This window comes from Puma concolor, chromosome B2 (genome assembly GCF_028749965.1).
Source record: "Puma concolor isolate L17-30 chromosome B2, mPumCon1.1.hap2, whole genome shotgun sequence".
Lineage (NCBI taxonomy): Eukaryota > Metazoa > Chordata > Mammalia > Carnivora > Felidae > Puma > Puma concolor.
The window spans coordinates 93,769,212-93,841,300 of NC_141671.1; the positions used below are offsets into that span (position 1 = coordinate 93,769,212).

The following is a 72,089-nucleotide window of genomic DNA, read 5'->3' on the forward strand; positions in this document are numbered from 1 at the left end:
GTATGTAAGTGTTCATTACTCAAATTATCTGAATCTCTATTAGTTCACTGAGAACAGACCATGTTAATTTCTCTACTATGTTAGGTATCTCTTGTCAGTACTATGTGGTTTCATAATATTATTATCTTCTGAAACCATTTACCCAGCTCATGGCTAACCTTTAGTTTGAAGTAATTAATTTCAGCATGGGTGATTAAACATTTCCAGAAAGACTCCTTTATTGTCTGGTTATAAGAAAAATCACAAAGCTTAAAAAATTATGCTAAAGAAGTTAGCCAAAGTGACTTCTGTATTTTATTATCTTATCACAATTTTAAGAGTCATTGTGCTCATGAATAACATTGAATTTTCATAAGATTCTCTCATTTTCAAACCAATTGTTTGTCAAGAAAATTACTTGTTATAGTCAAAAATATTTACATATATGTTAAGAATCACTTATGTGATTAATACATTTAAAATGTATTAATAACTAGGTAAGAATTTAAAACTTCCTTTTAGGAAACAACATAATTTAAGACTATTAAAATGTATTGAGATGAAGGGAATATTCTATATTATCACAAATTGTATTTTCCAGAAGAAATGGCCACAACAATATCCAAGTTCTTAACCACTATGATATATTGCCTCTAGAAAATGGCATCCCAAAATATAAGAGTGATCTGTCAGTTAAGTCATACTTGACACGAGATGTCTCTCAAATATAAATATACAATTAAATGTGCATGAATATCACAGGATATGTTGGTAAATGTATGGGATTATAGAAACGGTTGTCACATTTTACTGTCATTATTGCGGTTGACAACAAGGGGAATGTTTTAGAATCGCTGTGCTATTTCTCAGTGGTGGATAACGCAATTTGACAAAAGAAAAAAGACAACTGCCTTCTCGTTTCAGTATCTATTTAGAAAATAATATTTATTTTTGTGGCACCACCCTTGAATCCTGACAGAGGATTCAAGCAGAGGCTAGAGTCTGTGAGTGTATTTTAGTGTTTCGTTTAATTATACCATTTATTTTTAAGTGTATTTCTTTTGAGTAAGGAGAAATATATCAAGAAGGAAGCCATTTAAATCATTTCCTTTGTAGACTCATCATCAAAAACTATATATAAATAGAAGGCTGTTTGTAGTTCTACTTGGCAGAATAAACTAAGACCTCAGAACAAATGGAAGACTTCTCAAGCCTTTTGTTTGTCCCCTGAGCTGAGATATAAGCAGTAAGCAAGCTCTACGTGCTAGAAAAGCATTACATAGCAGCCAGTGCTTTATGCCTTATCTAATACATATGGATGTAGTAGCTTTTCATGAAGAAAGTAGCACCGCCATTGGTATAAGAGAGGGAATAAGTTATCTAATTCTAAGCTAAGGCCAGGAAGGTCAGCAAGAGGAGCGTACTTTATATCACTTTTAGGACAACTCAAATGGTAGCAACTGTGGCAAGAAGCTTAGGCTTCATTTCAAGCATGACAAGAAAAATATAAAAAATAAATAAATAAAAGTGAGACAGCAAAAACATGGGGGAAATCAATAGCCTAAATGAGGTAGTGTTTGTTTTTCATTTAGTTTTGTGTATTAAGGGAATTGATTTGTCATCCAGACTATAAAATCCATGAGAGCTAATTAAATGCAAAACTCTCATTACCTGAATTTTCTCTCAACAAAGGATGGTATTAAAATGTCACTAATAGTAACAACCTAAGAAACCAACAGAAATGGAATCAATGATCCAGATATAGAAATAATATTACAGTAGCTTAGATGTCCAAAATTTCTTCTATTATTGAGGGATTTTATCTCACATCTATTATACATTATTTTAAAAACAGCTTAGGAAGAAAACAATGCCAAAAAGGTCTTTTAAAATCTTTATGATTTTAGCATAAAATTTCTGTATTATTACAAAGGCATTTTGAAATAAAAAAGCTTAGAGGTGCCTGGGGGTCTCAGTCAGTTAAACATCCAATTCGGCTCAGATCATGATCTCGTGATTCATGAGTTTGAGCCCCACATTGTGCTCTGTGCTGACAGTCCAGAGCCTGAAGCCTTCTTGGGATTCTGTGTCTCCCTCTCTCTCTGCCCCTCTCCAGCTCATTTCTGTCTCTCTGTCTCTCAAAAATAAATCAGCATTAAAAAAATATTTTTTAAAGGTTAAACTTCTCTAAATATAAATTTACTTTTTTTAAAAAATTTATTTATTTATGTTGAGAGAGAAAGAGTAAATGCACATGGGAGAGGGAGAGAGAGAGAATCCCAGGGCTCAACTTCACAAACTTTAAGATCATGACCAAAGCCAAAATCAAGAGTCAGGCATTTAACCGACTGAGACACCCAGGTGACCCTGAGTATCAATTTTCATAGTTTTTGTCAAAATGTATGTACTAGGATGTATCATGTTGTTTGATAGTAACTTTGATGTAGATATTTCTGATTTTAAAGTAATATATGTGACTTCTAGGCAATGCTTATTTTTAAATATAAATTATGAAATTTATGTTTCATATTTTACACAATGGCTAATTATAATGATTGTTTAATGTTTATTTATTTTTGAGAGAAAGAGAGAGATAGTGGGGAAAGGGCAGAGAGAAAGGGAGACACAGAATCCAAAGCAGGTTCCAGGCTCCCAGCTGTCAGCACAGAGCACTGTGTGATGCTCGAACTCATGAACCATGAAATCATTACCTGAGTCAAAGTTGGATGCTTACCCAACTGAGCCACCCAGGTGCCCCTTATGATGATTTTTTTTTTAAGTTTATTTATTTTGAGAGAAACAGAGAGAGTGTGAGTGGGGGAGGAGTAAAGAGAGAGAGAATCCCAAGCAGGTTTCACGCTGTCAGCGCAGAGCCCGATTTGGGCTTGATCTCACAAACCATGAGATCATTACCTGAGCAGCAATCAAGAGTCAGAGATGCTTAGCCAACTGAGCCACCAGGTGCCCCAATGATTTTTAATTAAGTTGTATTTTTATTTGATTTCATGCTAAAAATAAAATGCTGAAGTGTCTAAGAATAAATATTTTAGATGTGCTTATTAAAATGTGCTTATTATTTTTAATATATAAAGTATGAAATGTTTGTTCAAAACACTGAACACCTACATATTAATATTAATGTCATAATTTTTACTATTTCTAACTACATAACCTTGGATATTATAAAATTAAAAAAAAATTTTTTTAACGTTTTTATTTATTTTTGAGACAGGGAGAGACAGAGCATGAACAGGGGAGGGTCAGAGAGAGGGAGACACAGAATCTGAAACAGGCTCCAGGCTCTGAGCTGTCAGCACAGAGCCCGACACGGGGCTCGAACTCACGGACCGCGAGATCATGACCTGAGCCGAAGTCAGCCGCTTAACCGACTGAGCCACCCAGGCGCCCCGGGTATTATAAAATTAAGTTTTGAGTTTTAGCAGACAAAATCTCAGGCATTCATTTGTATACCAAAAGACATTAATTAGAGTTGGAAAATAAAAATTTTTAAATTGAGGATAAAACTAGACTAAGAGTATCAACTGTGTAGTTGGGGATATTAAAACAAAACAAAAACAAACTAACTAACAACAAAGCAATGGATTATTTCTGAGGAGTTAAATAATACTTCTCAGAAGAGGTGCTATTTAAATTAAGCCTTGAGGAATAAATAGCTTAGTCGGACCTGTGTTTTGGTAAGTTAATTCTGACAGCAATGTGAAGAATGTATGGAGACTGAGAGAAGCTAGAGGCAGGCATATTTTATTTTCAATGTTTTAAAATAAATATATTTAAATTTCTTCATAATTACAAACTGTATTTTAAACTTTTATTTTTATTTATTTATCAATTTATTTATGTATTTATTTGGTTGGTTAGTTATTTTAGTTATTTATTTCTTAGAGAGAGAGTGGCAGTGAGGGAAAGGCAGAGAAAATGGGAGAGAGAGAGTCTCAAGCAGGTTCCGCACAGTCAGCGCAGAGCCTGATGTAGGGCTAGATTCCATAAACAGTGAGCTCATGACCTGAGCCGAAATCGTTGGATGGTTAACTGACTGAGTCACCCAGACACCCCAGAAATCTCTTTTTAAAAGCTTTTTTCAACATACACACATTGTATACTGTATATCTTTTTAGCTTTCTTTAATCAAGAAAGAGATCACCCTGTTACATTTTCCTCATGGCATTTCATTTTGAAGAAACAAGGGTTGTTGTCTTGTAGAATGTTACATAGTCTGGATTTGTCTGATTGTGCACTTGGGTACTAAACTAATTTCTCCATCCCTTGAATTTCCGAAAAACTGGAAGGTAGATTTGAAGAACTGATTAGGTTCAGGTGAAACTTCATCTGGTGTGGACTCTTCACAGGTGTCCTGCCATCACGAAACACATCAGGCCGGCAGAACCTGTATTAATAATGCTACACTGCTGTGTATTCCAATTTGTGAATAGCAAAAACTGTATAAGGTTTTATTTTAGCACTATGTGAATATCTAATGTTTTCAACATTTATTGATGATAATCACCTGAATCAATTACTTGCCAGGGCTACAAATGTTTGCTTTTAAAAAAAAAAAATCTGTTATCCTTTCTATATTACTTACTTGGCATTCTTCCATTAGAAGAACTGTTCTCATCAACTGAGGATGAGAATTAGAGTTTGACTTGTTTCTTTTAAATAACAATTTTCAGAGTAAGGAGATGGTACAATAATCACTACAAATGCTATCAGGGAAGTTTTTTTTTTTTCTGTCCTTTTTCCCTTTCTGTATATCAATATGGACTCACTGTGTCTTTTACATGTATTCCTATGTGACAGTCCGTTGAAAACATTACTCTTCTCAATGTTCAAATTGTCCCAAATTTTGCATGAATGAACTCCTTCCAACTTGATCCTATATCCTTTGTATATGTCCTCCCTACTCCACTCTGTTACTTGCTCTCAAGTAAGAAATATCCCAGGCTCCCCTTTAATTTACATGCCCCAGATCCCATAATCAGTTACTAGTGCCTGGAGTCCCTTTTACTAGAGAACGGGCAATAGATTCCAAACTGTAGGCACTAGGTTAGATTCCTAAATAAGGACTCATTGGTACATTATTCCCTGTGTTCCTGCACATTCAAATGTGTATGTAACTCACAGAAACCCCTATCCATTATATTTTCGAAAGAGAACTTTGCGGCTATGAACAATGCTACCATGAGCATATAGCATATGTATCTGTATATGTTCATCTGCGATATATCTATAATAGGGGAATACCCAGTCATAAATTATGCTTATGTTTCCTTATAAAATAATAACAAATTATTGCCCATGGCAGTTGTACCAGTTTATACTATTTTTTTAAATTTTATTTTGGAGAGCAAGAGAGAACATGAGCAGTGGAGACAGGCTTAGGGAGAGAGAATGAGTGAGTCTTAAGCAGACCCCATGCTCAGTGTGGAGCCCAGCGTGGGGCTCAATCCCATGACCTGAACCTAAATCAAGAGTCAGACACTTAACTGACTGAGCCACCCAAGTGCCCCTACATTCTTATGTTATATTCTCACTCGTCTATTTCATCTTTACCCATATTTAATATTGTCAGGTAGATTTTGTCAATTGCTTTGTTTTGAATAGAATGTTTTATGTTTTTGTATTTTACTGATACTACATGTAAAAAAGTATACTATTACCCTAGAGTAGACTGTGATAATTTAAAAATCCATATTACAAACTCAAAAGCAGTAACGCACAAACACAAAAGGATATAGCTACTGTGCGGTAATGGGCTGTTCAACAGTCTGGGCTGTTTGAACATGGCTCATTTTAAAGAACTGATTGAATCTTTACCAGCAGTTGAGAGAAAACCAATAAACCCTTGGAATATCCTGCCTGATTAGTATTGTATTGAGCCCTTGAACCATGCAGATAGTTTATGCTAACAATACAATTTATGGTGAATTTGTTTTTGTTTTTGTTTGTTTGTTTTTTCTTCTAGGGCCCTAGGACACAATGTATCAGTTTGACATTTGGGCAGGCTGAGGCTGGACACTGGTTAAGGTCGGTCATTCAGGTTTCTATGCCTATGTAATTGACCCCCAATAAAACCTTGGACACCAAAGCTCAGATGAGTTTCCCTAATTGGCGGTACTCCATAAGTGTTATCACACTTAATTTCTGGAGAAATTAAGGGCTGTCTGTTCAACTCCACTGAGAGCAGACAATTGGATGCTCATGCCTGCTTCCTCCTGAACTCTGCCATATGCATATTTTGCATTTGCTTATTTGAACCTATATCCTTTCACTGTAATAAGCCATGACCGTGAATATTATAGTGTTTCTGAGTTCGGTGAGTTCTTCTAGCAAATCACCAAACCTGAGGATACCCTTGGGAAGCCACAACACAGGGACTATGCCTTTTGCACATAAATCTGAAATCAGAGGTAGTCTGAGGGACTGTGGCACATAGCGATACGATGTTTTAAAAACATGACTATATCTTTTAGTCTTCTTCCAAGAAGGGGTGACTTTTCTGTCTCCTTACCTGAACCTTTAGTCTTTGCCGTGCTTGCATGAATACCCACTCATGGTAGCCCTCAGCTACTATGTAAAAAGTCCAACCTCTCAGTGGTCACCATGCTGTGAGGAAGCTTAAGTCACATGGCGGAACCACAGGTAGGTCACCATTCCTAGTTGACTGCGATCTATAAATCATCTCAGCCTAAATGACAGAAATGTGAATGGAGTATGAAGATAACTCTTGCCTTCTGTTGTACAAGTCACCCACAGCTATTTGAGTCTCTCTAACTAAGATCCCAGGTATGAGATGAGGAGAAGTCTTCCCAGGTATGCCCTAGCAGAATTCCTGCCCTAACAATAAAATGGTGGTTGTTTTATGCATTCATTTTGGGATGATTTTTATACCAATAACTGAAATAAATAATATCTGCTACTGCCATTAAAATTGCTTCCTTGTATTTTTCTTGTTTGTATGAATTAAAAGAGGGTTTCTCCCTTTATTCTCTCTGTTAAGAGTTTCCACACAGGAACTCTCTGTTCTTGAACTACCTTACTCAAGAGAGAGAGTTATATTCGGCCTAAATCATTTTTTCTTATTTCTATATATTTTTTTCTAAACATGCTGTCTCAATTACATTTTCTTGTATTATGGAGTTTCATCTTCCCAGTGCCTAATCTTCTGAGAGACAAGAAAAAAGAACAAAGGACTCATAATTGCAGACAGCATCCCTTTGCTGTTTTTTTTTTTTTTTTTTTTTTTGAAGTGTTTTGTCACTGTCTTGAACACTCCTAATCATAGGAGACATTTTTTGAGATTGGGCTATATTTTTTTTCTCTTTAGACAGGCATTCAGTGTTGACTTAATACATGTAGCATAGTTATAAACTAATATCCTTGCTTATATAATTTCCCTTTGTGTAACCTTTAGCAATTGTTTTTTTTCTGAAACTTGTTTTAGTTTTAACATTTAGTGTAGCAGCAAATTGTAAAATAAGTATGAATATTGAAACTATTGAGTTTTAAAAATTAACCAGGCTTCATCATATTCCTGCAGATTAGAAATGCCAATTAAAGAGAACAATTTTTTTTACCAGCGATTTCCATGTGTGTTGTGTCATTTAACTTATATACCACACTTCTTGCTATTTGCTATTATTATCACACATTAGAGATGAATTTCACAAGGACTAAGTTATTGCCTCAGATCATATAATGAGTGGCACACCTGACGTTTGAATCTAAGATCTTCTAATTCCCAGGACTTACATATAAAACACTTACCCTGGTTCCTGCTATGCAAAAAACAAAAACAAAAACAAAAAACAAAAAACGGGCAAAAAATGTTAACTATCATTTATAATGATAGTGTTCAAAACAATATTGCATTACACATATTTTAGTGTCAGCTTTTCTAATTTTTCTAGAATTCATATAACAGGAAGTACATCACCCAGCCAGATGGTATTCCCATGTTAATTTCCTTTTTTAGAAATTTCAACCAATTTAGTTTCTTATAGGCAATACAGAATCATATGTCTTTTGTACTTTATACTTTTAACATTATATAATTAAAAGCTTTATGAAATGTTTAGAAGTTTCACAATTTTATTTTAGCTAAATAACCAAAGCTTTATATCAGGAGTATTCTACATGTTCATTTTATTAATGTGCAATATCCAGATCCCAGTTTCTTCTTTCTTTTTTTTTTAAATGTGTAGAGGAAAAAACTTAAAGGCTTTCTTTTTCCTGAAACATTAGTTGTTCTTACTGATCATACTTAAACATTTTTTTTCTTTTAGAGAACATGTTTCTTCTCTTTATGTACAACCTCATGTAAACTTGTTAGTTGTTAGTCTTCTCAGAAAATTTTTTGAATCTTTCAAAATTGTTTTCATTCAGATATAAGGATTTCATATTTAAATGTATGATCATAAATCATGCTTACTTTCCCAGTTATGAGAAATTGCTTTGTTATGGTTTTTAAATTTGCAGGAACACTTAGTATACAACGATAAATTCAACATTGTTGCCTACACCGGTGAGATGAAATAAGGTTTTAGGAAATCTATTATTTTTTGTTTATGTCTTAGCAATACTTCTGTGGACAAAAACATGGAATGTCAAGAAAAAAAATGACTGATGTGCATATGGAATCTTGACTGAGGAAAAGTAAAATTATTTGGAAAAGTAAACAGAAGATTGAGAATGTCTGAAAAAGGACAGAAAAGGAAAGCTGCCTTTCACCCAACTCACTCAGACACTTGTGGAGCGGAGTTAAATCCTCTGAAGGGCAAAGTTTATCATTCTAAGCAGTGACCAGCAACAACATGAACAGTGACTGCATCATAATGAGAAGAAATAGGACAAACTGTAATGCTGAAGAGAATGTTCCAAGAGGACATTTGAAGAGAAATTTATGATCCAAGTATTGGCTCTCTCACTCAATGCTGAAGGAAGTTCATCCTTGAAATGTATGAGGGTTGCTCTTACATATTATATTCCAATTTTATGATCTTTAAAAATGGTATCTTAAGCTGAATTATACTTTCCTATCTCATGCCCTATTGAACTTTTTTATCGTCTTAGGAATATTGACGCTACACCACCCTGGATTTCATTATTTCTCTCTTATTCTCTGTTTTTATTTTTTAGTTGTGTTATTCATGAGATAATCTTCCAGTGTTTCTTCTAAAAAATATTTTTTTTTTTAAATTTTTTTTCAACGTTTTTTATTTATTTTCGGGACAGAGAGAGACAGAGCATGAACGGGGGAGGGGCAGAGAGAGAGGGAGACACAGAATTGGAAACAGGCTCCAGGCTCTGAGCCATCAGCCCAGAGCCCGACGCGGGGCTCGAACTCACGGACCGCGAGATCGTGACCTGGCTGAAGTCGGACGCTTAACCGACTGCGCCACCCAGGCGCCCCTAAAAAATATTTTTATGAAGAGAATTAAAATGTTTCATATGTATTATCCAGTAATTCTTTACACAGGCAATTCTCTTTAAATAACCTTAAATATGGAAAATAAATCTCTAGATCATCTAATCTATCTATCTGTGTATCTGTGTATCTTTCTATATATCTGGCCATCCATCTATCATTTACCTATACCAAAGTTTCTCATCAAGGTTTTATTTATGATACTGTAACAGGAGGTTACGTGGGAATATTTTTGTCTTAGTGTTTTAGTACCTCCTCCTTCCAAATAGAGATGTAATATACATCTATAGGATATGCTCTGAATTAGGAAAACTGATTTTGCTCTCCTGATCTATCATTCACCATTCGTCTATGTATATAAATACAAAAAAAAAATTAAAATAATTTGGTTCTTTAAGAAACGTTGATGTCCCTCTCCATAGGCAACACTGTGGCACTTCCTCTTCTGTCCCTGTGTTCCAAATAAGGGATATTTTAAGAGAATGATTCATAGAGACAGCTGATGCACCAGATATCACTCAGCTGCAAACACTTGTAGGACCACCACACAGTGCTAACAGAGAAGAGTGCAAAATGTGGTTTTGGAGTGCAGCCGGCATTTTCAGAGTTTAGAAAGGCAAAGATGCCAAATGGACTGCAAGGAGAGTAGTACAGCTCAGATTGACTTAAAAGGTAACCTGGGAAGTTGTGGTGACTTGAACAGAAAGAGGCTATGTCAGGGGCGACTGACAGGGAGGAAGGTGAACGGAATAATAAGACATATTAGACCTTGAGGCGGGCCACCCCAGGGTGGCAAGGCCACAGGTAAAAATATTTGTGTGTGTATGTTTTCTGGGTCTATAAATACAATTGTGTTAAAATGGTATTACAAAATGCATGATGTCATTGCCTTACTTGAAGAATTTTTGTCCCTGGTTTTGTCATGGCTCATTTCTGTTTTGGCAATAAGACCTCAGCTTATATGCTACTGTGTTAGGCAGGCTCTGAAGTGACCCTCAGTGATATTTATGTCCTGGTATTCATGCCACTGTGTAATTCTACTCCTTTGAGTCCATCTGGACATACTGATTTGCTTAGAATGAATAGGTATATGGCAGAAATTATATGGGACGTCACTTTTGAAATTAGGTTGTAAAAAAAGAAATTAGGTTACAAAGACTGTGGCTTTCAACTTAAGCGCACTCTCTATTGGAACTCTTGCCCTAGAGGAAGCCACCTGCCATATTGTGAGACAGCCATGTGTACAATCCCACATAATGACACACTGTGCTTTGCTGACAAGCATGTAAGTAATCCTGGAGGTGATCCTCTGCTGTTGGCCTTCAGATGAGGCCAGGGTCCTAGCTGAAATGTGCCCTATAATCTGTGAAGAAACTCTGAGCCAGAAGCAACCAACTAAACAATGCCCAAATTCTAAACAATAGAAACTAAGAAAATAAATGCTTATTGTTTTAAGGCACTACATTTTAGGTTATTTGTTACTCAGTAATAGATAAATAATACATTCACTTCCTGAGTTACTCTTTTCCTGATCTTCCTATCCAAACACCTACACTTGCGATCATTTGGCTTTAGATTATTTCTCTACATGACGCTTTTCACTATCTGTTTCCTCTTCTTTTCCAAATTAGTTGCCATCTCTTTGATACAGAATATAATCTAGGTAAGGTCAAGAAATTGTGTTATTTGACACTGTATCCTCAGTGTTATGAAACAGTGCCTGACACATGATAGTGTTCTTAATTAATATTTTATGAACAAATGAGTGGAAAGGTAGTGAAGATAATATATACAATTTTACAACCTAAGTGTTCATTTATTTTAACACAGGATTTACTTTTCTTATTCAAATTTAGTATCTCTAATAACTATGTAGTGCTGCATTATATGGAATTATCACACACACACACACACACACACACACACACACACACACCATGAACACAAATAGGAGGAATTCATCAATGTCTCAATTGATGATACATAGGCTTCAGTATGATTTGTTCTATTTCACTATAGCCTTGCTTCTATCCTAATATTATGTTCTGGGAAAAATAACAACTTGGGTTTCTTTATCTTCAGATTTATGGTTAAATGCTGTTACACATGATAGTTCCTCTGCTTGGAATGTTTTTTTTTTTTTTTTTTTTCTGTAATCTTTGCTTCTATGTGTAATGAAATATATAAGAACAATTGCTTTAAACTCAAATTGATTTGGCTAAAACCAGTATGACTCCAGTAAATATCTTGCTAGAATTATCTCTAGTTAGCAAACATTTATGTTTTATTTTCTCCTACACAAAAAATCCCATCAAATTCCTAAGGAGTATGTGGTGGAAGAGACAGAAGTGTCAATAAGTACTCTTGTAGAATGGCTAAGATTTTTCTCTACAAAAGACAGAGCCAGTCTTGCTGTCATATTAACTCCTATAGTGCACAAGCACAGGGCAACAAGAAACCAGATTCATGTCTGTATCTTTCCTGTGATCCATTATTCCTTGGGTAGGAGATATGAGTGAACCTGTTTGTGTTTATATTTTTATTCCTTTCTATGATTGAAAAATAACACCTACACATTTATTTGGAACTTTTGAAGATGTAATTTTTCCAAGTGTGAGTCAAGAAATCTTAAACTTTTTTTTTAATGAAGTTAGAATTTGGGAATACAAATACAACTCCAATTCAACTTAAAAAAACAAACATAGCAAACAAAAACAAACAAAAAACATATTCCAACTGGGGCAAGATAATAAAGAGGAAGAAAAGAACAAGGCATAGCCCAGAGTCAATCATTTTGTGGGGAGATTCTAAAGAAAATTTCTTTTCATCCTACTTGTTTCACACATATCAGAAAAAGTGGGCTAGGTTACATCATAGAGTATTCCATTGCTAAAAATATTTCACTGGGCAACTGCCATTCATCTTTTAAGATGCAACTTCACAACGCCTGTTTTGACTCAGATTCCCCTGTTGCATTAGTTGCCTTTCCTCTACATTCTATATTCCTTGAACATTTCTTACCACGGACTTAACATTTTTATCATGTATTATCTCTTTACAACTCCACTAGGTTACTCTAGGTTATGCTAGGTTAGAAGACCCCAGCTAACCCACTTTAGTATCTTCATGTCTACTATATGATAGATATAGTAGAAAAATATAAAAATTGTCAGCCCTTTATCTTTCTGGTATAGAAAAAGTCAGACCTAGGTATCTAATATCAGTTGAAGATCCAGAGAGTAGAATCATCATTGAAAGTAGAATCATCAATGGAAAAAAACAAAAAACAAAAACAAAAAACAAAAACATCATTGAGAGTAGAATCATCAGTGGAAAAAACAAAAAAACAAAAACAAAAAACAAAAACATCCCCCACCCCTGACTCTGTGTCACAAGGATGGCTGTGCCTTAGAAAGACAGTACCTTCTCAGGCAGTGGCTCTGAAAAGCATGGGCCCTGGACCAGCCACATCAACAAAACCTGGGAACTTACTAGAATTGTGAATTCTGAGACTCCACCACAGAATTACCAAAACAGAATCTTGGGGTTGGGCCACAACTCTGTGTTTTACCATGTCCTCCAAATGGATCTGATTTTACTACTAAGTAGTGTTAAAACTAGTATTTTGAAAACTAGTGTTCTAGGTCAATGGCTCATTGTGTAGAAATATTGAAACCAACTGTGAGGTTTTTACAAACTGTCTATGTGCCCTGCTTCCTCCAAGGAGAAAGCATATGCTTTCTCATATGCTCCCCTGTAAGTTTATAGACCACAGTGACAACTGATAAAAATATCCTGCCCTGTCACAGAGTGGGTTCTTCTGATAATTCCCATCATGAAGGTCCATCACATTCCATTCTTCTCTGATCAATAATACAATTTGTGCATCTTATTCACATCTATTCAGTTTGGTACAGGTGGCCTTGGGCAGGCAAACATAATATAAAACATTTTATATAATAAAGTGAATATTCAAAGTTTAAAATCAAGTTCTGATCTAAATCTAAATATATTAATAATATACCTAAAAGCTGGTTTAATTTAAAAAAACTAAAGGAGATAGTTTGTATATATGCCCAAAACAGAACAAAAATAATATTGAAATCAGCCATAATTTCATGGCATAAAACAGTTTTTCACTTACAAAGTTGCCCGAAACTCATAAATGAGTTTGCTCAGACACAAATATCCTACATAGACGTGAAACAGCGGTTTTGACACCAAGAAGCTTTTCCTTTGATGGCAATGTGATAAAATACTCATCAAAATGTGTTTCAAACTGTGTACTTAAAGCTAGTTTATAGTGAAAAGAATATCCAGGTGATTTATTGTACCATATAATTTTAAATGTCATCCATTATGTTTAAATAATGAATTTACCAATATGTGTTAACGTCTATACTTTTACCTTATTAACAAGGGTTATTAATTACCTTACAAATGTTGATAAGGAAATCAGACTAAATTAATTTATTGGAAGTATTCCTACTGAAGCAACAACACATGTATATCTTCATACTGTTTTAGCAAAAGCAAATATTTAAAAACTACCATTTAAAATATTGATGTTGCTGATTAATGTTTTTTGTTGTTGTTGTTAAGAAAGAAGTAAGTTTGTTCCACAATTTTAGATGCTTTTATCTTCTAATGTATTTTGACAGACTATGCTACTTTCCTTTAAATTAATCATGAAATTGTCTTTAATTTTTGTAGATTGAAAGCAAGTGGTACAGGCAGAGAAAGTTATTTACAGACATTATTAAAAATAGCATCTACTATAGGTTAACCTGGGATGTTTACACATACCTCATTTTATTGTTTCTTTCTATGTATTTTCAATATTCAGTAACTCTATGGAATTAATTTTGATGCAGTATCTGTGTGTAAACTCAATATATTTCTTTAATTCTCTAAATATTTGTTTCCTTTTAAATAAAATCTACCTACAAGACATGTTAAAAAGTATTGAAATTTTATTTAATACCACCTGAATTTCTTTTAAGCCTGAAATGAGTTTTGACTTTCTCATACAAAAGTCAGAAATATAACATGGAAGAGAGTCAGTATAAAAGTAAATCAAAATATTTTAGTTTAAACAGTATGTATTCTTTATTTTATACACCTAGGATCAAGATTTCATTATAGTAACACCTACTGTTCAATGAACATGAAGATTAAACCCCTCATGAAAACAACCATTAATTTGCACATGCATTTCCCCTGTTGATTGTATCTTGCTTCACATTTCAAATGAAAATTTCCAAACTTGCATTATTTTAACTACAAATTAAAAATAAAGCTCTTGGCAAGGTGGTTAGTATTCCTAAAACAGTGGAAATTAGTTAATATGCTTAGTTTGTCAATTAGTGAATTCAATATGAACTAATTTATAGACTCTTAACTATTTTATCATTTCACATTTAATGCCCAATATTATCCACTTTTATTTTGAATGCACAAACTTTGGATGTATAAATATACTTCCTACAGCCTAGTCCATTAAAGTATTATTTTATGTACTTTAAGACTTTTATAATTAAAAATGCTTTCATGTGTAAAACTTATGTGCTTATTAAGCTAGTGATTTATAAAGAAGGCACATGATTACATTTTTTCTGTAAACTGTGCTATGTCTTAACTAAGGAAATTGATTTTTTAGAATTTAAGTATATTTCATAAGCTAAACGTTGCACAGTTAAGAGGCAAACACATTTCACTCCAAATGTATGACTCTTTTCCTAAAGACATTATGTCTCTGTGCCTCTCTTTAGCACTTATACAGGTCACTAATGTAAAAAAAAGCTAAAGCCCCAATAAATGCAGGGAAAAGCAATCCTTCAAAATTAAAGCATATAAAAAGAACAAGTTTGAAGACAATGGTAATATACAATAGTTAAGCCGTTTTAACTGGATGTATTTACCTTAGACCACTCCCAAATAAATGTTTTTAAAGTGGTTGAAATATATTCACTACATTAAAGGCCAAAAATCATTTGGATGGACAAATCTTAGAATTTCTTGGTGAAGGAAGAAAACAGACTTTCCAAAATATTAATGTTTCATATTCAACCTTTGAAGACCAAGAAAATAAAAGTAAAATTGTTATTGTCATAATCTCTATTATAAAGCAACGAACAACCATCGGGGCTAACATGAGACGTCTTGATATTAAAACCAGAGAATGCATTTTCCCATTGTGTACTTTTGAGTTGGGTCATATTATAAAACAAGGTTTTTGGGATTTTTAATATTATGAAGCAATATGAATGGAAGGGTAAATAAAGCGTGGAGGAAATTAAAGTTGTGTTGACATGTTTCTAAACTGATATGCTTCCTATCATCCTGTGGTTTAAAAAGCTGCTGATGAGCAGCTGCCTACATAAAAATCCACAATCTGATGGAAGTTAAAGCAGGGAAATGTACATGGAGAAAAGAAGAGTAAAGCACATATATTTGGGTCTGTTTCTTCAAAACAGGCCAGTTGACCCTATTTTACCTCATAATATAATCTCAAACATAGATCTCAAGATATACTCAAAGGATTTCTTTCGAATTCATGATTTTGAATAAGGTATTCCCAATGTATAACTGTATATACTCTTTTCCAGCATTTAAACAGCTCTGAAAATGCTGTTCATCTTTCAGTAGAGAAATGTGATGTGGTTGATTACAGAGTGCTGAGGTACACTGGGACTTGTACGAAATATAACTATTCATATTAAGCTCATCAGAGCTCAACTCTGATGGCTTTATATAATAATAATAATAATAATTACATAAAATATTTTTGTGCTACTTTGCTTTTCCACTTCAGCCATACTATCCTGTGTGAGAATTGTTTTATCCCTTCCCCCCTTCTTTTTTCTCTCACATTCTCCCCCCCCCCCCCCCCCCCTTTTACGATTCTTTGTCTTTGAGGTGCTAAACATTCTGGCCTGCCATTTTCCTTTGAGCTTTCACTCATGTGAAATATTTTTACAATTGTTATCAATATATAACATTTAATATGAAATTTGGAGGTGTTTTTAAATTCAACAAACCATTAAACAGAAGTTATGAGAATAATTATGCTTCTAGTAGCTTACATTTGTGCCTTGCTTTCCCAGTTAAAAAGTGAACTCATATACCTCATCTCATTTCATCATTGCATACTCTAGTTAGCTTGATTATTTTTTGCATTTTGTTTATACACATTCCATACTAGGAGCATAGATTGCCTTATGTATTGTCCTCATCAGGAATATTAGTTCCTCTGCTGCATAAGTGGATGCCTAGTGACTATGTCTGGTAATTCAGAAGACAAATAGACTGTAAGCACAGAATAACTGTGTTTCATTCCCCAAGTACCTGTTAGAGCAAACTAATCAGTAAGTGATGCCTGTTAAGAAAAAAAAAGGCAGGCATTTCTTTTCATAGTCATTTTCATCTCTGAACACATTCAATAATTAAAATGGTGAAATGTAATAACATGAGAAAAAATAATCTATTTAGCTTCAAAACGAAGGACCATAAATTTAAAAAAATCTGCTTTGCCTAAAGGATCTTTAAAATTGACATTTTAGTTTCCCAAGTAAGTCATTTCTAAAACATTAACAATTTAAATGATGTCATCATAATGAAAAAGATTATTAAAGATTAATTTTAAAAGCCTGATACTTTCATAAATACTAAGAATGCTTGCATTTGTTCTGAAACTGTAATAATGTGTCACTAAACTAAATAAGGATCCTTGTAAAAGTTGTATTTGTCAATATATTTTGTATGTCTACCATATGAAAATCACAGCATTGAATACTTTAGGTTTCAAAGGAACACAAATACTCAAGGAGCTTGTTTCTTTTTTGGAGAAACAATTTTTTAAAAGGTCAAGAAAAGTGTTGATAAGTAAATACTTGTCAAATTTGTTGTGAATACTATACCCATTCAAAGGCAATTGATCAGAAATTGTGAAGGATGACATAGAACACTAATTTGGAAATTTTGGGTGGTGTAACAGTTGAAGTCATATAATAGAAGGAGTTTTAGGAGGTGCAGACTCTAGAGACTCAGCAGATAAAGAATTCGTGGGGGAAAAGTGACAAGAAGCAGTAAGAGCTAAAAGAGACAGTTGCTCAATGATTTTGATTACTCTGGAAACTCAAGATAGGAAGAGAGAAGTGTCTTTTCAATAAAGTGATGCTGTGAGCTTTGGTGATTTTAATTTCAGTTATTGTAGCTTTAAGTTCTAAAATATACATTTGGTTCTTCTTTTACAGTTTCAAGTCCTTTGGTAGAATTTTTTATATTGTCCTTTATTTCCTTGATCATATTAACCATACTTATTCTGAAGTCTGCTAGAACGATTGCATTATCTGTATCACTTATAAATCTATACTTAATGACTGTTGTTCTTCATAGTCTTTTTTTTTTTAAGTTTATTTACTTTGAGATACAGGGACAGCACAAGAGGGGGAGGGGCAGAGAGAGAAGGAAAAAAGAGAATCCTAAGCAAGCTCCACTCTGTTAGCAAGGAGCTGGACACAGCGCTCGAATTGACGAACCACAAAATCATGACTTGCACTTTAAGGAAAGGCATTTATGGAGAGTTAATCCTGGAACATTGGATCTAGGCCTGGACCACAGGGTCCTTAAACTGAGATCTGTAGATCTAACTCGAAGGATCCCTGAACATGGATGGGAAATATTATGTTTTCATTTTCACCAATCTCTAACAAAAATTTAGCACTCTTTCCATTATGATGATTACAACTTACAGTAATATGATTACAACCTAATGCTTTGTCACCAATAGAAATCATAGGTATTTTGATATAACAATACATATGTTGCAGATATCTAAACACATTAGGTACATTCATCACTACTTAAGAATGCAGTAGTAAATAAATATGAATCTTTATGCATTTTCCTTTCTTTGGAAAAAGGTTATCCTCAAAACCAGTCTCCTGATCTCTGTCTTTTCCTCACAACAAATGATTCTTTATGTTACTGCTATCTATGTATTTGTACTATATATGTAGATATAGAGCTATACTATAGACATACTATTTATAGATACACACTATCATATATCTATACTACTATATGGATATGTGTTTGTTGAATAAGTCAATGAATGGCCATCAGAAATTCAAAAATTTTCCGTAAACAGTAGTAGATTTGTATAGAGGTACAAAGTTAGAAAAAGTAACCTAATATGAAAGTTTAAAAAACAAAACAAAACAAAACAAAAAAACAACACTTGGGTAAGTGTAGACCAGATCAACTAGAACAGAAAATTCTCTTGTCAGAATACTAGAAGAGATATTAAAAAGCTAACTCCAGATGTTAGATGTATAAAGTACCATATTAAAGCATAGGTATTTTATTCCTTAGCTAATGTAATGCTAGCAAATATTTCTGAGAAAGAAGGAAATAATAAAATAAAAAGGGTTTTAAAAAAGTAATTTGCTAGCAGTTTACTGAATGAATTGGAATTTAGAAGGTTGTTTAAATTATACCAGTTACATTTATTGTAATTTGCAAAATGTAGGTGTTATAACTATATCTAGTTATAACAATGTTGTGGTGGATAAGTTTAGGAATCCTCTGGGCTTACACCAATGGGTTAACAAGGCATAAAGAAATTACAAAGTCATAAAATGCTCACACTCGAGTTTGGGTAAAACAGATTGGCACTCCAAGAATAGGGGGTTGTAAAGACACTCTGAGAATAGGGAGGCACAAAAGTGCCAGGGATAGGGAGGTGCAAAGGTACCCCAAAATAGGGAAGGGGTACAGAGCCCCCCAAAATGGAGAGAGAGGCAAAGGCCTGAAATAGAAATGGTGCAAAAGTGTCCAATACATAGGAATAACAAGATTAGATATTCAGGGTGAAAGCACCCCCAATTTAGTACTATTGCAGAAAGCTGCTTTCATAGGAGAATAGGGCCAAGTTAGGTAAACTGGTGAACTGGACTATGGACTGCCGAACTGTAGGCAAAGCAGCCTGGGGTGGAGATGGTTAACAAAAGAAAAGGTGTCTTATTAACCCTGAGGTTATTTCCCCCATCTGTCTCAACCCCTAGGCTAGCAAAGATAAACAGGCTTGGCGCCTCCTGTCTGCTGTTAACAACCATTTACCCATCTGCCTGGCACCCAGATTTTGTTTTATATTAACCCAAACCCCAAACACTGTATATCTTCAAAACCCCCTTTCCCCCCTCATGTCCCCAAGTTAATGTTCACACTTTCTTTGTCTCTTTGTGCACGCCCATCACGTTTGTAAGCCTTCTGATCTGAATAAATACGGGGGCAAGGACCCTTATTTGAGACTCTTGTCTTTTTCCTGGACATTAGCCATCTCTTGTTTTAATCTTGTGTCCGCTCTTTTGCTAGCCAAAAGAGAACTTTATCCTTAGAGTCTATGACACAATGTGAAGAGGGAGACCCCTTTTACAGATAGGATGTAAATAATCTCAATTTTGTTTATTAGTTTTTTCCATTTTCTTCTTCTTTTTCTATTTTTATTCTCAATATAATTTGAATATAATAAAATTTCATACTGCTCAAGACTGCAATGAGATGTATTGGATAGATGTATTAACATTCTATAGCCACTGTGATAAGTTATACCAAATTTAGTGACTTAAAACACCACAAATCTTACAGTTCTGTAGATCAGAAGTCTGATATAGATCTCACAGGCTAACATTAAGGCATTGTTATGGTGCACTCCTTTCTGGAGTGAGACTCTAGTATCCATTTCTTTGTCTCTTGTTTGTTTGTCCTAGTGGTTCCATTTTCCTTGACACATGGCCCCTCCTTTCATCATCAAAGTTTGCCGTATTGTGCCAGTCTTCATGCTGCCATTTCTGATTTTCCCTTCGAATTACTGCTTCTACTTTTAAGGACCCTGTGATTACAATGGGTCCACAAAAATAATTCCAGATAACCTCCATTTTAAGATTAGCTGATTAGCAACTTTACTGAAAAACCGAAAAGCTTAGAACACTAAATAATACCTACCTTTTTTCATTTACTGCATTTGACAGAGATTAACCTTTTAAAATTTTACTGGCGAAACATTTACACATTTTAATTATTACACATTTTGATGAATTATAGTGTAAATAATCTCCAGATTTTGTCAAAATATTGTCTCTATTCTTTGATCATATCAGGTGCCAAGCCCACTCCACCCCATGCGCATGGCTAGAGCAGATACTTCATTAGAAGGATGCAGGAGTGAGGTCTGTTCAAAATATCAGCAAAAACAAATACACTAAAGTTTTTGTTCGTTCGTTTGTTTGTTTTAAATCTCACTGCAAAATCAAAAAGATTGATCTAAAGAGTTGAGTCATTACACTCATTCCATTATGACCTCCAGTAAGTGTTAGGGAGTGGACACAGTCTGATAAATTATGGCTGCATTAAATGGTAACATTTCGTGAAGGAGGCTCTAAACTTTCTTATCAGAAACTAGTTAGGAAGTGTCTGCATTTCCAAGCTTTAGATTCTGCAGTCTCTTCTTAAAGACAAAGAGGTCTTGGGGCTCCTGGGTGGCTCAGTTGGTTAAAAGTCCGACTTCAGCTCAGGTCATGATCTCACAGTCCATGAGATCGAGTCCTGCATCAGGTTCTGTGCTGACAGCCCAGAGCCTGGAGCTTGCTTTGGATTCTGTGTCTCCCTCTCTCTCTCTGCCCCTCCACTGCTCATGCTCTGTCTCTCTCTGTCTCAAAAATAAATAAAAATATTAAAGACAAAGAGGTCTTTAATGGTTTAGTGCTTAGTGTTCTCAGCACAACAATGCAATTTAGTTCACAAGGTGTTTTGGCAGCTCTCAATCTGAGCAAGGATAAGAGCTTTTGAAAAATAAGGCTTTAAGGAAGCTTGCCATTTTAGGGCTAAATTTTAATGTAATGTGAAAGTGTAAAGTCTTACACTTTAAAGAAAACCTAAAAATTACTGATTGGTTCAAAATGATTTTATAGAAAAACTAAACTATAACAAAAACTTGGCATTGGGTGGGAAAGCTCCACTGTCTTTGAGCAAAGTGTAAAAAGGTTCCAAGGAGGACAGAGCAGGAGAAGGGCCAGACATTTCTAACAGTAGGCATTTTCTCTTCCTCTTTCTTGACAGGAGAGGGGCAAAGAACTGCCAGAATAGCTTCACCAAACCCTATCTTGAGGCCTCACAGGTGTGAAAAACGAGCACTCCAGGTATTTTACAACATCATCTCCCTAGCCATGGTCACTTCCTACAGGTAGGTGATGGGAATCAGCTTCTTCTCCTTTAGTTTCTCAATCATGTCTTTGTTGTCCCTGAGATCAGGTTTAGTCCCCACCAGGATGATGGGGGTGTTGGGTCAGTGGTGTCGCAGTTCAGGGTACCACTTTGCTTGAACATTTTCAAAAGATGCAGCACTCACAAAAACAAATTAAGAATTCATCTTTTTGCAGACAGGATCGGGGACATAATCGGTCATAATCTACTTGTCCAGCTGTATCCCATAAACTCAGATTTCACCGGTGTTCCGTCTACCATACACTAGCTGAGTAGTTGTAAAAGACAGCGAGGATATTTTCTCTAGGAAATACACTGGTTGTGTAACTAACTGAACAGTAGGCAAGTTTTATCTACAGCTTTGTCTCCTGCCACCACTTAGAGGCTGGGAGCTGAGGCAAGAAGCGGTGGGCCTAGGGCTCAGCTTGCAGGACAGTCTAAGGCTGGAGGCAGCAAAGTGTGGGGGTGCTGGGCTACCTTGCCCTACATTGTGGAGGGAATCCTAAAACCAGCCTAATTAGCAATATTTCAATGTTTCTTTTATTAATTCTTTTTTATATAAGGTGAATAAATAAAATAGTTATATCTATATTTTTAACACTTGTTGCATATAGTATCTTGATCGTATATTTTTCTAACCAATCCGGAAAAAATATCTGAAAATGAATTTTAAATGATTTCAAAATCATTAAATAAATGATTTAATGATTTTGAAAGTAAAGTAAGCTAATATTTACTTAATGTTACTTTCTATATTGTATCTGAGTAAGGTTTAAAGTCATAGAAAGATTTCTGAAATTGATAAAACACTCAATATATCATTTATTCCTTTATTACAATCAATTACTAATCAATTACTAATCAATTCTGATGAACCATTGGCACTAACAATGCTAATTACAATTTTGGGGGGTGTTATTAGGGAGTTTGTGAAGTAAAGAGATTGCCAAATGAGTTTGTTTATTTCAACCATCCAATTTTAACAATTTAGTATGTGGTATTTTGATAATCACCAAATGCAAATAGATAAGTAGTATAAATTTAATTACAGTCAGCTGATGCATCTTTCATCTGATGCATTAAAATATCAAATAATATTTTCCTTTATGTTCTTGTGTCAGGAAGAATTGCTTTATTATGTTCAGATACATGCACACAAATATTCTGGGGAAGTTAAATTACATAGGTTTACAAATGTCTGCAAAATGAGATACATACATGAGTCACCTTTGAGATGGAAGGTATTGAGATATTGCTATGTAGAAATCTGGTTTTTGAGATTGTTTATTGAATCATCTGGAATTGATGACTGTATTATCAGTGGCTTTCAAACAAAGATATATTCTCTCTCATTACATTTAGACTGCAAGTTTGCTGAGCTTTAGTGCTATGTGTTTTCAACGGGATCAACACTATTGAGGCATGCTGGCTTTGGAACAGATGGAAAAGTTCAAGTAAGCTACTGGAACATGTAATGAGTGTTAAAGGTTCTCCTCAAAACTGTCATATGTCACTTCTACTCAAATTCTTATGCCAAACAAATTCTCATGACCAAGCCTGACAAGAACAGGAAGTACGCTCCTCCCATAGGAAAGCCCTGCAAGTTACATGGCAATGGGCAGTGATGTGCAATCATCTGAGAATAAACATAATAGAAAATTAAAATATAAGCAAGCTGCCTTTCTTGGTCCCTAAGTTTCTCTTTCTGCCATCAGCAACAAAAATGCATACTGCTATATAGAATGCATCCCAAATCTCCTACCCAACTTAAGTGTTTTGCTAGATTCACAGAAATAAAGAATATTTGATTTGTAAATAGTTTTTTTAAAATGTTTATTTATTTATTTTTGGGGGGGGAGAGAGAGGAAGAAGACAGAGGATCTGAAGCAGGCTCTGCAATGAGAGCCAGATGTGGGGCTGGAACTCATGAACTGTGAGACCATGACCTGAGCCGAAGTCGGACGCTTAGCCAACTGAGCCTTCCAGGTGCCCCATGATTTGTAAATGGGATTTGATACCATCTAGTCAATCCCACCTAATATACAGATTAAGAATCAGAGAATTAAACATATTTCCTTGATGTCCTCATGTCAGGGGATAGTATGACTAGAACATAGTTTCCTTGTCTCTAAATGTTTTTTTTTTCTTTGCACAAGATCTTTGCCCTTAGAACATTTTCCAACCCGAAAAGAGCAGATTAGACATATATGTGCAAAGACTTTGTATGAAGAGAAAACTAACACCTCAACAGAGAATTAGAAGCAGCATGTATGGGAGCCTTTGGCAGAAAGGAATTGGCTTTATATAGTTCCATTTAAGTCAGGTGCATAAGCTTGATAGGATCTGAAATGAATGGTTAAACAACCGTCCTGTAGTCTTCCTCTAACCTCAAGAATGCCTGAGAATTTGACTTTCCCTTATAATCCATCTTGTACTCCTTACTCATGCAATATATAGGAATGTATCAGACACAAAATGAATGACAATCCTGTTGAGGTTGCCATGTAGCCCTCTGGCTGCTCAGATTGATAATTTACGATGTAGAATTGACAAGTAACCAGTAACTGGTGGAATGTTGCTAAACCAGAGAGTAGGAGCTAGTCATATCATTATTAGAAGGCTGTGTGCCCACATAAGACCTAAAGGGATGCCAGAGATGACAATTCCCTAAACTGAGAAGTTCCTTATCCACTTGGCTGCATCTCTCTTGATCAGGTGTGTCTCAGTGCCAAGTAATGAAGACAATCAGAAGCTGCCCTGAAAGTCAGGACACATCTGCCATTCTGTTGTGTGTGCTCATATTGGCTGTCCTCTATGTTTCATTAAAACTAAATAAACCTGGTCTACTGTGTCCCAGGAGTGTGCACATTTGTTCAAGCCCAAGACTACTGCTGCTGGTAGAGAATAGTGGGCATTTCAATATATATGTCATTAGTTTGAAGGCGATTTTATAAATATTTCTGGCTTTCTCTCCTAAATTATATGAGATATTCACCAAATAGCACATGTCACTACAGTATCACACAAAATTTAAAGGTTAGTGACTTCGATTCACATTTAAGCTCATCCACTTACTAGATGAGTTTAAAAGTTACTTAGCCCACTTGATTCTCAATATCCTGACCTACAAAATATTACTTTTATCTTTGCTGGTAAATAGAGTTCATTTGATTCATTCTGATGCTTAGTTGATGCTCATCAAGTGGTAGCTATTATATACTGATCTTAGTTTTCTGCAATTTTAAGATAAAAAATATACACATGTATACATAAATATTTTTTTCCTATTTCCCATTTTATCAGTTGCGTTTGGTTAGTTTCAGTAATAGAGTGCACAAAACTTTCAATATTTAATTGATAATTCTCATAGTAACATTAGATAGCTAATTAGTGTCAGAATCAAAATAGAGAGGCACCTGGGTGGCTCAGTCCGTTAAGCGTCCAACTTCAGCTCCGGTCATTATCTCACAGTTCGTGCGTTCAAACCCCATGTCAGGGTCTGTGCTGACGGCTCAGAGCCTGAAGCCTGCTTTGGATTCTGTGTGTGTGTCTCTCTCTCTACATAATAAATAAACGTTAAAAAATAAAAAGAATCAAAATAGAAAGGTGATTTTAATTCAAAACAAATCAAATTCATTTTCCATCAGAACATACTGCCTCATTTTGAAAAAAAAATTAGCAACACTATTTTTGTAAGAATAAATTTTAAAGTATGCATATAACTGAATAATAAGGGTTTTGTTAAGTTTTCTCATCAGTTGTGTTAATTATCATGATGAAATAATTTAAGTCAGTAAAATTATTACAACTAAAAATTCAGTTATCTTATGATTATTTTTACTTTTGCATATTCCACCGCATAATTGTGATTACTGGGAGAAAGTTGTTTGTGCTGAACACTTCATTATGGTTGCTGCATGTTTAGAGAAATCCTGTCACCAAAAAGGAGAAATAATTTTTTGCAGATTTGACCTTGGAGGGAGTTTGAGATTGAAATATATGACATCTGTGAGGCACTCTGAGATCTTTGAAGTAGGAGTTGTAATATAATGTAATATCACAGAAATCTAAGAGATTATGAATAGAGCAATGTATTAAAGATGGTTTATCCTTCAACAGACAAATCTTCGACAGAGCCCCAGGCGACTGCTGGGATGCTGGCACCACAGTCAGTTGTACTCCTGACGACAGAGATGTAACAGCTACAGAACTACTTCTTATGTGTTTCTTTTTATTTTTTATGACTCTGATACTGATGGAGAGAAAGAGGAAAAATGATTTAAATAAATCAAGAATTAATATGCTACTTTCCTGAGTCTTTTTGAACACTTAGCCGTTTAACCATTCCACAAAGTAAAAAAAAAAAAAAAAAAAAAAAAAATGGAACCAGTAATTTTAAAATGCAAAATTGTATGCTTGATTAAGTTTATAGAATATTTTCTGAACTACATTTTACACATGAATGCTACTATAAACAATATATAGTTTTTATCCCAGAAAAGAGCCCCAATATAAAACTCCAATACCAGAGAAGCTATTTTCAACTTGAAAGTGCATTATAAAATTTCATATTAGTGTATCTTGGTTGGCATTGAAACAAATGTTTGTAGTTTGGGAATTTTATTTTTATCATTTGTACAGTTCTAATTAATTTTAAGATTTATAGTGTGTAATAAAATGCAATAGACAGAGATGAGGGAGTATTTTTCAACATGCATTTTATCTAAAATTTACTATAAGCAACTACTTGTTTATTAAAACAGCTTGTTTCCCTCCTTTTTTATTCTTTTTATTTTGCCACTGCTAAATTTTACATTTAGGGTAAATTTTACATTGTTTAAATATTAAAAAAAGATTTTATATGGGTACCAAACTAAATGCAAAATACTACACAGATCAAATGCAAAATATTATATAGTGTATGCTATAAAACAGGTAAGCTTTGAAATCTGAAAGAGTTGATTTGATAGACATTTGTTTCTTGTTCATGGTGTTTCTGATAGAAGCTTACAGAATCAAGTATGTGGGGAAGTTTTCTGGTTTACATAGACATCCTGGAATGCAGGCTGATGAAAGCTCAGGCTCTTTCAGCTTGTGGTTTCTGAATTTGTCCTGTGTATTAATATCCAACCAGCACATTAGGCAAGGTAGATGGTGAATGAAAATGCATGGAAAGTTTTTACTGGACAGAACTGGAAGAGCTGTAGATCACTGCTGCCCATATTTCATTGACCAAAATTTAACCACATAGTCATAAGTACCTACAAAGGATGTTAGAAAAATGTATGGTCTAACTTTATGCAAGGATTTAAGAAGCATAGTTTGAGGGCAGATATTCTCTGTCACAGAAAATGTAAGTACCTTACTCAATGCCATATAGCTAATATAGATAGGACTCACAACTGATGCCTTCTGAGCCAGTAAAAAATACATCTATCTTTTAATAATTTATTTGGTGTTTTAGTGCTTTCCAGCTAGTAAAGAGGGTTCACTTTTGTTATTGTGTTTACTTTACACTCTAATTCTATGTGAAAGTGATATTATTATCACAGAAATTTGTATTAGGAGGTATCAATAACACAAACTGTTTAGGCAAACAGGGATGGGTGTAATTCCTTGTTCTATCACTTGCCAGCTATTAATTTGGTGCAAATTACTTAGACCTTATCATATATATTTTCCTTAGAGGTTTAAAAACCACCAACATAGGTACCTAGGAAAAAATATAACAAAACATAGGCAAAGCATATAGACAGACCACAAAAAGATAATTGAAACTTTAGAAATAGAAGTGAACATATATAGTCACCGGATTTATGACAAAAGTGCCACTGAAATTTGGAGAGGAAAGAATATTTCTTTCAGTAGTCATGGAACAGTTAAATATTTGTATGGAATGTAATGAACTTTTATTACAACTCAAATAGAAAAAATAATTTGAGTGGATTATAGACCTTAATACAAAACATAAAATATAATGTTTCTAGAATTAAACTTTCTAAAATATTGTTATGACCTTGGTGTAGATGAAATTTCTTAAATAGAATATAAAACACTAAATATAAAAGAAAAAGTATTTTGAATTTTATTGTGATTAGTAACTTTTTCATAAATAGACGACATTACCAAGATGGCAAAGACAAACCACATATAAGAGGGTATGAGTGATAGGTATATTTGACATAGACTATGTACTTCAAATAGATAAAGATCTCTACAAATAAAAAATAAATAAAACATCATAATAAAAAATGGTCACAATTTAAATAGACACTTTACATCAGAGAACATTCAAGTGGTCAGATTTAGAGTTGCTCAGTAACACACTGATTAGGAAAATGCAAATTAAAATCTCAATTATATGCCTATACACACTCACCAAGATGGCTACAATTAAAAGTACTCTAAGTTTCAAGTATTAATGATGGTGTGGAGGGCTTGGAGCATCTATACATTAGTGTAACTCTTTTGGAAAACTGAGTGTTTACAAAACGTTATACATTTGGTAGCTGGTCTCCGAAAACGGTCTCCTAATCCTAGCATTCAAACCTTGTCATCACTGTTCTTGAATTGGCCTGGCCTTTGCAACTGGTTGGAACAGTTGAGTAGGTAGATATGATGTTTTGAGACTTCCAAGTCTTGACCATCAGAAGCCTTTGCAACAATCTGCTGGATATCCTGGAATGCTCATTTTGGGCATTCCCTCATAGATCCCAGTGTCCATTCTGTGAGAATCTCAAACAACATATAGAAGCAAATGTAATGTGTAAATGATTTGTTTGAAATAAGTCCCAACTGACAAACAGTATTAACTGTCTGTTATGATTGAGTCATTCTTAATACCTAGTGCAGTTGAGGCTTTAGATGATTCCAGACACAATCTAAAGACAGCAGCAATAATCACAACTATACATTTAAGTTAGTAATCTCATTCTCGATAAATTCTTAAAATATTACGTATGTCTCACAAAACACATGTACAAAATATTTATAGTAATATTACTCATTATATTTTAAAAATCAAAACAACTCAAATGTCAATCCAACAGCAGAACAGATAAATTATAACAAAGAAATTTAAAAATAAAACTACTAAAAAGTACACAAACATGGAAAAATTTACATTATGTTCCAGTGGAAGAGGCTCTATGCAAAATAGTACATGTATTATGATTTTTTATAGAAAGTTTAAGTACAGATAAAACTATTAAATAGTGTTTGAAGTCAGAATGATGGTTATGTTTGATGCTTGGGGGTCAGGACTGACTAAGAAGGGGCACAAGGGAACTTTCCTGGGTATGTGTATAAGTAAATATTCACTGAGCTGTATATACTTAAAACTAATACATTTAATTCAGTTTATCATATACTTGTAATATTTCATTGAAAATGTTTAAAAATAAGAACAATTACATTATAAGAACATTGTGAACATTAAATTTTATTGTGGTTAAAAAAACATATACTAATGTATACCAGTAAATGAATATTTACTACTTTTGTTTCTCACTTCTCTATATTTTGTAAACAAGGACATTAAATCTAAGGTTAAGTAGTCAAGGAGGTATAAAATGAGAGATCTTCGAAATAGCAACAATAAGAACAGAAGTGAAGGCTGACAAAACACAGTGACTATGGGGTAAGAGTAAAAAAATTTCCCACACAATGTTTTATGTAGTTAACGAAGACAAAGGTGATATTATTAACCCAAACTGGAAAAACATGAACAGGAGTGGGAAGCTGGAGAATTAATTGTGTTAAAGCTGGTAGTGGCATTTGCAGTGGCAATACACCATTCAGTGAGATGTCAGGTATACCACAGACATTGAAGGCTGTGAGATAGTGGTGATGTCATAAATAAAGTGACTGTTTTTGGAGTTAATTGCATATTTGACAATTTTAAAGCCACAGTAATGGCTGAGATCTCTTTTTAAGGTGACTAGAAAGAGAGCAATCTCAAGAAAAACATATTACATATTTTATATGTTCTTCTTTCCCAAGCCTTAATAAATTGGCATTAGAGGAGTAAAAGTGAACTGGAGATAGGAAAAAAGTGAATAAAATATTTAAAATGTTATTGAAAGATAAAAACTAGAAAAAAAGAATGTATATTGACTTTTGAAACCCAAAGAATTTGCAATCTAAGCAGGAAAAGGGAGAAACTAACATAGAAATCAGATCCTTTATAGAATCCCTAAGATATTTCAAACTTAAAGAAGACAAGAGTATCACACACCAAGTAACAAGATAACTAAACTTCTGTGTCCTCCATAAAAAATTGTGAGTTTTTCTCACAGAGGAAATTGAACCAAAGGACTCCAGACATCATAGGACACCAAACTCAGAGGCGTGGGACATGAGGTTTGAAGCTATAGTTAATGATATAATACAAATTTAGCTATTAAACTTTGGCATCATTTTCCAAATATATTTTACGTTCTTAACAAAAGTAGGCATACATAGGTAGTTCATGGTCCCCATCCCCAAATCTTTCAAAACAACTGCCCCAGGAAAAAGGCCATCACATCATGTCTGAGATATGACAATCTCCAAAGGAGAAGACTGGATCCCATGTAAAGTCACAGACATGTCCTTCATGTACTCTTTCACATAGGCACCGCCCTCACCTTTTCAGTGCCTTATCTTAAACAAAGAGAGCCGAAGAAGACCAAACATTTAAATCGATCTTTAGGAATAAAGAACAAACTAAAATAAAGAGACAAACCACACATGTAGACGGAAGAAAGCTGGTGCAGGAAGCAGAGCAAAACAATATACCGACCATATTTAGACAGATAAGATGTATTGTTTCCATAAAACAAGAAAATAAAGCCATCTTTAAAGTTTTGAGGACAAGAAACACCTTGAAAGATTTAAAATATGGTAACTAGTGCTCGCTTCAGCAGCACATATACTAAAACTGGAACTTTACAGAGAAGATTAGCATGGCCCCTGTGCAAGGATGACACGCAAATTCGTGAAGCATTCCATATAAAAACAAAAACAAAAAAAAATAAAAATAAAAAATAAATAAAATAAAATATGGTAACTAAAATTTAGAAATAAAATTAGCAGAAGGGCTCAAAGATAACAGAGCAAAAAAAAAAAAAAAAAAAAAAAAAAACAACCACATGGAAAATAAGCAAGAAAAAAACACAAAAAGACCCAAGGAGACCAAAATGGGGAACAAAAAGCAAAATAAATACATTTAGTGTATTTAATATGTAGTGACTAAAAGAAATGTATTTCATAAACTGAAAGATTAGTCTAAATAATTAACAGCAAGAGATGAATAAAAATATTTTTAAGATGTGAAAAAACTGTCAATTTTGTATCCTATGTAGTCTTCCTTATGAATCAACTGAAGGATTCTGATTCAGAAAATTAAGCATGAAACTAAGAGAAAATAGGACATTTCTTTCAAAAAGAAATAAGCAATCAACAAGGGAGAATAGTAGAGAGGAATCCCAGACCACAACCTAGCCCCAGGTTTGTAAATCTACTTCCTGTGGCAGATTAGAAACGGAGACCTGTGGGCCTTGCAAGGACAGATTATCTGATAAGATTAGGCATTTGTAAAAAAGTAAGATATTTCTATGCATTTGAAAAGCTGATGCAGCAAATCAAGGAAAAAATAGTAATTGATAAAAAAAAAATAAGTAAACGGAAGTAAAAGAATTATTAACTCCAAGAAAACAATATGTTGTTAAGAATGAAAGATCAGTTCAGAAATGACTATTAATATCGTCACCATATTTTTCATATAAAAGTATATATATACATATACTGAGCTAGAAAGACAAAAACAGGAAGTAAAAAGCAAAAAAAAAAACTTATGCTGTTTACCTTTTCATCATATAATTTAATAAAATAAAAATACATTTTATAACTTGATGTTATTTGTCAAGCAACTATTTAAAGCATAGAAGCTAAAGTTTACATTGCAGATGTTTGAGATAGTCTAGGAGGGAAAATTTAATTTACACTATAAAAATGTTTTCCCTTTACATTTAAAGAAGGATATCACAAAAGAGTAAATTTGCCACTTGAGATATATACATATATATATATGTGTGTATATATATATATATATATATATATATTGAATTGCAGTTTATTTATAGTTTTCTTATTACCTCAGGGAATGGTATTTGACAGAATACTCTAAATCCAAATAACAATATCTACAAATCTAAGGGAACATGTCTTCTCTATGAATTTTTTTTGTCTTTGTGTTTTCTTTTGAACAGTAAGCACACACACACACACACACACACAAGCATATAAAAGATATATGAGAAAAATTAAAAGCCTAAATAATTGGAGGTATGGTTATAGAGTTCCATAGAGTAGAAGGCACATATTAGAAAGCTCAATATTGTGAAGATGTCAACTCTCCCCAAAATGATCTAAAGATTTGATTCATTAATGATCTCAATAGATCATGTGTATGTGCATGTGTTTGTTTCCACACTTAAAGATCTGTGATTACCCTGGGCTCACTGGATAATTCGGGATAATCTTTCTATGTTAAAGTTAATTGATTAGCAACTTTAATTCCATCAGCATCGTGGTATATTCATATATCAAAATAACATACAACAATCAAAAAAAATGAACTACATGAAGCAATATGAAGGATTAATACTTATAATATTGAGTAAAAGATCCCAGGTTAAAAAAAAAGTACATACTATATGATTCTATTTATGTAAATAAGGTTCAAAAACTATCAGAACAAATCTAAGGTACTAAAATTCATAGTAGTTACCTTTGGCAAGAATATCTTCTGGAAAAAGAATGTAAAAGGCTTCTGAGATTTCTGATAATATTCTAAATATAGCTGAGGTTCTAAAAAAACAGTTAATGCTCTAAATGATTCAAAATTTAAGGATTCATTGAATATTCACTTAAGACTTATGTGATTGATTATGCAAATGTTATGTATTACACTTATAAATTTTCATTTTAATTTCATGTAAACCTAGAAAATGTGAAACACTATGTTTATCTTGAGTTTTTCAGGAAAGGTCTGATAAAGGAGGTGAGAGTCTTAAAACATGACTGAATATAAAAATATATTTGGGGGGTGCCTGGGTGGCTCAGTTGGTTAAACTTCTAACTGTGGCTCATGTCATGATCTCATGGTTCCTGGGTTCAAGCCCCACATCAGGCTCTGTGCTGACAGCTCAGAGCCTGGAGCCTGCTTCAGATTCTGTGTCTCCCTCTCTTTCTTCCCCTCCCCTGCCCATGCTTTCTCTCTCTTCTCTCTCTCTTTCCTGAAAATAAATAAACATTAAAAAAAGTTTAAAAAATACATAATAGTCTTATATTTTATTTAAGTCTTATATTTTATATATTATTTTATACAAAAATAAAATTAGAATATAAATTTAGCTCATAGCAAACATTTTTTTTAAATTTATTTTGAGAGAGAGAGAGCATGCAAGCAAGGGAAGAACAGAGAGGGAGAGAGACAATCCCAAGCAGGCCCCCAGCTGTCTCCTTGGAGCCTGATGTGGGGCTCAATCTCATGGTGACGAGATCATGACCTGAGGCAAAACCCAAGTTCAGATGCTTAACTGACTGATGAATGCAGGTGTCCTGTAAATATCTTCTTTTCTTTAATATCTGTTTTTGATAAATGCATTAGTTTCCTATTTCCGCTGTAACAAGTTATCATAAACTCAGTAACAAAAATATTTTATCCTTTTTTGAAATTAATTGTATATGTTTATTGATTTTTGAGAGAGAGAGAGAGAGAGAGAGAGAGAGAGACAGCACAAGAGAGTCAGGGGCAGAGAGAGAGGGGGACAGAGAATTGGAGCGGATCCATGTTGACAGCAGAGAGCCTGGTGTGAAGCTTGAACTCACGAACTGTGAGATCATGACCTGGGCCAAAGTCAGACTTTAACCAGCTGAGCCACGTAGGCACCCCTATAATATCCTTATTATCTTATGGTTCTGTAGGTTAGAAGTCTTATATGGGTCTGTCTAATGGGGCTAACATCCAGGTGTCAGGAAGACTGCATTTCTTTGTAGCAAATCTAGGAAAGAATCCAATTCCTTGTATTCTCCAGGTTTTAGAGGCTGCTCACCTACCTTTGAATTCTGATCTCTTTCCAGCATTAAAGTCAATAATATCTGGTGGAATCTTTCTCATTTAGCATCACTCAAGCACTGAAAGTTCTGCCTCCCTTTTTCACATTGAAGACCCTTAATTACATTGGACCCACCAGGATAATCTCCTTGTGTTAAGCAGTTGATTAACACCCTTAATTCTATCTGCTAACTTATTCTTCCTTTGCTGTGTAAGGTAACATTCACAGGTTCCAGGGATTTGATTGTGGACATATCTGAGAGGCCATTAATATGCCTACCGTATTGGGCAGATGAGTTTGCTCCTTGAAATTTAAATCTAGATTATCAAAGATGAACATGTCATAGTTCATTTACAAAATCTAATTTCATTGTCAACTCTGGTTGCTCTCTATGGTTTAGGTGATTTTTTAGCCCATGCTTGTGGAAGACAAACTCTGCTACAAAATTTTAATATGAATCACTCTGACTTTTTAGCATGAAAATATTTAAACAAATTGAGTAAAAGAATAAAAGATTTTAATATATCTAGCCAGAAATGCTAATGTTGACCTTTATATTTCTGCTTCTTTGTTTACCAACTTGTTCATTGAGATTTATTTCTATTTTTCTAATCTCCCTGGTTTTAAATAGTTCATAAAAATTGTTAATCATAAAAATATACTATTGGGGTTATAAGAATATAATAATTATTTCAAAGACCTTTGGTTCCTTTATAAAGACAAAATACATTTCTTTACATGAACCTGTATTAAAATTTTTTATACTAGATAATCTCGTACAGATGTTTTTAAGAAAAATATGTTTCCTGAAGATCCTTGAAAATATTTGTATCTTGAAAACCAGACAGTTGTCACTCTGAAATTTTACTTTTATTTTCAATTTTAGTTAATTTTTACTCAGTTCTAACATAGAATTGACTAGAACTTCTCAATGAACAGTATCAAAAATGAGACAAAAGCCTGTAAAAAGTACTCTAGGTCCATAGTTATCCTAGAAATATTATTACCCAGAAAAGTGATGAATAATGTTAATTTAGGCAACACTGAACAAGAGCATGTAGGGCCAACTCTAGAAAAAAACTATGATTATATTTGAAAATGATAAGTAAATTCTCCATGTCTGTAAATTAATACCTCAGTTTTTGGAAAAAATAATTTACCTTCTGTTATATTTTCTTACCTTCTGTATGTTGGTGAATGTGTGTGTGTGTGTGTGTGTGTGTGTGTGTGTGTGTGTGTGTGCATGTGTGTATACATGTATACATGTATACATGTATTTTTTTTCCTACCCAGAAACAGTGTAATAACAGTGGTAAGAAATTTCATGCCTGCTTTTTTTTTGCTTCTTTTTCTTTTAATATGGTTCATTCTTTTTGCAATATAAATCAAAATGAAATAAAATCTTGTTTTCTACTTTTATATATTTAACATGTCTTATTTTAATATTTACCTGGGCAAACGTATATGCATAGACCTTACTATTGGTACATCATTGCAGTGTCTTTTTCCTTATAGGTTTACATGTTTTACTTGGAAGTAGATTTTCTTGGATCACCCTCTCTTCCCATGCCCAGGGAAAAATATGTGTCCTTGTTGATAAGTTCCTACTATTGTTAACATTTTAGTTAAAAAGTATTACATAAACTTAAAAATCTACATGTCAGTTCTATGTCAGTTCTAAAATAATGATAAACGAGGAATGATACAGCCAGAACCCATCCTGGAGCTTGGAGGGAATTTGCCACACAGCATGCAGCAACTGTGTGATCTTGTAAAAACCTTGGGGGACCTCCAAAGTGGTGCCTGGGTAGCTCAGTCATTAAGCATCTGACTTTGGCTCAGGTCATGATCTCAAGGCTTGTGGCTTTAAGCTCGGTATAGGGCTTTGTGCTGACAGCTCAGAGCCTGGAGCTTGCATGGGATTCTGTGTCTCCCTCTCTCACTGTCCCTCCCCCTCTCGTGCTCTGTCACCCCCCTCCTTCTCAAAAATAAACATTAAAAAAAGTTTAAAAATTTAAAAAGTGCAAATCTGACCAGAAATGTACCGTCTTCTGCTGAGTAGATCCATCCCCATGCAGCAATGCTATCTCCTTTAAACCTATTTGTATTTCTCTGTAATTACTCCACCACTGCGATGACCATGTAATCACTTCAATAGCTTAAAGTATCTGGTCCTTTTATGGTATCTAAATTAAACTGAGTTGTAAAAATGAAAGTGGGGTGTATCATATTCAGTTACTCACTGAAAGAATTAAGTGAGTTTTTTCCCTTCTTCTGGCCTAGATAAGGTATAAAAAATTTCCTGTAGTATTGGAAAATATGGAATATGCTTTCTTATATGTCAAAACCTGACCCATAGAAAGCAATGGCTTTGAGTTTCATAAAGGACTTGAGAAATAACTTATTTCTTTTGTTATCTTTTCCTCTACCAACTCATGAAATACATGCTATCAGTTCCACTTTTTAAAATAAGTGTTCTATGCCTCATTTTCTTTATACACTTTCTGTACATGTTTAATGTTCAAAATATTGTATTTTCAAAAATGGTTCTGTAAATCCTAAAATCATCTTGCCATTGCATTGACCATAACTAGCACTTGTTAATATATTGAACAAACACACAAAATGTATTTTGAGTTCTCATTGAAATGATAGATACATTATTCATTTGTTCATTCCTCCACAAAATATTTATTGAGTATCCATAATTTGTCAGACACTATTATACTTGATGAGGATGCCACAATGAACAAAATATATATTGTCCCTATTATGATGTTCAAATCTAACATGGAGAGAAAATAAATGTAACAATATACTAAATGTTAATAAATGGCATTGAGAAAAACCCGGAATGTCAGGGGTCTAAGTGAGCCTCTGGAAAGTGATTGCTATGTTTATATAGAGTAGTCAGGGTAGATTTCACTGATAAGGAAACATGAGCAGGAAACATGACCAGAAAGAAGCAAGGGAATGTGCTGTATGGCTATTTAGGGTAAGAGTGCTCCATGCAGAAAGAACACCAAAGGTGAAGACAGGATTGGGAGAGTACCTGGCATGTTTAGACCACCAACAAATTCACTGTGGAAGTAGAACAAGGAGAAAAGTGGTAGGAGATGAGGCCTGAGGGTAGAGGGTTTATAGTAAGTACCACAATAAAATTTGACAGTTCAAATCTCCCTTAATTGTAAACATTGTCTTTAGAATAAGAAGTAAAGGGATGCCTGGGTGGCTCAGTGAATTGAGCGTCCAACTCTTGATTTTGGCTCAGGTCATGATCCCAAGATCGTGGGATCCAGACTTGCATCAGGGTCCACACTGAGCATGGAGCCTGCTTATAATTCTCTCTCTCTCTCTCTCTCTCTCTCTCTCTCTCTCTCTCTCTCTCTCTTCTCTCTCTCTCTCCCCTTCCCTCTTTCCATCACATTCCCGCACTCATATTCTCTCCCTCTCTCTCAAATATAAAAATAAAATAAATGAAAAAATAGAATCAATTAAGAAGTAAAAATAGTAAACAGTAAGGAAATATGTGGGATCAGAGTAGAGATCAGCAGTCCACAAACATGAGAAAGTATTTTGTATGCTACATGGAATACTGAAGAAGACAGAAATATAGATAGACTGTAATATTGTTGTGTGCCAGATAATCATCCCAGACAATACAATAAGGCACCAAAAGAAATGAAAGAAATAAGAATTGGAACAGAATAAAAATTTCACATTTAGAAAATCTTAACTAACCTACAAAAAATATCACTAGAAATAATGAGTGCATTTAGCCAGAATGCAAAATAGAAGGCTATTACGCAAAGGTCATTATTTCTAAATACCAGCAAAGAAAAATTTGGCGCATGAAATGTAAACAAACATACTATGAGCAATACCCAAACATGAAATATTTAGCATTAAATTTAACAAAATATGTGCAAGATTTGTACACTGAACACTATACATTTCTGAATTATATGCTTTCAAAGCCTAGATAAATACAAGGAAAGAGATCCTATATTCATGAATCAGAACTCAGTAATGTTAAGATGCTAATTCTCCCCAAATGCATCTACAGATTTAACAAAATACCAGTAAAAATTCCCATTAAAAAATTCCCTTCTTTTTTAAGCAATTGACCATCTTACTCTAAAATTTATATAGAAAGACAAAGTATCCTAGAATGACCCCCAAAATACTTTTAACAAAATAACAAATTTGAGGATTCATACTTGATTTGCAGGTGTGCTATATAGAAAAATACACCAATCAAGACAGTGTTGTATTGACATAAGAAGAATCATATAAGTGTATGGAACAACTTAGAACATAAAGAAGTGTGAGTAGGCTTTTCTAGCTTGTTCTCAATCTTAAGGAGAAACCATTCAGCCTTTCACCGCTCAGTGTGATAATAGGTTTCATATATGATCATCTTTAATGAGACTCAGGAAGCCCCTTTATGGTTTGTTGAGATTTTATCATGAATGAGTATTAAATTAATCAAAAATTTTTCATTTAACGAAAATGCCATCAAGTTTTTCTCTTTTATTTTTTAATATGGTAAATTACATTAATTTTTTTTCAGTTAACCCAAACTTGCTTTCCTTAAATAAACCCTACTTGGATATGATATCTTATCCATTTATATACGGCTGGATTTCATTTGCTAATTTTGATTTTTTGGTTGAGATTTATGAAGGGTTATTATTCTTTAGTTTTATTTCCTTGTAATTTTTTGTCTGGTCAGAGAGTTATTGCCTTATAATATGAGCTGGGAAGTGATCCATTTTTCTCTAGTTTATGAGAGAGTTTGTGTCGATAATTTCACACAAACATGTATTTTTTTTCTTAAAGATATTTTTCTTTTTCAAATTTTTTTGATGTTTGTTTATTTTTGAGAGAGAGAAAGACAGAGCATGAGCAAGGGAGGGCAGAGAAAGGGAGACACAGATTCTGAAGCAGGCTCTAGGCTCTGAGCTGTCAGCACAGAGCCCAACACAGGGCTCAAACCCATGAACCGTGAGATCATGACCTGAGCCGAAGTGGGACGCTTAACCGACTGAGCCACCCAGGTGCCCCAAAGATATTTTTCTTTTTAAATTATTTTTTAATGTTTATTTATTTTTGAGAGAAATAGAAACAGAACATGAATGGGGCAGGGGCAGAGAGAGAGGGAGACCAAGAATCCCAAACAGGCTCCCGTCTCTGAGATAACAGTACAGAGTGCTAAGCAGGGCTCAAACTCACCAACAGAACAGTGAGATCGTGACCTGAGCCGAAGTCAGATGCTTCACGACTGAGTCACCCAGGAGTCCCTTAAATATATTTTTCTTAAATACATTTATTTTCCCTTAAATGTTTCACGGATTTTTTTTTTAATGTTTCATTTTTGTTTTTGAGAGAGATGGAGACAGAATGCGAGTGGGTTAGGGGCAGAGAGAGAGGGAGACGCAGAATACGCAGCAGGCTTCAGGCTCCAAGCTATCAGCGCAGAGCCCGACTGGGGCTCCAACTCAGGAGCTGTGAGATCATGACCTGAGCCAAAGTCAGATGCTCAGCCTACTGAGCCACCCAGGTGCCCTTGTTGCACGACATTTTTATCAGTGAAGCCATCTTTGCTTAAAATTTTCTTTGTGAAAAATTTTAAAATTATAAATTCATTTTATTTGAGAGATAGAAGTCTATTCCAAATTTCTATTTATCACATTTGTTTGTTAATATGTGTATTTCAAGTAATTTTTTCATCTTTCCCAGAAGTCAGCTTTTTTTTCTCTTAGGGGTCAGATAGTAAATATTTTAGGCTGTGTAGGCCAAGATTCAACATGGAAGTAATTAAATACTTCAATAACAAGAGAAAAATTCGAAGTATATTAACAATAGATTATTATTTTGTAATACAGTTCTACTACACTTTTTAACACAAATTGACTAATGAGAAGCATTAAATTCTTTTCTGGAAGATTACATTTCACTTAATTGGAGTCCAACTTGAAACACTGTAAAGTGACAACTGTTTCACAAATCTGTGTTTTGTGTAAGAGCACAATAAGAAACCACCGTATAACGTTTGTGCAGCATCTACTCAACAGCAGAGCTGTTTTATGATAGCATAAAAACAGCCATCAACAATATATAAATGAACATATGTGGCTGTCTACTATGAAATTGTACTTATGGGGACCAAAATTTAAATTTCATGTAATTTTCATGGGTCAAAATATTATTATTTTTCAATCACTTCACATTAGCCAGTAAGCTGTACAAAAATAGGCAGTGGGTACATTTGGCCTAGAGCTGTCCTTGTTCTAGGATGTCAAAATTATTTACATAAATATGTTAATACTGCCTTACTAACATTTTAGCATCTATAGGTTCTCTTGTCACAATGCACTTTTCTCTTGATATTAACCATGTATTTTCTTGTGTTTGATCTGCCCAAGACAATCACCTGAATGAATTTACAATTTCAGATTAATTTGATTCAAATTTAATTTATCAAATTTTTTAATATTTTAAGTTTTATTTACTTATTTATTTTAGAGTTTATTTATTTATTTTCAGAGTGAGAGAGAGTGCAGAAAGGGCAGAGAGAGAAGAAGAGATAGAATCCCAAGCAGGCCCTGTGCTGACAGCAGACTCGAACTCACAAACCATGAGATTGTGACCTGAGCCCAACCCAAGAGCCAGGACACTTAACCAACTGCCCCTAAATTCTTTTAATATTTTAAATATTTTAAAGCAAAATGGATCTTGTTTTTCTCATTTTCAAAATGTGATGTTTAATTTTGTGTGTCAACTTGACTAAGAGATGCCCAGAGAGCTGGTAAAAATTGCTGCCCTTCATCCATGATCTTCACCTTCAATTATACATACTTTGAGCTTAGGTGGTTTTTCCTAGAGGTAAAAGATAACAAGGATAGTTTTCCATTTTAGGAATTAGGCATGTGAAACACTAAACAGCTGATTACTTTATCTAAACCAGGATTATACTCAAGAACTAACAACTTTGAACTTACATGAATGTACTCTAGCTTTCTTTCCTCCCATTTTTCTTGTGACTTTAAAAGTAAATTCTTTTTCTTTGTCCCATTTTCTTGTGACTTTAAAAGTAAATTCTGACAAGGTAATTATTTCTAGTTTGATTTAACACATTTTATGCAGTACAGAGACTATATACTTACATTTCCAATTATATGTTGAAGTTCCTGATCTTCATTTTCATTATAGATCCACGTTTTTTCTTCAAGCTCAAAATCTAAAAGTTCCCCAAAATATAACATGAACTGTGTTTCAGTATGATATAGTTCTATTTAGTTAGAAAACATGACCTGAATTTACAGATAGTTGTTTAAGTCTTTACTTATCTCCTTTGAAGTCCTATGAATGCTTATGTTTATAGAGTGTGGTCTCAGATATTGTCAGAGTTGTTTAGTAATAATTTTTAGTGTATGAACCATGTTATCTTTGTAAAATCTGAAAAAAAAATTTGAATTCCAAAATACCTGTCTGTATGTGGTTTGGGTAATGGATTGTGGCCTTGGAAAAGCAAATCTACAGCTGCAGTTTGGCTCATGTGCCCTGGAATGGGAGATCAGTGAGGTCTAGAGTGTGCCTTTGGTGATTTACAGTCCTTTCCGAAAATCTTTCATGTGAAAGAAATAGAAAGTATATTTATATTTCTCACACATCAGTGATTAGAAGATCCTTTTAAAGAAACAATAAAATTATTATAGGCTTCCATGTTAACTTAAAATATTTCTGTTGGGGTGCCTGGGTGGCTCAGTCAGTTAAGCCTCCAACTCTTGATTTCAGCTCAGTTCATGATCTCACAGTTCGTGAGTTTGAGCCCCACATCCAGCTTTGTGCTGACAGCTCAGAGTCTGCTTGGAGTTCTCTCTCTCCTCTCTCTCTCTTCCTCTCCTCTGCTTGCTCTCACGTGTGCACTTTCTCTCTCTCTCTCTCTCTCTCTCTCTCTCTCTCTCTATCTCAAAATAAATAAATAAACTTAAAAAATATTTTTGTTAAAATATTAAGTTTGGGTAAATATGACAAAACAATTAATTAAAATGATAAATTACATTTTGCTTGACCTCCCTCTATTTTCTCCTTTCTGAATTCTTCCTCATCAAGATTATTTCCTCTGGAATATATGGTAGGACTGAACAAAAAGATGCTTTTAGGAAACATTTTGCATTTTGTAAAATAGCATTGGAAATATGCTGATGATCCCAGGGATATAGTGAATAAATTGGTGGTGATTCTTTTTGAGAGTTGAGAGTAGGAATTAAAGTTTCTCACTGATTGCACATTGGTTCAAGGTCATTGGCTCCTTAGGACAGATGGGAGTCTGTGCCTTGATTCCTGGCAACATATGTAGAGAATGCATTTTGCACAATTTTACCAAAATTTCCTGTATTTAAGTCTGGTTTAGAAATATCATAACCACAGAAAGATCTTTTAAATGCTTTAACTATTTAAGGCATGGAGGCATGAACAGAATTTAGGAGATATATAAATTATGAGGTCATCTTAGAATTTGTAATAATTAGAACTTGTGAGAACTGAGATGAATTGTAAGAATTGTGGAAAACCCCACTGTAGATGTCCATTAGGTAGTTGGATATAGAGGTCTGGAATCCATTATATAGATTTGGGATGAACATTTGTATTTAGAATTTCACAGCATTCAGATATAATAATCAAAACAGGATACAGACAATATCACCCAGAGAAACATCTAGCATGGAGAGAGGAAAATAGTATAAGACACAAAGAAACAGCAAGCACTGAAGGTGCAGTAAGAAAAGATCAAACTTATTAAGAAAATCAAGAAGTGGTTGGAGAGGTAACAGGAAAAACAGAGTGGTATAACTGGAATCAATGGAAGTGAAAACATCAAGGCAAAATTAAAACTATCAAAACTTACCATGTGGTCCAGTGATAAAATATAAAAATACCAATTAATGCCAACCACATTCACCATAAGTAGGTGACTATCTCAGTGAAGAGGTGGTCATATTGGAATGAAGGGAAGAAGGAGAGTGAAGTGTTTGAGGGGTTCATTAGAAACCTCAAGTCAAGAAGCTGATTTCTGAAAGCTGATAGACAGAAAGGCTGGCATTTACAGGGAGGTACAGAAGGAAGAAAGAATCTGTTTTTTCACAAAATTTGCAAGAAAGTTTGTATTTAAGTGTTGAAGTGAAGAGCTAACAAAAAGTGAAAGGTTGAACAGTAAAACATTTGGATTAATTTGTTAGATTTCTGTAGTGAAGAAGAGGCTGGTGTCGATGGTAAGTTTGATCTGGAGCAAATGTGATGGGAGACACATTTTCATCTGTTAGGGATGAAAAAAGGATGGTTGGACAGATGGATGGAAGGATAGCAACAAGTTTCCACAAGAGCACAGATAAATGGTGAAGAGCCTGATGGATTCTATCTTGTCAGTCATTTAGGGCTCATCTATCCAGAGTGAATAGAAATGGTGTATGTAGGGGGGAATTGAGTAGGTGCAGAAGGCTTGAAATAGCCTAGAAAATGGCAGATTGGACTTATTGGGAAAACAGAACAATTGTCTGGTAACTCTAAAAGGTCATGAAGGTTGGAAACTGGGAATTTGGGAGCTAACAATGCTTTATGTATTCAATGACACATTTCTCTGTTTTACATATTGTAGTTGTGGGTGGAAACAGGGGCTTGGTTGAAGCGGCCCATGTGGAGAACAGCCTATTTAAAAAAAAAAAAAAAAACATATGGCAGGGTTTATAGTTTGAGAGAAAAGAGAGGAGTTAAAAACTGGATGTCTGAAAAGATTAAAAAACAACTACAGACTGAATAATTGGGGAGAATTAAAAGAACAGTGCTGTTACCAGATACTAATTTTAACTTTATGATTTCCATATGAAAGATTCATTTAAAAATATTTAGTGAGTATCTCTTGTATAAGAGACATTGTTCTTAGCATTGTGGACAGGCTTTCTGCTCTTATGAAGCTGAGATTCTAGCCAAGTGGATAACGACAAAATAAAAAATAATTGGGTTTGATGATTCGTACTGCAGAGGAGGTGACTGAGTGAAAGAGATGGCTTCCAAAGCTTCATCAGCCAGGACAGGTATTTAACAATGCCTTACAGACAGGGTCAGCATCTCTGTGCTGTCCAATCGGGAAAGTCAATCATTAGCCTCTAACACAGGAAGGTACTTTTCATCGCTGAACAGAATGAGAGTTAATCCTGACCATCAGCACAGCATAGGCAGAACATGGTATCCTGACCCTGGGCTTAGAACTAAGATCTGAAAGCTGCCAGGTCACAAAGATACAAAGGAGAACCACTCGAAGGCTAACTGGTAGTAAGTGGCCAGCTATTTCACAGAAACTGTTAGAGGCAGTCAGTCAGTTTGCTTGCAATTAATTGATTGAAACAGTACTTTTAGTGAACTTTGTGATGTTTATTAATGAAGACTGAGGATATGGGTCTTATACATGAGAGGGATATTCCAGTATAAGTTTGCACGTGGTCAAAAAAACAAAGAATGGACATATAGAGAAGGAACAAAACTTAGAAAATACCTGAATGTGATCAGAATAAAGACATATTCATTTGATGAACCACATTAGGGATTTTTTGCTAATTCCTTATTGAGAAGATAAATTATTATTAGAACACAGATTTTAAATTTGTTGATTTGGGATATTTTATACTTATATTATCAATATTGTAATGTGTTTATGGCTTAAATGCATCATATGTGTTAGTCGTTCTTAGCTAAGCTCTTTACTGATCCCATAATATCTCTAATTCTTCTTAATATTTAATAAGTATCCAAAGTGTGTCAATCTATCTGGTTTTGTGTCTAAAATATCAGTAATTCTGGCTATTTAACAAATTATTCCAAAACCTAGTGGCATAAAACAACTTAAAAAAAATAATGTTTTATTTGTTGTTGAGAGAGAGAGAGAGAGAGAGAGAGAGAGAGAAAGAGAGAGAGAGCACGAGCGAGGGAGGGGCAGAGAGAGCGCGGAACACAGAATCCGAAGTAGGCTCCAGGCTCTGAGCTGTCAGCATAGCGCTCCACGCCGATGCGGGGCTCAAACTCACAAGCGGTAAGATCATGACCTGAGCCGAAATCGGACACTCAACCGACTGAGCCACCCAGGCGCCCCTAAAACAACTTTTTATTATGCTCAGATTTTTGAAGGTAAGGAATTCAGACAAGGTATAGCAAGGTTGCTTGTCTCTATTCCACAAAATCTTGGGGCACAGATAGGAGACTTGAAGCCTGGAGGCTGGAATCATCTGAAGTCAATGTCACTCACATGTCTAAGTGTTAGTGCTATTGGCTAGAAGTCCCCAGTTTCTTCTTTCTTCTTTTTTTTTTTTTCACTTATTTATTTGTTTTGAGAGAGAGAACCCATGTGCGCAGAAGCCAGGGAGGGGCAAAGACATAGGGACAGAGAATCCCAAGCAGGCCCTTTACTGTCAGCCCACGGCCCAAAGCAGGGCTCAATCCATGAACTGTGAGATCGTGACCTGAGCCGAAATCAAGAGTCAGGCACTTAACCATGTGAACCACCCAGGCACCCCTCCAGTTTCTCTTTTCATATGTTCTCTTGGGAGGACTACTTAGGGTTTTCTCTCAGAATGGTGGCTGATCTCCAGGGACAAATGTTCTTCAAGAGAGAAAGAGAGAGGGAGGGAAGGAGAAGCCATACCATCTTTATGACCTAAACTAGGAAGTAGTACAACATCATTTCTATATAGTCCTTGAAGCACAGAATTCTGCACAGATTCTGCCCCATTTCTGTAAGATTATGTAAGATCGCAGTATTCCTGTGGCCACTTTTGAAAAATGTAATCTGCCCCAGTGAGTGCTATTAAGCAGTATTCCTTAGAAAGAGTTGTTTTAGGAGGTTAATTTCTTTTAGGTTTTGCCACTAGTTACTTAATGCTTTGTGCTGTAGGAGCGCAGGGTGGAAATGCATCCATTCTGTCTAATGCCATTGAATGTTTTATAGAGTAGGTAATAGTTGAGTGGTCTACTTAAGGGTAACGTGGAGTTTATCAGGCAAAGAAAATGAATTCATTTTATCATCCTGTACATTTGTGAGAGAGTAATGGCCTGTTCAGAGAAGGGTGACTGTCCATAGTAAAGAAATATGAGGCTAGGAAGGTCACATATAAGTCTATTTAGGCACTATTTAAAGGAACAATCAATAACTTCTACTTTAGTCCAGATATGCTATGAGGCACATATACATGCATTTTAGGTAGATGTTGTTATTAATATCTGAAAATCTGAAATTTAAAAAAAAATGGTTCATGGTGTCAGTTAAGCTTTTTAGAACATAAATAACCATAATTAGTAAAAAGCAAATGTTTATTAAGGGTTGTTTGCAATTATCATGCATAACTTGGTATATATTTTTAGTGGTAAGTGTGTCTAGTTGTCTACCAATTTGCAATCTTCCCTTCATGGTTACAATTGTAGCGAAAAAGTGCCCGTCCAGCCAAGGACTATATGAATAAGCCTCCATTTCCCATGGCTAGTACTGCCCTTGTGAGTAGTTCTTATTACTGTAATATGAGTAGAAATCATATGTGCTCTTTCAGTCTAAGACTTTTAGGGGACAGTTGTCTTTTCCCCACAGCTGCATGCTGATAATAGGGCACTGAGAAATAAAAAAGACTGCATGGAGAAAGAAATCTGTATCCTTGAGTCAACATGTGGAATAGAGCCACCCACTGATCAATAACACCAAAACTGGATGGCAATATCAGTAAAAAATCAGTATGTATTACGTTTAAGCCAATATACATTTGTCATAGTAACTTTATCTAACTAATACAACTGAACCATAACACAAACTGAAGATTGCTCTAACAATGGCTCTGTCAATTTGTATTCAATTTAATTCTTAACAGACAAATTTTATCTAAATTGTTCATCTAACATTTTTTCTTTTCATATATTTTCTTCCTTATATGAATTATTTTTTCAAAACCATTTCTTTTGAAGACAAATACATCATTAAGATAGCATTATTTACATTAAAACATTTATATTACATTTTATTTACATAAAAACATTTATATTAAAGTGAATATAATTCACTTTATATTAAAGTGAATATATTATATTAAAGTGAATATAAATGATGATTTTACAGGGAAATATAAGCTATGAAATCCTTCATAAGCATGTGGGGATCTTCTTCCCATAAAATGGTAGATATCAGAAACAAAATCCTTAGGACATCATGGTATCTATGTAATCAAACGCTGCTAAAAAAGAAAAGAAAAAAATAAAGGGACCATCTCAGTCTCTTGAATGTCCTTCTGGAATTTGAGTTAAAAATATTTGAATAAAGAAATATTGTGAATAAGGTAAAGAAAAATATATTTGAATTAAGCACATATGCAGGTACATTATAAGCTTTCTTTATAATTATTTTTAAATTGATTTTTATATTCACTTTTTTTTCTTTCTCTCTTTCCCAATTACCAACTCTTGCTTACTTATGTAGCATGAAAGCCATTTCTTTAGGATTAATACTCAAAATAGGATGACAGTATATGAACTTGTGATAATTCCTGATGCCTATGGCAAATATAATAAAATTTTTAAATAAAATTGAACTATTTGTCTAAATACAATAAACTTTTTGGTGTCCCTTCAATTAAGTCCTAAATATTCAGGATCTGGATTCTTTTTATTTTTTTTTTTTATTTTTATTTTTATTTATTTATTTATTTATTTAAAAAAAATTTTTTTTCAACGTTTTATTTATTTTTGGGACAGAGAGAGACAGAGCATGAACGGGGGAGGGGCAGAGAGAGAGGGAGACACAGAATCGGAAACAGGCTGCAGGCTCTGAGCCATCAGCCCAGAGCCCGAAGCGTGGCTCGAACTCACGGACCGCGAGATCCTGACCTGGCTGAAGTCGGACGCTTAACCGACTGCGCCACCCAGGCGCCCCATGGATTCTTTTTAAATGTTTATGTATTAATTTGAGAGACAGAGAGAGCTCACACAAGCTGGGGAGAGGCAGAGAGAGAGGGAGAGAATCCCAAGCAGGCTTTGCACTGTCAGCACAGAGCCCCATGAGGGGCTTACAAACTGTAAGATCATGACCGAAGCCAAAATCAAGAGTTGTAGGCTTAACGGACTGTGCCACCCAGGTGCCCCTAGATTTTTTGGAACTGCTGGTGCTGAGTACTAAGCATTAGACTGTATCTACAGACTATAAACCCTAATTTAAAAGCCTCTGTTCTAATTCCTATTCCACCCATATTATGTAATCTCTGGCAGGGAGCCTCATTTTTTTTTCTTTTTTTAGTAAAAAAAGATGTCTAGTTATCTATCAATTTTCCTTCATGGTACACAATTATAACTAAAAAGTGTAAAAGTGTAAAAAAATGTAGCTAAAAAGCTAAAATATGTATTTTTCTTTTTAACCCAGGCCACGGTGGTAAAAGGAACCTCATTCTTTTATTTAAGTTTTCTCACCTATAAAATGAACAGTTTATAGCAATATTACTAATACCACATGTTGTCTACCAAAAAGTACGAGTGTTAAATGAAAACAAATTTGGAAAATTGATGAAGCACAGTTAAAAATCTCTAATTTTTTAGCCTTTAAAATTCTAATGTGATTATAAATATCTAAAGTCAAAGGATACTATGTGGTATTTCCTGAAGTGTTTCATTATATAAGGACATGGCAATGTTTTCAAAAGCACTGATTTTATACAGCCTTAAGTAGAAGATCTACATTGTGTCCTTCAACTATAATATTTTGTAATTCCAAAACCAATTTTATTAGAATAAAGTTTGGGTTAAAGAGTTGTTTTTTTTTTTTTAACTTAAGCTTTTATTATTTATATATATATTTTAGGTTTATTTATTTTTGAGAGAGAGTGCAAGCTGGGAAGGGGCAGAGAGAGATGGGGACAGAAGATCTGAGGCAGGCTCTGTGCTGTGCTGATGGCAGTGAGCCTGATGTGGAGCTTGAACTCACAAACTGTGAGATCATGACTCGAGCCGTAGTTGGTTGCTCAACCGACTGAGCCACCCAGGTCCCCGAGGGTTAAAGAATTTAAATAAAATTTAAACACAAGTTTCACAGTGATTTTGAGAGTGATCTAAGTTTACATTATTTTCCTGATACTGTTTTGGTTATGTGACATATTACGAAATAATTGAAAAAACATACACATTTCAAAATACAGTAAAACACACTCCAAAATCGCACAACACAGAAACAAAAGTGCTAACATTTTTGTCTACTTCAATATATTTTATATTTCTATTCTTTTAGAAAATTGAAGTCCTATTGCAAACATTTTATATCATGCTTTTCTTAAATATAATATCAATGGCAATTTTGTTTTTATAAAATTGTTATTTTAATTATAATATCACATTAATCAATGATTACACTAATTTTTAGACATGTTTTCTAAGAAAGAAAAATGAGAGCTGTGGAAAACACTGAGTATTATTTAGACAAGTATTGAAGATTATTCTGCAGAGCTTTGAAGTGATTTGAGGCATGTGTGCAGGTGATGGATATTGGGAAGGGTTGAAGAGGTGGGGCTTCAGGCTAACCACCAATAACATAGTACCAGAACATAGTAGATTTCATCTATTTTAGATTGCATTCCGTGTGACATTTTGTTTGAAACAAAGGATTCTAGGAAAAAATTAGCAAGAAAAAAAAATCAACCATCTACATATGTTCTCTCATAATATAAATTCAGTATGATTTTGTTATTTTTCTTACTATTTAAATGTTTTCCTATCAGTTGTATCCATAATTGTATATGTGATATGTTAGACATGGTCTTATTTTTATATATAATAAATGTTTTTGAACTTTAAAAAAAGATCTATGTGAACAAATGCCTATTTTACTTAATTTATTTTTTAAATGTTTATTTCGAGAAAAAGAGACAGAAAGAGCACAGGTGGAAGAGGGGCAGAGAGAGAGAGAGAGAGAGAGAGAGAGAGAAAGAGAGAGAGAATCCCAAATAGGCTCCGCACTGCCAGTGCAGAGCCCAACATGGGTCTGAACTCACAAACCTTGGTATCATGACCTGAGCCAAAATCAAGAATGGAATGCTTATCTGACTGAGACATTCAGGGGCCCTGCAAATGCCTATTTTAATTATGCTGCTTTCTAAACCAGTACTTTTCAGTTAAAATTGATAAATATGTTTAAATATAACTAACTAATGATGAAAATATCCAGCTGGCTTAACAAAGACAACTTAAATGAGAACTAAAGTCAAATTCTTAGCCATGCACTAAAACCTAAACTAAGCAAGGAGATGTAGCCTGAAGGGGTCAGCTTGTTCACTCCCATGGATATATTGTTGCTATCATTTAGAAACACCGATTCTAAAAAACAAATACAAGTATCCCCCAAAAGCTGCCAACAAGGCACTGCCTTCCTTCTCAGATCCTTTCTCTCAGCTACTAGAGCAGAAAATCAAACAAAGAGGGGAAGGATGGAAAATGTGAGACTTCCCCAATCCTGTACTCAACTCTTTTGGAGCCTGTCCTGCAGGCAGGAAGAAACTGCTAAGTGCACAGCCATAAAAACTAAAAGCAATTGAAAACCTATAAACTAGTTAGATGTCAACAAGTAAGCTTGCTTTCCATTGGGAAAAAAGGTGCATGTTACACGGCTGATAGCAATTATGAGGGAAAAATGAAAACAATAGAAAACCAAATAGCCAAACCCCATCCCCCCCCAAATTGCATCCAAGTTGTAGCTCAATGATCTGAAACTCCTCCATCAAATCAGGTTTCACTACAGATCAGTTAATGACTTTCATAAAGCTGGAGTAAAATCTAAGCCCAGCCCATGGCGGGGGGGGGGGGGGGGGGATGTGGAGGGGGTGGGGGGGTGGCTGGAGGGGGGGGTGGGGGAGGGACACAAAGCCCTAAATGATCCGGTCCTCTTCATTTTTCCAAAGTCATCGTGGCTTTTCTTTTTCCTTCCATATTTTAAAACTTTTATGTGTTGATAAATTTTTGTCATTTTATTTCCAAATTTATGGAACAGTTGCAAGAATAGTACAAGAAGTTCCAAAAACCCCTTCCCTGATTCAGACATTGCTTTAATTTTGTAGCATACGGTTTTTATTCTCTCCATGGCTCTTTCCCTTTTGCTCTCTCCCTCGGCTCATGTACAGCACACACATTCACACTGTATCTTTTTTCCAAACACTTTATGGTATGCTGTAAACATCAGGCTCAGCTGAAAATACCCCACCCATACCATTTTAGAATGGAGACCTCTAAAATAGCCTATTTTCAAGCAATCTAGATAAAAGAAAAGTCAATTCCCTTTATTTTTCCCTTTTTATTCCTTCCCTGGGAGTCCCCAGAAAACAGTAGTGTCTTTATTCCAAATAATATATATCCTTTTGTGAGATTTGGGCCCATATAGAGCTCTCATGGAAGTAATGAGAACCCAGAATCCATATTAAGGTGGATTTTTGGTGGGCAAAATGCCAAGTTATTTTTTTAATTGTTCAACTGGCATGTTTGTAGTCACTTAGTGGATAAGGTACATCTCTACAAGCCTGATTGAATTCTAGCTCCTATAGGACAAGTACATAATCCTCACACTGTTTTACCTAAATTACTACTGAAAAATTCCAGCAATGAGGACAGTACTAGATTACTCTTTTCAGGGTATATGCTCTTCTTTATTTTAGGAGAAAAAAAATATGGAAAAGAGAGAGAGAACAAAAGGGAAAGATTTAAACCCATTTTGGGGTGCCTGGCTGGCTCAGTTGGTTAGGCGTCCGACTTCGGCTCAGGTTCATGACCTTGCAGTTAGTGAGTTCAAGCCCAGTGTCAGGGTGTGTGCCGACACCTCAGAGGCTGGAGCCTGCTTCGGATTCTGTGTCTCCCTCTCTCTGCCTCTTCCCCTCTTTCACTCTGTCTGTCTCTCTCCACAAAATAAATAAACATCAAAATAAAATTTAAAACCTGTTTACTATTCACATGGGGTATACAAACACTGGTGAGAATAAAGTTGATCGACCATCTTGATCAACCTTAGATCAGAATATGAAACACTGAGTGAGATGGAAGCATCTACCATAAATATGGCAAAGAAGTAGGAAAATATATTGTACCCAAAGCCAAAGTAATGACAAATTCCATGGGAGGGAGGTTGATAGATATCCTGGACAATTATACAGTGGGAAAAGAAAGGAATTGAAAGAAGAATGGAGATGTTTAAAATAAACCACATTTCCCCCGAGACTATTAGCAATGAGAAAAGAAAAATATACAATTAGCAATGGGATTAGATACATTCATTCTTTTCCTTTCTCCCTTTCCTTCCCTCTCTCACTTCCTCCCTTACTTTCTCCCTCTGCCCCATTCCCCCTCTACCTCTTCCTCCTTCTTCTCCTTTGCTCTCTCTTCTACCTCCCCTCTTCCTCTTCCTCCTCTTCTTCTCTCTCTTCTTTTCTTTCTTTCTTTCTTTCTTTCTTTCTTTCTTTCTTTCTTTCTTTTCAAATACTTGTGCATTTATGAAGGCTAGTGGCTCAGGAAAGGGAGGGGTTAAACATACTTACAGAGACAACAAACCTCAGCCAGCACTGAGAAGGATGGATGTTTTTTGCTGCCTCATGGCCCGCTCTAATTTTGTTATTGTGAAAGAAAAGGATTAGAGAATAATCAGCAGAGATATTAATGAGCACTGCTGCTGGCCTCATGTATAGATAATGCTATGGTCCCAGAAAACTGGTTTATGGTTGTTATATTTTAAAGAGAGCTCAAGGGGCACCTGGGTGGCTCAGTCGTTAAGCGTCCGACTTTGGCTCAGGTCATGATCTTGCGGTTCGTGAGTTCAAGCCCCGCATCAGGCTCTTGCTGATGGCTCAGAGCCTGGAGCCTGTTTCAGATTCTGTGTCTCCCTCTCTCTCTGACCCTCCCCCATTCATGCCCTGTCTCTCTCTGTCTCAAAAATAAATAAAGGTTAAAAAAAATTTAAAAAAAATAAAGAGAGCTCAATAACAGCATTGAAACCCATCCTCACATAATACAGATTTTAAATATGTCTGACAATTGATTTTTTCCAACTGTTTATGACAGTATATACTGCTTTTTTAGCGTCAACATTGACACAGGCCCACACAAATTAATATTCCCATATTAGCAACTTTATTTTATGGGAACATGCACCTTTTATGCTAATAAGAATAATGCAAAAAATATGGGACATGCATTAAGGAAATAGGAAGATATTTATCAAGATATTAAGAAAAATCACAGTTTACCCCCTCCCCCAAAGAAATTACATTTTTAAACGTTTGGAAACTAAAGTTTTAAGAATTTGGTTTTTTTAATTTTGAAAAATTTTTTGTTAATGTTTATTTATTTTTGAGAGAGAGAGACAGAGACAGAACACAAGCAGGGGAGGGGCAGAGAGAGTGGGAGACACAGAATGTGAAGCAGGCTCCAGGCTCTGAGCTGTCAGCACAGAGCCCGACACAGGGCTAGAACCCATGAACCGTGAGATCATGACCCTAGCCAAAGTCAGACGTCCAATGGACTAAGTCACACAAGTGCCCCAAGAATTTGGGATTTAAATAGGGTATTTAAAAATATGTTATTTGTGGTTGTGCTCTATACTGAAATATTAGCATTTTTCCCAGTGAAATCTAAACCTCTTTGTCTATATTGTATCTGTATGAAGCTGGAAAATAACCAATTTTTATTCCTGTCCATCTCTGTATTTAAATTATATAATTCAGATTATATACTATGCCTATTTTCTTTGCTCTTGGTTTACACTCTTTCATAATTTTGCCATAATAAAGAGAGCACTAGAATTTAGGGGTTCTCTTCCTGTTCAGAATGGACTGTGCTCTCACACAGAGAAACGAATAAGTAAGATGACTGAATGAATTCCAGGTTGGTTTTTCATTTAATCTTCTGTGTGCTTTAGCCATAAAACACAGTTCATTTAAAGGCCTCTTTGTTGTTTCACTTCATTTATTTGGCATAATAGCAATAAATGTTCTACTTCGTGTGTTTCACAATAGTGAAACAGCTCCCGGCTTTACAATAAAACTGGAGGGGTTTATTATATAAGAGTGGCTTATTGTGCCACTGGAACATGTACTAAAGGTGTCTTTGTTTAATATATTAGTGTTTGATAATAGCACACTACCATTACCTACCAGCTGGAAATATTTTATAAGTTCACAATAGAGACCTTAAGTGGTACAATATGTATGTATATATTTGTGATTTGATTTCATATCATAACTCTTAGCAATTTTCCCAGAGGTGTGAGCACTTAATTAATTTATGGTTGAATATATTTGTGGAAAATGTTATAGAATAATAATAATAAATCATATTTTGAGATTATATGCCATAATATGAATAAAACATCTAGTGGTTCCTGGCATATATTTAGGCTCTGCCTTTCTCACCTTCTTTGTGTTTTATTATGTTCCAGCTTTGTGTTTCCAAGGGCAACAAAAACTAAAATAAACAAATGGGACTGCATCAAGTTACACAATTTGCACAAAAAAGGAAACTATCAACAAAATGGAAAAGCAAACTACTGAATGAGAGTATGTATTTGCAAATCATGCATCTGATAGGAGTTAGTATCCAAAATATATAAAGAATTTACACACCTGACTATTAAAAAACAAACAACCTGATTAAAAAATGGACAGAGGACTTGCATACCATTTTCCAAAAGAAAGCATACCCATGCCAACAGGCACATGAAAAGATGTTCAGCATCACTAATAATCAGGGAGATGCATATCACTATGACCATGAGAGATCACCCCACATCTGTCTGTTTGGCCATTTTCAAAATGACAAAAATAATAAGCATTGGTGAGGATGTGAGAAAAGGAAGTCCTTGTACACTGTAGGTAAAAATGTAAAAAATTGGTGTAGCCACTATAGAAAATAATATGGAGTTTCCTAGTACCATATGTTCCAACAATTCCACTTCTGAATATTTATCCAAAGGAAATGAAAACACCAATTCAAAGAGATATATGCACTCCTATGTTCACTGCAGCATTATTTGCAATAGTCAAGATATAGACACAACCTAAGTGTCCATCGATAGTTGAATGGATAAAGAAGATGTGGAATGTATTTTTACAATATTATTCAGCCATGAAAAGAATGAAATTTTGCCATTTGTGACATGGATGGACATAGAGAGTATTATGCTAAATAAGTCAGAAAAAGAAAGATAAATACCATATGATTTCGCTCATATTTGAAATTTTAAAAACAAAACAAATGTACATATGAGACAAAGCAGCAACAGACTCATACATACAAAAAAAAAAAAAAACAAATTGTTGTTTACCAGGTGGGGGAAAAGTTTGGAATCAAACGCAATAGGTAAAGGTGATTAAGAGGTACAAACTCCCAGTTATAAAATAAATAAGTCGTGGGTATATAACGTACTGCATAGAAAATACAGTCAATAATATTGGAATAACTTTGCATGGTGACAGATGATAGCTAGACTTATTGTGGAGATCATTTCATAATGCATAAACCTATCAAATCACCATAATGTACATCTGATACTAATAGGATATTCTATGTCAATTATACCTCAGTTATAAAAAATGCCTTATGTGTTTTATTTTTATTTATAATAATCAGGAAAATTAATGGGTCATTTGGTTTATATGATCATTTGGTTTAAAACATAATTATATGTTTAAAACATTATTATGTTTTAATTATATGTTTAAAACATTATTATAGAAAAAAGTGTTTTAAAATGAAGAATGCTACAAATAAAAATAGTGACTACTATAATGATACATCTGCCTCATTATCTCCATATCTTACTAATGTTTTTAGTCTTGACCACTTATTACCCACCCATAGTTGATATGCATCCCAGACTTTAATAACTTTTTTTTTCAGAATTGAGATGTATTTGACATACAACACTATATTGGTTTCAGGTGTACAATATAATGAATTGGCATTTGTGTATATATTGCAAAAAATCACCACTATTAGTCTATTAGACTATAGACCACTATTAGACTATTACATTTTTTTTTCCTTCTGATGAGAACTTTTAAGATCTCTCTTAGCAACTTAGAAATATACGATACAGTACTATTAACTATAGTCACCACGCTATACATTACAGTTCCAGAACTTATTTATTTTGTAGCTGGAAATTTGTACCTTTTGACCACTTGCACCCATTTCACCCCCTCCCCCACCTCCACCTCTGGCAACCACCAATCTGTTCTCTTTATGAGTTCAATGATAACTTTTAACATAGATAATGAGAATCTAAAAATATTTTATCAATAGCTTAACTTTTTTTTTTTTTTAATTTTTTTTCAACGTTTATTTATTTTTGGGACAAAGAGAGACAGAGCATGAACGGGGGAGGGGCAGAGAGAGAGGGAGACACAGAATTGGAAACAGGCTCCAGGCTCTGAGCCATCAGCCCAGAGCCTGACGCGGGGCTCGAACTCACGGACCGCGAGATCGTGACCTGAGCTGAAGTCGGACGCTTAACCGACTGCGCCACCCAGGCGCCCCAATAGCTTAACTTTTAATTACCCCTGGTAGCTTTTCCTACAATGGTTATGTAACTAACTTACTGGTTATAACAAACACACGAATGAGCTTGTACCTTCACTGTTAAGATGTAATCAGTGTATGTATTTCCTGCTTAGCTGAATCTATGCCGTTTCTCCTCCTGACATCCTTGTGGCTCTTGGCCTGTATAACCTTTGGATGCTGGAGCTTTCTACTTGTGGTCAGGCTCAGTAAGTGATTGCCAACTCTTTGTTGTCAAAAACACATCCACTTCCTCACTTTTACCACTCAACTACTGTCATGTACGTTATTACAAAGATTAAAATTGTTCAAGAATTTTATCACTCTTCTTCCTGCAATCTAATCTTCTTCAACTACTTACTAGAATTTTTTAAAATTGTCTTTTGTATTCTTAGAGCTATAAATGAGCAATTATCGTGTAGAATTTATTAACTTAGTTCATTCTATAAAAAACAAAGATAAAGATATGGCATCTGATGTTTATGGAAGAAATTACCTTACCTTACTGAAATTTTGATAATCATTTGATACATTTTGATAATGGTCTCTATGTAATGTCTTAAATTTTAACTCAACAGTTATTAAATAAGTCTTTAAATATATATTACACACTATTTTCTTGTTTAAAAAATCAGGTCATTTGAATAATGTAACTCTTAAGAAATAAGGGTCATAATTAGGAAAATTGTGAATAGAAAATAGATGCTGAAGAAGCATTTTGGAGATGGGAAAAAAGGCAATCCACATTGTACAGTGGCAAAACATTTTACGTAACTATTACTTGAGAGAATTTAAAAGTCATAGATTTCACCTTCTGAATCTGTATCTATAGGAAAAAGGGTTCAGCAAACAGAATATAAGTGATATATTTATTATTGGCTGTACTTGGAAAGGTGTTAGAGAAATAAATATAAGTCAAGGAAATAATTGGTAGTTTTGAAAGAAAAAATGAAATGGAATAGAAAATTGCAGAAATTTAGAGCTTTTGAAAGCTGAAAAAGCAAACTGATTTGAGACCCCTAAGCTTCCCCCAAATTCTTGAGAATATCTTTGAGAGACAAACACCCAGTAAAATTTTAACTAAGTAAAGTTGAATCAGAACTGATATCAGACAGGGGCGCCTGGGTGGCTCAGTCGGTTGAGCGTCTGACTTCGGCTCAGGTCACGATCTCGCGGTCCGTGAGTTCGAGCCCTGCGTCAGGCTCTGGGCTGATGGCTCAGAGCCTGGAGCCTGCTTCTGATTCTGTGTCTCCCTCTCTCTCTGCCCCTCCCCCGTTCATACTCTGTCTCTGTCTCAAAAATAAATAAATGTTAAAAAAAAATTAAAAAAAAAAAGAACTGATATCAGACAAAAATCATGATAATCTGTTAGATCTTTTTAACTGAATAAAATATTTCAGGACAAATGTTTGATTAAGCCTCTCCCACAAAATCCTAACAGCATCAAGGTAGTCCTATTTAAATTGACAAAGAGTGAAATTGCAACAAGAAAATAGGAGAACCATAGAAGAACTAAGGTGTGACGACAACTGTAAGGGTCGTTCCTGTCAAATGCAGATGCCAGGAATCAAGGAGATATAAATTCTACAATATTTGTGTGAGAATTGTATTTCTAGGAAACAACAGGCTAGTAGTTGTGGTTGTGACTTTAAGACTTAGCACTTTGGCCTTCCCATTTCCTTCAAGCTGAAGTAATCTGAAAAAATATGCACTGGTGCCTGGGTGGCTCAGTCGCTTAAGTGTCCAACTTTGGTTCAGGTCATGATCTCATGGTGTGAGTTCTAGCCCTGCATGGGGCTCCACATTGATGGTGTGGAACCTGCTCAGGATTCTCTCTGTCTCTCTCTGTTCCTCCCCCCACTCATGTGCGCTCTCTCTCTCTCTCTCCTTCTTCTCCCTCCCTCTCTCTCTCTCTCTCAAAAAATAAATAAATACACTTAAAACAAATTAAAATAGGCAGGCCAGGGGCAGCTGGGTGGCTCAGTAGGTTAAGTATCTGACTCTTGATTTCTGCTCAGGTCATGATCTCATGGTTTGTGGGATTAATCCCTACCTCTGGCTCTACACTGACAGTATGGAGCCCACTTGGAATTCTCTCTCTTCTCTCTCTCTCTCTCTGCCCCTCTTCCACTTGAGCTCTCTCTCTCTCTCTGTCTCTCTCAAAATAAATAAAATAAAACTTAAAAACCATATATGCAGGCCATTCAAAAAGTATACATTCCCATGGCCCAGTTTGAGAAAGTTAGTGGAAAAAGGAGTTCTCCCAGAGGAACCACAGAAAAATGAACAAAGTAGTGCACAAAGCAGAAGTTGGGTGGGATCGAGGATCATTCTTCTGCTACAGGGTTGCAGTCTTCACAGTCTGTTCTGAGTAAGAGGATTTCAGAATTGTCCTGTTTCCCATAAATGAGACTGTTGTGATCTGTGCCTGTCTGCTACCTTTGTGTGAGTGGGTAGGAATTGGGAGCAGATTGTCCACAGATTTCTATACAAAGAAGATTCACATCCAGACCTGGTATAGAAATTATCACAACATAAAGATCTCTTCTCCCTACAGTTAAAATCTTTATCACCTGATAATACCCTTTTTTGCTTAGAACACAATAGTACATAATTCCATAAACTGAAAAGGCTTTACTACATACTAACTCCTATATTCCTTCCTTCCTTCCCAATCTTACCAAAATGTTTGCTACAAATGTTTTTGCACCTGAAACAGTAAATGTGAAACATAATATGTTAGTATTCAAAAGGGAAGAAATAATCAAGGTACATGAAAAGATGTCCAACATCACTAATCATCAATATATGTCATATTTTCTTTATCCATTCATCCTTTGAGGGATGCTTAGGTTGTTCCCATGTCTTGGCTATTACAAATAATGCTGCAGTAACATAAAGATGTAGATATATTTTTTAGATAATAATATTATCCCCTTCAATAAATACCCAGAAATGGAATTACTGGGTCATGTGGTAATTATACTTCCAATTTTTTGAGGAACTTCCATACAGTTTTCCATAGTGATGGCACCAATTTTCATTCCTACCAACGGGGCATACGAGTTCCCTTTCTCTGCATCCTTGCTAACACCTCTTAAGTCTTCTCTCTTTGGTGACAACCATTGTAACAAGTGTGGGGTGAAATCTCACTGTGGTTTTATTTTGCATTTCCCCGATGATTAGTGAGGTTATGTGTCAATTATATCTCAATAAAGCTGGAAAAATTTAAACCAAATCACAAGAGTGAGTTGATAAATCTGATTGCACTTAAAATATTTAATATGTCTCTATTGTTACATATTAATAGACAACAGAAGTCATGAAAGGTATAGCAATTTAAATGACATATTAATATGTGTGCTCATAATTCTATATTTATTAAACTGATTTGATATTCCTAATTACATTTACATTGATAATTTTCTTTTTTTTTTTTTAATTTTTTTTTTCAACGTTTATTTATTTTTGGGACAGAGAGAGACAGAGCATGAACGGGCGAGGGGCAGAGAGAGAGAGGGAGACACAGAATCGGAAACAGGCTCCAGGCTCTGAGCCATCAGCCCAGAGCCCGACGCGGGGCTCGAACTCACGGACCGCGAGATCGTGACCTGGCTGAAGTCGGACGCTTAACCGACTGCGCCACCCAGGCGCCCCAACATTGATAATTTTCTAAAACAGCTATACCTTAGGTAAATAAGCCCTTTCCATATTTCGAAATTTAGAAACAATAATTACCATAATTATCATGGACCTGAAAAAATGAAAGTGACAAAGAACAATGAGAAAAACAATGAAAATACATAATTCAAGTCAATTAAATGAAATATTTCAATAAAATTGCAATAATGTTAAAAACAGAAGTAAATGGTTTGAAAATAATAAAATCAATAATGGGTAAAAAAGGAATATCATAATGGAAATTAAACATTATTAAAACTAAATGGCAAAAAAATGACTAATAGTTAAATTCAAGTGATATCAGGAAAATATTTAGAGGTAAATGTGTAAATTTGATTTAATGCATGTTGAAAAATAAATGACAAATCAATTCATTGGTAAAACAATAGAGTTAACAAATCTAATCACTGACTTTTCATTTAATATCCATAGATTAGGCAAACCTGGATATATATAATTAGAAACAAACAAAAAATAGATGTCACTATTTAATAGTGAATACTTCATAACTGTTATAATCTATCGCTTACTACAGCTATAACGTATTGAAGTTAATTTTTGTATAAGTTGCATTCCGCCTGTATGTCATTCTTATTTTTGAATATGGTCTCCAATTTTCCTATTACCATTTGTTGGGAGAGTGTCTTCTCTCCATTGAATTGCCTTTGTACCTTTTCCAAAGATCAAGTGACTAAATTTGTGCCACTCTATTTCTTAGCTATTAAATTGATTCTATTGATTTCTCTATTTTTTCACCAATTCCAAGCCGTATTGATACACAACAGCTTTATAAGTAATGAAATCAGGTAGTGTTAGTACTCTAACTTAGGTCTTCAGTATTATGTTGGCTATTCTTGATCTTTATAAATATAGATATCTTTATAATAAATGCATTATCATATAAAGATCATATAAATACCAAGATCATATAAGTTTTGAACCCACATGTCAGTATCTACAAAATATCTGGGGTTTTGATTTAGGATATCTCCTCCTTTAAAACTACATTTCTTTTGTTAGAAGCTTACTGGCTCCTTCATCTATGAAGAATTATGAGGGTATGTCCTTTTTTCCTTCTTCCATGTGATATAGTTCTATCTCCCTTATATTTTGCTCTTTTTATGGAACAACTGTTATTTTCTATTAAGGCCCAGGTATAGGGATATAAGTCTCAATGTAGACTTTATGGCCCTCCTACACTTACCTAGAAAGTAAGCCACAGAAGGTAAGTAGTTAGCAATCAGGTTCCAACTCATGTCCCTCTTCACTGAAGGTTGGAATAAGAAATTATACCTTTTGAAATGAAAGGGAACTTAAAGAAACACGTGATGGAGAGTAAAGAGAAATGTCTTCTTGCAATTTGGTTTAATCAAAACAGGCTATCTATGTTTCTTTGAATATTCCAGTACAGAACAAGTTATATTTATGTTTGTCATGTTCATGAGCCAAACTAAGAAAAATTATTATAAAAAGCAGCAAGTTGAAAACACTAAAAATAGTAATGTATAAAAATGTTTTAAAACATCAAGTCATGTGAAGATGTTTTTGCTTCTAACATTAAAGTATATATTTTGATTCATTGCCATGGAGGACGCAGTTTTAAGTTGTAATAGCAAAGTAAGGTTAAAATGGATTACTTTTATCAGTCTGAATGCATTTTGATACAATAAATGGCAAAACTAAAGACCTGTCAATTATCTTGAATAGATAACATGGATTATCTCTTTGAAGACATTTGTAACTCATGACAACACACTTGAAAAATAATAATTTCCTAATTAGCATCACAAATTTAGTTAAGGAAAAAAGTATTGGAATATCAAATTTATAGATGCTAAATATTTTAGCTGCAACTATTTAATATTTAAGCAATGTAGTCATTCTTTAATAAAAATATCTTGCTAATTATAATGATCAAAAGCCAGATTTATTATCTTCATGTTATTTATTAATTAATTTACCCCCAAATTTTCCCAAAGCAGCTTGTTCTCTTCTATCTTCTTGCCATGTTATCTTTTTATTGCTTTTATTTCTATTTCCTAGTAGTGGTAATAAAACTCTTTTAATGAAACAATTTTTGAAAATTTCCTGTTGATATTTCCAGTGAATATCAGTTGCAGCAGTTTAGAGGAAAATAGTAACAATTCAATATTGCATTTATTATCAACATTAAAACATTTGACATTTTGCACATATAAACTACATTAGCATCAAATTAAATATTTTAATTCAGATCATTTCCATAGTATCCTTAGGCTACTATCTACTATTTGGAAAATATGTTTTAGATTTCTGCCATTTGTGATCTATTCTACTTGCCAAAGCAAAAACTAAAGTTGTGTATTAAATTCAGTCTTAGCCAATCTATTTTATGCAGTCATATTTGAAAATGCTACAATGAAATTGGAAGCAAACATCACACTGGAATGTTTACAGGCTCAACATGTGAAATATCCTTGGAAAATCGTTCAGAAACTGCTACTAGATAATGACTTTGCTATGAAACCGACTATAAAATTAGTCATAGCAGAGGTTATAGACCATTTGGCAACCATCCTAAAAGGAAAGCGAGGTCAAATATTAAACTACATGAAACTAGAAAATGTCACCAATAAACATTTTCAAGGAAATGAAAATAAAGTATCAAAATAGAGTTCTACTGTTGCAATGGCTGAATATGCCAGTACATATTCACAGTACAAGCCCAATATAAATGCTAAATTGTGCCTCCCCCAAATCTATCTGTTGAAACCATAACCTCCAATGTGACTGTACTTGGAGATGGGTCCTTAAGAAGTAATTAAGGTTAAATGAGGTTATAAGGGTGGAGCTATAATCCTAAAGGTGGTCTTGTGGGAAGACTAATGAAGAGATCTCTCTCTTCACCAATGCAGAAAGAAAAGGCTGTTGAGCACAGTGCGAGATGGCAGCCATCTACAAGCTAAGAAAACAGGCCTCAAAGGAAACCTATTTGCCAGCATCTTGATCTTGGACTTCCCAGCCTCCAGAGCTGTGAGAAAATATTTCTGTTGTTTAAGTTACCTCATCTATGGTGTTCTGTTAGGGCAGCCTGAGCCGACTAATAGAATAAATTACACTAGGATTGAGTTTTAAAAATTAAACATATTAGTAGGTAAAACAAAACCAATACAAACCCTTGATTTCCAGCTATAATAAATGTATTCAGAATTTTTGTGCTACCCATTCTAGAAAATTAAAAAAATGTTGCTTAATGTGTTACATGTACTTTGAAAAGTATTTCAAACACGTTTTTTTCTCTTTTCCTTGAAAACATAATAGTACACAATTTATCTGTATTTAATAGATGCTCTGGATCCATGAACGTATAAACAAAATAAGAAATTTCATTTCTCATTAGCAATAAAAATGTCAACACGTAGAAGAAACAAGAAATTTAAAAAGATTGTTAGAATACTAGAAAGAAACCAGGAGGAACTGTTTCTGGAAACCCAGACTGAGTAGTCTGAGTTGAATGACATTATAAAAGCAACATGTGGAAAAAAATAGAACTTGCATTAAGATTGCCAGATATATCTGATCCCAGGATTAAGAACTCTTGTCTTCTTGCCTGTTTTCCCTCAGTGACTATTCTGCTCTACTAGTGAGGCACTGAGTTGTAACGGTAGTCCTGATGTCAGCTTGCCCTTTCTGGATTGGAACTCCCTCCCTAAGAGTCAGATAGACTGAGAGCAAGCAAAGCCTGGTGTCCTTGGCCTGCTATGTCTAGGTTAGAGCTTCTACCTTACAAGTAGAAGCTGGGTGAAAGAAGAAAGCCTCATACATCTCAGCTGTACTTTCCTACAGTAATGCTTCTGCAACATGGGACCGAGGGTGATAAGACATGCTGTCACCTGCCCCTCCCATAAGAGCCATCCCTGTAGACTGGAAGCTGTGAGGGAAGAGAACCCCACATTCTTAGCTACATATGCCTGGATAAAGCCTCTATCACACTGAGATGAGGACAGTGTACATCGAAGAAATGCATGTAAGATGGAATTAAGGCAGAAAAAAGTAGAATATGTTTTTCAGTATGTCTAAAACTATAGTGGCAGAGGAAAATTAGTTCAAATATTAAGGCAAGGTAGGTAGGTCTGGTGGTTCAGACGAATGTAGGTCCTGTTACAATGTTTGAGCAAAGATGTGAATGACTAATATTGCCTTCCTACCTAGAATTTTAAAAATATCAATAAAATCCAACTAAATGAATAGTATGGTAATGGGACAACTCTGGATTGCTAAGAGCAGCTAGTAAATATTGTGAGTAACAGCAAGGCCTTTGACCATACTAAAATAGAACGACAGTGAAAATTTCTTATTCCATAAAAATACTAGCTAGTTTTTTGTATAATCAAATATGATTATTAATACAAAGGATAGGAGAAAGAGCCCTGGAAAGTGCTGAAGTTACATTTTAAATCAGTTGGTCCAAATGAGAATTTGGATTCAGAATATATTGTATCTAATATATTATATATATATACATATACATGTATATATATATTATATGTATATATAATATATATATACATGTATATTATATATACATATAATATATATGATGACTGAGCTACATACATACTACTACAACCCTGCTTTATGTTTCTTTCTAGAGGACATTAACTTTTTGTATTTGTTTAAATCCCTTATTTACTTTCTACTGTGATATTCATTCAACAAACATGTATTTACTGCTTAACTAGTGCAAGTGTTACATAGGATAAAAAGATCTATCTGATATATATAAATAAATGTATAAATAACATTTTATTTTTTATTTTTAATGTTATTTTTTTATTCTTAATGTTTTTTTTTAATGTTTCATTTATTCTTGAGAGAGAGAGAGAGACAGAGAGACAGAACATGAGTGGGGGAGGGGCAAAGAGAGAGAAGAACACAGAATCTGAAGCAGGCTCCAGGCTCTGAGCTGTCTGCACAGAGCCCAACATGGGGCTTGAACTCACAAACTGTGAGATCATGACCTGAGCTGAAGTCGAATGCTTAACCGACTGAGCCACCCAGGCACCCCTATAAATAACATTTTAGAAAATCTCACAAAGATGCAATTTGAGGAGTATTGCTTGGTACAGTAATTTGTTTGAAAACAGTAAATACATTCTAAGATATTCAGACACAGAAAAAATTAGTTAAGTTGTGATACTTTGTGCTAACAAAAATGGACATGCATCCCTGTATTTGCATTCTTGTCATGTCCTTTTCACCTTAATATCATTTTGAGATAAATTAGGCATGCCACACATGTGCAAGTATTAAGAATTATAATAAAGGTGATATAGGACAGCTAGTTCCCTTTGTAACTGTGAGGTGGTGAATGTGGACCTTCAGTTGTTATGGCAACCTTCAATTAATGAAAGTATCATCAAAGTCATCTCTCTACAATATTTAATAAGTTATTTCCATTAAACATGATTGAATGTTCCTTTCTGAATCCAATGACACAGCTGAAGTTAAAAGCCATATTTTAAAAAATGAAAATAGATATATCCTTAATTGTTTAATGGAGAAAAATCTTTCAAAAACTTTTCTTAAAATCAAATTTTTGTAAAGACAGCTGCAGCTATGTTGCTAATAAAATATTAATAGCTTCTACATAGTTAGGCTTTCATGCAGATTTATGGATCATTATGGATTTACCATTACGCTACTGGGGACAGATTTGATGATGATGATGATAATGTAGGTTACTGACAGGAAATTATGCTAATATTGGAAATGTTAATTGACATATAAAATACTAACAGATAATTTTATTTTAACAAAATAATTCTCTCCAACTCTGTCACAAATCCATTAACATAAACAAAAAGTTGAAAATCCAAAGGTTATTATTAACAATAGATGTAGTGTTGACAAATAAAACTAGAATTTATAATGACCACCATTTATATAATGACTTTTCATATATTATCTTGAATCTTCAACACATATAAGGTCTATTTTATTAATCCCATCTTATAGATTGGGAAAATGAGACTCCGTGAGCTAAAATTAGAGTAATATTTTAAAGATCACACAATGAGTATAAGAGTAAGGCTTTGTACCAAATCTGTCTAATGCCCAAATCTGTCCTCTATCAGACCATGCCCTCTTGTTATGACCTAAAAATAATATCGTAACATTTATAAGTCTACAAACTACTATCATAAAATTCCAGTGTTTTTATTTCACTACCTGCTGAAAAATAAACTTGAAAATTTGACTTTGTTAGCTGTAAGCTAATAATGATTCAAAGTTTAAGCCTCAATTCCTAAAATCTCCTTGGATCACAACGCAGGATGATGTAAAAATAACTGTAGCATGGGGCGCCTGGGTGGCTCAGTTGGTTGAGGGACCGACTTGGCTCAGGTCATGATCTCATGGTTTGTGAGTTCAAGCTCCGCGTCAGAGTCTGTGCTGACAGCTTGGAGGCTGGAGCCTGCTTCAGATTCTGTGTCTCCCTCTCTCTCTGCCCCTCCCCCACTTACGCTCTGTCTCTGTCTCAGAAATAAACATCATTTAAAAAAATAAATGGAGCATGATTAGAAAATATTCTGTGATTCAGTGATCAGCAATGTAAACCTTGGAAGTAAACTAATAGCTACAATAGGAAATAATAGGATTGTTCAGTGGCACAGATGTAAATAAAGTCTAAGAGGAAAGTGTCTTGCAAATAGTGGCAATTGGCACACACCCTTCTTCTGTCTGGAACTCCCAGACCACTCAGCCCTTCTTCCTTCCATGATCTTCCTAAAGTGAAAAGGTCTGCATGTCTCTTTCCATAGAGAGGCTTGTCATCATTTGGAATTCAGTTCACCTAGTAAACTTGTGACTTTAGCACTCCAATAGGCTCAAAAAATTATGATTTTGAAGGTTTTCCAGTTTTTTAAATCAAATTTTAAGATAGAAATGGTTTTCCCTTGTGTCATTTAAAAAATGTTTTTTAACATTATTTATTGTTGAGAGACAGAGAGAGAAAGAGTGCGAGCAGGGGAGGGGCAGAGAGAGAGGGAGACACAGAATCTGAAGCACGCTCCAGGTTCTGAGCTGTCAGCGCAGAGCCCGATGGGGGGCTCAAACCCACGAACCCGTGAGATCATGACCTAAGCCGAAATCAGACGCTTAACTGACTGAGCCCCCCAGGCGCCCCTCCTGTGTCATTTTAAACCCTAAACAAAAGCAAAATCACTTGATTTCTTATATAATATTTTTAACATTACCTCTCTTCAATGGAAGTTCATACATGAAGTAAAGAACTCCTAAAGCCTAATAAGTCACTCTACATCTTAAGCAGTTAAGTCTAAGAGTTTCAGTCAAGAGTCATTACATCAAATAGAGGGCAACATAATGGCTTAATCAGAGAAAACCTTAGGAAATCAGATTTTAGGTGGATTTTAAACTTTAAGCTTACAGTATGTTAAATTAAATTCTATTATCCTGCTGTGTAAAGATGGCAGCAGGTCCAGATATATGTAGTTAAAATTGAGGTAAGATTTGTTGAATGATTACTCTAAGGAATAATGTATGTTTTATTCTTTCTAATTTTTAGTACAAATATATTATTTAGTACAAATATATATATTAGTACAAAGATAATGTTATATATCACTTCTATAGATGTGAAAACTGAAGCAATAAGAATGTAAATAATACCCCAAGTCATATAGCTAGAAAGTTGTGAAAAAATATTCAAATTCATACATTTTGATTCTACCGATATTTATAACACTCTGCTCTACTACACTGGGCAGATAAATGTTTCCTGTATATGTGTATGTGTATGTGTATCTCCAATATATAATCACAAGTATAGTCCAATATATCATATTTGTATGTATGATATATATTGCTTATCCATACCCATGTATTATTAATGATATACCCATAAAGGAATCTGGAAAGATTAAAAATTTTAACAATATATACTTTTGGCTTACAGTACAATTTTACTACTTTTATAAGAGCAATTATTTATCCCTAAGCCAATACCCATTTCCTTTTATCACAATCTCTTATCTTTTAAACTCTCCCAATCTCTTACTTCTATTATGTCCATTCTCCATGTCTACCCCCATTCTTTGTGTGTGTGTCTCCCTGACTACTTACTATACCTAACTTCTTAATCATGGGATTCATCTTAACTCACTTTAACACGTGAGCTTTTTCCCAGCCCTTTGCTTCTCTGCGGTCTTATAGCTGAAGAAAAGATTTAGGGAAGACACAAAAGGAGGATTGAACAGGGAAGAACAAATATAAAGACTTATGAAAGCAAAGATAAATCAGTGTTTAAAAAAATATTTCTATGTTTATTAGAAAAACAATTACTTTTGCTAGTACTAACTTTCCATTCCACAAGAAATGTAGATTATTCAGCTAAGAAGTCAGGAAAAGAATAGTTATCATAAGGATTTATGTGGAGAGTAATCAAACCCAGGTCAGGCTAATTCAACAGGAACTTTATGCCCCAGAGAGTATGAGATTAAAGGGTCATTCTAAAATCTGAGAAATCCTGGAACCTCAGTAATTAGAATCTGCCAATGTTCATTCAAGCAATATTGCTTTTAATCTGATCCAGCTGTTCTTTTCACATATAGCTCTAGCCTGGTTTTTCTGCTAACCCTTCAACTAACATGTGACTTTACCTCTCTCTACTTTGTCTATGTTATTTCTGTGATGTAACTTATTTAAAATTTTATCTTAGTTATTACTTCAGCTAATGTATTATTCTTTAGGATCTCAAGTCTCTACTTTTTAAAATTTTTTAAATGTTTTTTTAAAGTTGCTTTTATTTTTGAGAGAGAGAGAGAGATAGACAGACAGACAGAATCTGAAGAAAGCTCCAGGCTCTGAGCTATCAGCATAGAGCCCAATGCGGGGCTCAAACCCATGAACCACAAGATCATGGCCTGAGCCAAAGTCAGATGCTTAACCGACTGAGCCATCCAGGTGCCCCAAGTTTCTCCTTTTCAAGTTCAGCTTTTGCTATTACCATCATACGTCCCATTCTTCTGGAATTTTCTGATAATTCAATTACTATAATTCATTGTTGCTTACTAGTTCTCATCACACATCATTGACCAACCTCTTCCAATAGATTATCTATCTTTATGAAAATGAATTGGAATTGTCCTTTGTGATGGAGGTGCTCCTCACACAGAACAGCTTCCCATATTTATGAGTTTTCCAGAGCTGATGAAACAAAGTGCTATAAATCATGTGGCTTGAAACAGCAGAAATAAATTGTTTCACAGTTCTGGAAGGTAAAAGTCCAAAATCGAGTTGTCTCCTTGGCCATGCTATCTCTGAAAACTGTAGGGAAGTTCTTCATTGCCTCTTCCTAGATTCTGGTGGCATGCTGTGAGTCTTTGGCATTTCCTGGGCTGCAGCTCCATGACTCCAGTCCATCTTCATCATCATGTAGCATTCTTTCTGTGTGGTATCTGCCTCTCTCTTCACATAGTTGTCTTCTTAGAAGGGCACAAGACATATTGGATTAGTAGACCACTTTCTTCCATTATTACCTCATTTTAATTTAATTAATTACATTTTCAAGACCCCTATTTTCAAATGAGATCACATTCTAAGGCACTGGGTTTTAGGACTTCAATTTAATTTTTGGGTGGTGGGAGAGAGACACAATTTAATTCATAACACCATAGGAGTGTGTACATTATGGCTTCTCATAGAAGGAACCATAGTATTGGTAGGATCAATGAATGAATCGTGTTTATAGTTCATTGTTCAGAGCATAATGAAATATTTGCTATGGATTACTTCAATAAAACTGGACTTCCCAGAAGCCTTAGTTTATACTATCATTCATCTTGATGTAATTAAAAACTTAATTCCAGGATTTTTACAGTTACTTAATAATATAGGAACTTCTATTTGCTTATTTTTTAAGTGTTTCTTTTTGATGAGCATTGGGCTACATTCTTTATATACATTAATTTTTTATTCATCAAAATGAGCCTGTAACGACATAATGCTATTTTCCTTGTTTTGACATATTTACCTATTAAGTCACTGGACAAACATCACAATGCTGTTAAAAAATGGGGCAAGATTTGTAACATATATATCTTATTCTATTGTTCATGATACCTTTTCTGAATGAATTCTTAGTTATCTTTCGAAATCTAAACTAATGTTTGTTTCTCGTTTGTAGATAGCTTCAAATATAATAACCAGAGTCCATTGCTCTGAGAAACAGTATTAAATGTGCTACAAGAATTGGCTCTAACGTCAGATAAATTTGTGCTTTGGTTCCATATTCAACCACTTAATAATTTTGAAACATTAGACAAATTAGATAATCTTTCTGAGCATACATTTTCCAGTTTATAAAATAGAAATAAAAACTCATAGACTTGAACAGAGATTTGCAAAGACTAATCAAAGTGCCTGTAAGGGAGCAAATACAGAGTATATAAGAGCTGTTAATATTTTAGTTTTGTTATTATTATTCCCTGTCCATGCATTATGAATGACACATAACTTATCAATGTCGTTATAACCTTATTTACATGATTTTTATTTCCAAAGAACAAGCTGAGTGTTAAATGGTATGGAAAATAATCAATAAATTGAGCCCAGTATAATGAAAGTTAATTTTGGTAGTTATTAATGTATGACACTCAGATTCAAATTTCATCATGAATCAAGACTATCTCAAAATATTGCAAATGTTGCAGTAGCGTGAGCCATTTTGCTATAGAAGTTTGGATATAAATTAATGAGAAAAGCAAATACGTTATATGTATATATAGAAAGATATTCATTATATATAAAGCCATTTGAAAGTATATAATAGAAAATATTAATTTAAAAATTTTTGTTCTATTCTAGTTTCTTTTCATGTAAACTGTTACTCATATAGGAATTTAAAATGTTTTACTGCCAATTTAGATAGATTATACATTTTTTCACTTTTAGATCGAAAATAAAGGATTTTATATCAATTTCAATATCTCTGGTATAAGAGGCATGCACCCCATCAATGGCATTATTGCATAATATTGAGATTATTATGATCAGAGTCTGGGAAATTTTGTCACAGCCTCATGGAGTGGTAGCAGAGAAACGTTTCCATGACAACACTCTAACCACTCTTTCAAAATGTACTTGTAGATGTTCATATTTTGTGATGAGAAAATATAACATTTTTACCTCGAAAGGTTGTCTAAAAACTGTCAGTATTGTCCATTTTCACCGGAAAAAATTGTTTAAAACTTCACATTTAAGATACCTTCCTTAACATAAATATACTTTTTAATAATGAACATACAGGCGTATAATAAATATACTCTGCTTAACATGGGTTCATTTTTTCAACCAATAATAAATAGATTGCATATAATTCTAGCTATTCATGATAGCTTTAGATGTTATTATTAAAATAATAAATGTTATTCCAGAGCCTAAATTAGAGCTTGAAACCTGAAATCCAGTAATTGGAGAGATGTTGTTTTTTCAAGTTACAATTTAAATGTTATATTATATTTGTTAATATTTTGCCAAATTATCAAATTTTAACTCATCAGGCATTCTATTTAAAATCTAAATTAGGGTTGTTTTGAAAGATAACTGGGATATCCTAAACTCCCCAATTCCCATGGACACACCAAATCTACAGATACATATGGAACAATGCCTTCTGAAAAAGACTAGAAAAATAGCTAAAATCTACCTAGAGACTATGAAGATTCTCTTAGGGTATGCAGGCTGGGATATGCCATCACTTATGCTCTCCCTTGGCCTTGCTGGGGCTCACCGGTACCTCCCAAAAGGAGCTTCTACACTTGTCTGGAGCTGTAATTTTTGCATCCATTGCTCAGGGGTCACTTTCAGATTAGCTGATATGGAGACCAACAGAGTTTATGATTCCACAGGACTTTATACATTTGTATACTTTAAAAGCTTTAGCCTGAAGTTTTGGCTTCCACTAAGCCTGAAATGAGATGCTGACTGAGTTCCTTCTCTTTAGAACACTGACAGGTCTT

General features: G+C 34.4%; 1 long non-coding RNA gene, 1 other non-coding gene and 1 pseudogene across 2 annotated transcripts; 2 read left to right on the forward strand and 1 right to left on the reverse strand.

The window, feature by feature from the left end:
- Nucleotides 1–20,157: 20,157 nt before the first annotated feature.
- Nucleotides 20,158–22,759, reverse strand: LOC112862697 (ras-related C3 botulinum toxin substrate 1-like; annotated as a pseudogene).
- A 320-nt stretch (nucleotides 22,760–23,079) lies between these two features.
- Nucleotides 23,080–25,994, forward strand: LOC147581113 (uncharacterized). The gene is made up of 2 exons (XR_015250848.1): nucleotides 23,080–23,142; nucleotides 25,808–25,994. It is a non-coding gene; the product is annotated as an uncharacterized LOC147581113 (long non-coding RNA).
- Nucleotides 25,995–30,578: 4,584 nt separating this feature from the next.
- On the forward strand, nucleotides 30,579–30,685 carry LOC112863055 (U6 spliceosomal RNA). Its single transcript, XR_003223872.1, has one exon. It is a non-coding gene; the product is annotated as a U6 spliceosomal RNA (small nuclear RNA).
- The last annotated feature ends 41,404 nt before the right edge of the window (nucleotides 30,686–72,089 follow it).